Raw genomic sequence first — 63,062 nt, forward strand, 5'->3', positions numbered from 1 at the left:
AAGGACATAGGCAATGGCCAAGCAGTGGTCTCTCTTTTAATCTCCTTTCTTTTCCCAGTAATTCCTAGCATGTGATTCTCTTTCTCCTTTTTTTTTTCTTGATTTTGACAGCCGCTGAGCTCTGACCTTTCCCTGGGGCTGTTTCAGGGCTCTCGGAGCCCGTCGTCTCACCCGTGAAGTCAGGGTTGATCTTCCCCATGCACTTCACTTTCCATCAACCCACCTGCGTTCCGGCGCTTTTTGCTCAGCCCCTGAAGTCCTGCAAGACAGCCCCATCACTGTTACCCAAATAACTTCTTGATACGACTGCAAAGATCTCCCAGAGGTGGGGGAGGCAGGACTCCCTTTTGCAAGAACCATATTTACTCTTCCCATATGTCCACCGCTTTGTTGGCATCAGGGTTGAAGGATGCCCTCACTTGAGACTCCTGTGGCGTAACTGCGGCCGCACCGGTGACGGCGGCAGCTCAGACACAGCAGCTTTAGTAGCTGCTTGAGACAGCACTTCTGAAAGCCCACGCTGGAGCCCCTGGCAGCTCTCTGCTCGGGGCCAGCAGTGCCCGCAGCTGGTGGTGGGCAGCCACCAAGTCCATCCCACTCCCAACACTGGGAGAACCTGGGCTGGTCGCAAAGCTGATCCTTCGGGGTCAGTGGGGGCTGAACATCGCTCCTGGATGCAGCTACCTCCAGAAGAGAGTTTGCCCTCAGCGTGGCAGAGACCTTGCAGAAGCTGGAGGCCCTTTTCCACACCGCTTGGTTTATCTCCAGCATCAGACCATCTGTCCCAAAGCGAACGTCTCACAGACGTCTGTGAGACGTTCACTTTGGTGCGTGTCCCAGTGAAGGGGGCTTTTTAAAAAGCATCCTGCCCTCCAGCAGCCTTCAGGCCTGGGACTTGGCTCTGGAAGTGGGAGAACTGTAGGTTTTTCCCTGGGACAGGAGGGAATTAGGGAAGGAGCTTGGCATCTGCAAGCCTGGAGGTGGGCTGGTTTGGGGCTGTTGCTGCAGAGCACAAGCCATGACCCCGGGGAGCTCCCTGGGAGAGCACGTCTGCAGCCTTTCGCATCTCGGTGTCCCTGATAATTTAGTTCATCTTTCCTTGTGTTGCCGGTGCCTGGGAAATAGAAGCAGCGAGAACCAAGGAGAAGCTTTTCAACCATGGGTCATCTCCCAGGTGAGAGCATCTCCTGGGGCCCAGCAGGTCTCTGAGCGTGGATGGGGCTGCTGACCCCTCTGATCCCAGCAGTATGTGCCCACGGAGCTCCCGCAGACCCCGTCCCAGCTTTCCCAGTGCGCTGGGAGCATCTCCGGCACGCACTGTGCCCTCGCCGGGTTCTGTGGGTTTCTCATCACATTTTCCCCCATTTTAAATAAAGAAATTCAGGAAACTCACCCTTCCAGGGCAGGGAGGTGGGCTGACTTCAAGCAGCACTTTTGAGAGAGCAGCTTTGCAAGGCGGGAGCCCCCCGTGCTCCCACACCTTTGTCAGGGTGGTGTCCCCCCAGGGGGACAAGCTCCCTCCCCATTTCTTACCCTCCCTGTCCCTTACCCCCACCCCTGGCCGCTCAGGGTGACACAAAAGGGTGGCCGAACCCCTGGGACGCCAAACCAGGTGACGGGGGAGTGTGGCCAGCACCTTGCCAAGTGTATCTCAGCCCACCCGTGTGCCCACCCCGACACGGGGGCAGAGCAGAGCAACCCTCATCCCATCAGCAAAGGCAGAAAATGATGCTCAAGCCGATCTCACCCAGATTAGGAGCGATTTGGCGTTGAAAACAGGCTGCCCCAGTGGAAAGGGCCCCAGCTGGCAACAGCAGTGAGATGCAGTGCCCACATCCATCCCCCAAACCCACCAGGCAGATGGGCGGCACGGCACCGGTCCACGAGGGAGCCACACACAGCACGTCTCCGTATCACACCCATCAGGTTTTATACGCCACGTCGGCTTGCCGAATCCCTCGGATCACAGGCTCTAAAGCCATAAAACAGCCAGGGAGGAAGAAACAAAGTGGGTTTTCTTTCATGAAGGAAGGGAGCGTGGGAGGAGAAGGGAGAGGCGCTTTCTCTCTGTGCTACGGCCCCGCCATGCGGATCGCTGGGGCTTGAGCTGGCCAAAATTCCCACAGGCCAGCGTTCACCGGGGATGCTCACCCCGGCCCCAGGGACCAGCGGCATGGTGGCTTCGAGGGGTCAATGGCCGCCTGGGGGGGGGGTGGGGGTGTCACAGCCAGGCTGGGGGTCCCAGCGGAGCGAGCCTGCGGGTGGGAGAGGTGATGGGAGGGGAGGTCTGGGGCTGATGGATGGGCACACGACGGTGTAGTGACGGGAGCGCTTCCCCTCCAAGCGTGACCCGATGCGGGGTGCCGGTCCTGGGAGGTGTTTCCCATGGGGGGAGCCTGCTGTGGGGCAGCAAGGGGAGCCGAGGGGCAGGGGGGGTGCGCAGGAGGAGGCAGAGGGGGTGAATGGCCCCGGGCTCTAATCGTCCTTGTCCTTAGCCCCGTGCTTCAGGATGCGGGTGAACTCCACGTAGTTGAAGTTGCCCTTCTTGTCGATGGGCGCCTCCCGGTACATCTCGTCCACCTCCTCATCGGTGAACCTGTCTCCCATGGTGGTCAGCAGCTCACGCAGATGGTCCTCATGAATGAAGCCTGCAGGGACGGTGGGGGGTGGTGTTAGCGGGGGACACTGTGAGAGGGCTGAGTGGCAGGACCTTCCCCGTCTTTCCAGAAGACACCCCTGCCCAGCTCTCCCACTCTGGAGCTGCTTGGGGACTGTCCTAAAGGATTATGGCCCCAGCCCTCGTGCTGGCTGCATGCCCCAGGGGATGGCACGCAGGGGCTGTGCAGGCGGCGACCGTACCTGACGCCTCCTCGTCGAAGCAGGCGAAGGCGTTGCGGATGACGTCCTCCGGGTCTGTGCCGTTCAGCTTCTCCCCAAACATGGTGAGGAACATGGTGAAGTTGATGGGCCCCGGTGCCTCGCTCATCATACCCTCCAGGTACTCGTCGGTGGGGTTCTTCCCTGCCGGACACAGGCAGGGGTGTGGGTGCAGGGCCCTGTTCTCCCCCTCAGCACCCATCCCCAAGGCCAGCCCATGCTCCCGGATGGATGGGGTTTTATTCATTGCAAATGAATTTGCTGACGCATGTTCACCCACCCCACGAACACGGGAAGGGGACTTCCACAGTGCCCAGTTCTCCCCACTTGGCATCTCTCCCCATGCTTTAATCTGTGCTGGAGGCCACCTGGAACCAAGTTCTGCCAGGCTCAGCCCCGAGGGAGTTGATGGAATTCATATGGGGGTTACCAAGAACTAAACCCACGGCTTTTTCCCGTTTCCGCTGGCCACTGACACCCAGCACCACCCAAAGAGAGGGGCAGCAATGTCCCCACACGAGCCCCGTGCTGCTCATGTCCCTAGCACTGCTCCTACCATGGCTGCAACCAGGGATGGTTTAACCTCCTCTGCTGAGGTCCACGTGTCCCCAACACCCGGCCCCTCACTGCTCCGGAGCTACGGCTCACGGGGAGGAGGGAGGTCCCTCCCATGGCCAAGCAGGACCTCCAGAACAGGTTTGGCTGCCAGGTCAATCATTGACAGACCTCCCAGAGCGCCGTGGAGGTACCGCAGGGAGCAGGAGGTGGGAGCCTGGCCTGCAGCGAAGGAGAATGGGCTCTGGGGAGGGAGCACGGCCAGACCTGCAAGTCTCAACTGGCCAAGGTACATGCCGGCACGGGGACTTCTGTCACCCAGGCTGAGATCAATGGGAGGGCTTTGTCCTGCAGGGGATGAGCCCAGGCGATGTTCTGGGGTGAGACTACTCAAATACTCAATGGCTGCTGCTGGCGGTTGCTCCTAGAGCAGAGCTTCTCCAACCCCAAAGGTCTCTTCCCTTCTAGTCAGCACGGCTAACAGAGCAACGCACCGAGCTGCTGCCCTTGGGTGCCTCCACAAACACACCTTCTACGGTCAACTGGTGCCAGCAGAGAAATCCCCCCCCCCCAAGTTTTGCAGCCAGCATCAGGCTGGCCCAAAGCAGGAGGGCAGTGCCTCAATGACATCCCACCAAAGCTGGGTGTGAGGCACTAGGTCACCCAGCAGCTCTCCCCACTTGCCGAGGCAGCGCTGAGGACAGAGGGGCTAAAGGGACACATGGAGGGACGAGGGAAGGGTCTCCTCACCGAGGGAAGCCAGCATGTCATGAAGATCCTCCTTGTCAATGAAGCCGTCGCGGTTCTGGTCGATCATGTTGAAGGCTTCCTTGAACTCCTGGATCTGCGACTGGTCGAACATGGCGAAGACATTGGAGGTGGCGCGCTGGGGGCGCTTCTTGGTGGTCTTGGCTTTGGCACGTTTGCTGGACATCTTGGCGGCTGGGCTGGTACCTAGGGGCAGGGCAGCGGGCAGGAGCGTCAGGAGGGCTGGGGACAGGCAGAGCCCAGGGAGGGGGGGCGCAGAGCAGAGGTGGGGGGGACACACGACTCTGGGCAGCTCCAGTCCCGTGCCTCAGTTTCCCTGGCTGTCACAGTCTGGCAACAGTGAGATAAGGTGGTCGCAGGGTCGGACGTGGGGACAGGCGGGACCCAGGCTGTAATGAGTCCCCTGGGAAGTCACACGAGCAGGCAGCACCCGCTGGCACCCCTTCCCCAGGGCTGTCCCCACGGGCTGCCGGCAGGGCTGCCTCTCTGCTCCCCACGATACCTGGGAGCTCCCAGGGCTCCCTGCCCGCTCCCTCGGCCCCCAGACCCCCAAACCCGCTTGCCGCCTGTCCCCTTTGCAGCCCAGGCACAGGGAGAGATGCCAAGCCCAGCACCCAGCATCCCCCCACCGCCCTCACTCCGGGGGGACCACAGCTGCCTCGGCATTTTGGGCAGACCTTAGCCGTGCCCCCGGCCCCCGGCCCAGACCTCCCCTCCTCCTCGGGCAGGGCTCCCCATGCCCTCCCCAGCCCAGCTCCCGGGGCGATGGGGCTCCCTGCTCACCCCCAGCCCATCTCCCAAGGCGATGGGGCTCCCCATGCCCTCCCCAGCCCATCTCTCAGGGCAATGGGGCTCCCTGCGCACCCCCAGCCCAGCTCCCGGGGCGATGGGGCTCCCTGCTCACCCCCAGCCCAGCTCCCGGGGCGATGGGGCTCTGCGCACCCTCCATTTGGCTACGCAAGAGCAGCCCCCGGCAACATCCCCGGGAGGTGGGCTCGGCGCAGCACCCAGCACCCAGCGGGAAGGGGTTATCTGCTCCGGGCACATTCCTCACATACCACCGCCTCCCTTCCCCCTCCATCCTGCGCTCCATCCATCCATCCATCCATCCATGCCACCTCCCGCCCCCACCGGCAGGGCCAAAGGGCCACTCACCACCTCCCTCCGCGCCATCGTGCCCGGGGAGCCCACGGGAAGGGCCCCAGAGTGGAGGGGAGAAGGGGCTGGTGGATCTCTGGGGCAGCTGCAGAGCGCCTGCGGGGCAGGGGGAGAGCAGCCGAGCAAACGCCGGGACTGCGGGGGCTGAGGACTGGTGCTGTTGTTACAGGTAATGAATGCCAGGAGAAGGGAAGAGCCCACAGGGGCAAAGAGGGGGGGCAGCAGTGGGATAGACAAACCTCTGGGGACACTACTGGGGCAACGCGTGTCCCATGGGGGCCCCAAACACCACCTGAGGCAAGACTGCGGCAGGAAAACATGGTCTTTCAAAGGGGGGGTTCCTGCCCCCAGCCCGTGCTGGTGAGCACCCAGCAGAGCCGGGCTGGAGCAGAGAGCCCATTCCCACCAGTGAGACGGAACCGAGCACCTTCACCGCCTCCGAGCAGTGCTTTGGTGCCATCCCCCCACGCTGCCAGGCTGAGGGATGCATTCGGTATTTAAGACAGCCTGCACCGTGGGTGCTGGGGTCCCAAACAGGATCCGTATGGGGTGCTCGGCACCCCCGGTGACCACTGGCGTTGCCTGAGAAGGGGATGCCCAGACCTCTCCCAGTCGAATCCTGGCAAGCGTAACTCAGCAAGATGCCAGCAAAGACCAGGCTGGCAGAGGGATGGTGCTCAGCGCGGCCTCGCAAGAAAGTCTGGGGTGAGGTCAGCCCAAGGGAGAGACACTGCTCAGAGCCCTCATGTTTCTACTGCAGCCATTTCTCCCTCAAACGCAGCCCCGTGCCTCAGTTTCCCCACCTGGGTCAGCGTCTGGCGTGGGCAGCAGCTCCAGGGGCAATGTTAAATTAATGGATTCTGAATGAATTCCACGAGGCAATTCCACAGCGGAATTCTGCTGCGTGCCCCTTGCTGTGGTGGGCAGCGGGGCTGCCTGGGTTCCTGCCCTCTGGCAGTTGAGGAGCCGCAGCATCTTGCGTGAAGCAGCACAAAGCAACACCACCCAGCGAGCTGCGGGCCGGAAACCGTGCCCGGCTGCTCCGGCCACCCCGCGTGTGTGCTCCGTGATCCGCTTCCCAGCTGGGTCCTTAATGCTGATGCACCCCGGGGAACCGCAGGGCCTTGGGGAGCATCTCCCCCAGCGGCACCCCAGCGCTGGCACGGACTACAGCCGAGCAAACAGCCTTCTCCTGCACCCGCACAGCTCCTGCCAGCCCTCCCCGGACTGTACCGGCTCTCCGGCTCTTTCCCTCCCCTCCTGCTATCCCTATTTCAAGGGGCTGCAGCAGTGGGGGCTGGAGTGGCCCCCAGCCTGGTCCCCACCCTGCTGCGGTCCCCAGGCTCTCCTCGCTGTGCTGTGCTGTGCTGGAAGGACATCCCAGGGGCTGTGTTAAGTGCCAAATCTCAGCTATGGTGTCAGTTCCTGCCCGGCACCGTGGTGCCCAGCCAAGCTCAGAGGGGGCTGGGGACTGTCCCCCCACCCTCACACCCACTCCCATCCCACTGTGAGAGCAGCACACCACGCCAGAGAGCCCGGCAGCACCTGCCGAGACCGAGCTGGTCCCTTCATCTGCAGGGGATGTGCTCCGTGTCCCCTGGGAGACAGTCCCCTCCTCGTCCCCCTGAGCCACTGGGATGGAAACAGCACTGCCCTCGGCCCCCTCCCTTGCGCTGCCCCGGCTGGCACCCAGTCATCACATCACCCCGCCATCCCCCAAATGCTCCGTCCTTTCCCAGTGCCCACCAGGAAAGAGACGTTTGTCACCAGCCAGCGGAGGAAAGCAGCAGGACTGGAGAACCCCGCCGTGCCCACGGCCGGGCGGGCAGGAGATCTCACCTCCCCGCAGCCCATCTCTTGCCCGCTGCTTCCTCCGGCATCGCCGCACCATAAAGCTCTTTGCAACGGGACTGCCCCTCTCTGCGCGCCCTGCCAGACACCAGCGTGCGCTGCCGGCCCGGAACCGAGCCCCGGGCAGCGGCGTGGGGAAGCTCAGCTGAACGCAATTTCGCCGTGCCGGGTCGGAGTCAACAATAAAAGCTGTGCCGCTGGCCCACGGCACTGGGCTGAGCTTTCAAAACACGCTGAATTATTAGCAGAATTATTAGCAGAAGACTAGAGAAATAAGCAGGAGTTTTGCTCTCACCACAAGAATTAATATTATCCAAATATTTACCCTGCCCCAGCTGTGACCAGCAGCAGAAGCGCGGCTTGGCACCCTCTCCAGAGAGATGGTTCTCGTTAGGGGGATTAAGTGCGATTTTGACAGCACATGGTTTTGCTGTTTGATCCAAAATATGCTCTGGAAAGGTGCTCGGTCCCAAGGTCCAGCTCAGCCTGGTCATCTCCTAATCATTCTGTTTCTGCTGTTAGCAGACCTCCTGGGGCTGGCTGGGACTGGGGACGAGACTTTTTTGGGTGGGTGCAGGGAACGGTGCCTCTTGGTGAGACAGAAGGGATTTGCAGCGAGGCCTCATTCGACAGGGGCGATCCGTGCCCTGTGCGAGGGCTCGACGGCCACGCTCCCCTGGTCTTCCAGCCCATGTTTTCTGGGATTCCCAAAAACCCCATGCCCAGACCGTTTCAGGGAACGCCTGGCCGTGATGCGCTGCACGCTGGGGTGGATTCGGCTGAGCCAACGGAAGCCACCAAACCTCCGGCTTCCTCCTCGGCAAGAAGGAAACCCGGGGAGACTGGTCCTGTTCCTGCCACCCCCCGCTGATAGCCCCATCCCAGTGCTGCTCCAGCCCAGGCGCTGCTGGTGTCAGGCAGCAGAGCCGGGGAGGTTCGCGCTGGGATGCGACCCCAGCCAGCCTGGCACGAAAGCCCTGTGCCGATCCGATCACCACACTCGCCCCATCACCAGCTGCCCTTGTTCCTTCGTCCTTCTGCCACCGCTCCTGCCAAGGCAGTCTCCCTGCGTCCAGGCTAGTGCCTTCCCCCCCATAAGAGTCAGACCCAAAGGGCCACGGCGCTGTTTTAAAAAGTTCGTAAGTTAGTAAAGAAAACAGTTTCATTTTAAAGAGAAAGAGCAAAGACCCACAGTTATCAGAAAAATAAACTGCCATGTGTTTCCTCCTTGGTAAAAAACCAACCGAGCAACTCCATCCTGGTGCCGCTTCCTGACCGTGCCGGGGAGGGTGGGATAAGCCGAAGGGATATGGCAGCGCTGCCAGGGTAGGCGGGCGCCATCCCGACCCCGTCCTCCTCCCTCCTGCCTGCTTCCACCCTGCCCTATTCCGCATCTTCTCCCGTGCTGCCCCAGCTCGCTATCCCAGCCGGAAAACAGAACAGCGGGGAGCGGCTGCTGGGCCAGCGGGCTTGTGGCAGGTCTGGCCGGCACCAAGGAGGGCTGTCCGGGCAGGTAGGGGACGGGGCAGCTCCCCTTGCGGTGGCAGCAGCATGTCCCCAGGCCCTGGAGTCTTCCCGAGTATTCAGAAGCTACGACCACCCGGAATATGCTGCTAAGAGTTTCCCGAGGGTGGCTCCTTCAAAACCCGGCCATGCAGCTGCAGGAGCCGCCTCTAAAAGTGCTGACGAGGCTCCGGCGCCCCGTGGGGCTGCTCTGCAGTCTCCAACACAGCCGGAGAGGGACATCATCTGCTGCTCTCCACCACAAGATCCCGGCAGCGAGGTGCATGACGTGCGTCTGCCGGATGCTTTTGGTCAGGGTAGGGAAAGAGCGATTCCAACAGCCTGGGCTGTGCCAGGGGACAGCCCTGCAGGGTGAACCATGGCCCCTTGGAGGGACTGTGGTTAAATCTGCCCAATGGCTCTTCCCAAAATCAGTTGCTAGTACCAGCGAGCCACAACACAGCTGTATGTACTAACGGGCAAGCACTGGCCCTCCACCACGCACAGCTAGCCACACCTCGATGCGTTACGGCACGGTGTAGCCCAGCACAGGCAGCACTTCCCGTGCCCTCTCCCAGGGTGGCGCGAGGGCCAGCGCGGGTGATGCTTTGCAGCATCCCGCACTGGCACAGGAGGCACAGGGCAGCGCTGCAAACAGAGCATCCTTCCACCCACAAAGCTTTGCCTCCTGCCAGGCACCTCTCCCAGCACCAGAACTGCCCAGGAGGGGACACCCCACCTCCGGAGCCAGCGGGACACACGGACCAGGTTGTCATATGCTGGAGGAGTGAGCAGGGAGCAGCTCATCTTCCCTGCCTGATTTGTTGTTAGACCGTCCCTTCCCTCCAGCACAGCCCTGCTCAGGATGCTCTTGGGATGTGGCATTGCTCAGCTCCGTCCCCGCTGCCGAGGGCTGCCGGTGCCGGGGGAGCCGCGCTGCCGGCCAGAGGCACCGGGAGCAGCAGGAGGAGCCCCCCCATCCCGCTCGGCACTGCAGGAATGGAGGTGGGCTGCCGTTCTGCTCCTTTTTTGGCCTTATTAGAGATGGATGTGGGAAAGGGAGTTTGGAGGCAAGGGGAAAGCAGACCCCGAGCCCCGGGCTGTGTCCCCAGACCAGCCACGGCCACCAGCGCTGAAGCAGGCGAGCAGGTCTCATGTGTGGACGGGAAGGATCAGGGCAGCATCAGGGAGCCAGAGCCGAGTGTGCAGTGACTCCCAGGAGGGAGAGTTCATCCCAGCCCTCCCTCGGAGCTGGCCAGGCCTGTGTGCAGCCGGCGGGCTCGGCTGCAAGCTTTGGCAGACGGTTTCCGGGCTAGATCCTTCCCACCGAGTTTAGGGGACAAGGACCTCCCTCATCATGCCCATGTGGCACACACAAAGCCCTCCAAAGTGCAACTTCTGGGGCCACCATGAGAAGACCACGCACAGACACCATCACCACACAAAACACCCAGCACCCTTCTGATGCCCGAGCAGGCTGGGAAACAGGACCACGGGGCAGAAGGTCTTCATGGCCTCGGGCCACCGGCATAACATGCCCTGGACCGGGTTTGATATTTTACCAGGAGAATTAAGGGGCTCACCTCAGCGGGGGAATCTGGCCGCAGCGCCTCAGAGGGGAGGTGACCACAAACTCCTCCTACAGCCGCACAGAGCCTGCCAGTGACGAGAGGAAAAAAATTCAAGTGACTGAAGAAACCCAACCATCTTTGGTCAGCAGCGGTGGTTGTTGACACTTGGGGATGTTCCGCTCCAAAGAATGCTGCTCTGGCTGCCGCCTTCTCCTACACATCCATGTTTTAGAGCCTCCCTGGCTCTAAAATGTTATCAGTCATAACATTTTGTACTAAAAGGAGATGCAGGGAGGGAAGCCAAGAGGACCTCAAGTTTTCATGGGCAAGGCTAAACAAAACACAAAGTTCCTCTGTGTTCAAGACTGAGGGAAATGAGCTAAATAAAGCTTTTCTGCCTTACAACAGTTTATTGCCTGAAGTTGCTCACAGGACACGGCGGAGGTCTCTGGAGCATGCATCTGGATCTCAGCTCTGGCCATTAGCAAAAAGATTTGGGGGAAAAAGCAGATGTTCCAGACAGGAACAGCTCTGACAAACCAGCAGGCGAGTGAAGCTGCAGGCAGCAGGATCTGCTCTCGCAGCACTGCCGTCCCGGGGGAGCTGGGATGTCCCATCCCTGGGAAGCCGGGATGTCCCATTCCCAGGGCGTTATATAGAGTTACCGAGAGCTTTTCTCGAGACCCATCCTCGCCTCCCCTAGCTGGGACATCCCTGCCGGCCCCCGGAGAGGGGCTCTCCCCGCCTGCCCGGGCTGAGGGGTGCCTGGCAGGACCGCACCGGGGCTTCTCCTGCCGCTGCGTCACCCCATCCCCAGGACTGAGCTCCAGCACCGGTTCCAGCACGGCGGTAGCGGTGGGGCGGCCGGGGGCTGCTCCCTCCCGCTCTCCCTCCCTGGGGCAGCCGCTCTCTCCTCTCCTGCCGCTTCCCCTCCGAGCTGCCCCCGGCTCCATCCCGCCCGGTCCCTCCCGCCCCGCCGGGGCTGCCCCGCTCCTTCCCGTGCCGGCCGCTCCCCGTAGCTGCTCGGCTCCCGTCCCGTCCCGTCCCGTCCCGTCCGGCAGAGCCGCCTCACCTGGACCGGAGCGGGGGAGCTGCGGGGAGACCGGCGCTGCTCTGCCGGGGACGGCCCACGGCGCAGCCCTAGGGGCGGGCGGGCAGTGGGGGCCGGGGCGGTGCCGCCCGCCCCGTCCCGTCCCGTCCCGTCCCGTCCCGTCCCGTCCCGTCCCGTCCCACCCATCCTGTCCCGTCCCGCCCGGCCCGGCTCGGCCCATACAAGGGAGAAGAATGCGGCGGGGCCGGGGGCCGCGGGGCCGGGGCGGCGGGACGGCGCTCCCGGCCTTATATAGACGAAAGGGCGGTGGGGGCGGCCCACGCGTGGCCGTTTTCCCGCGGGGAGATGCGCAGCTCGGGGCGGCGCCTGGGGGGGCTGGGAACCGGCACGTCTGGGGGTCCCCGTGGGTGTCCCCCACGTCTCCCAGTCTGGTGACACAAGGGGATGCCGGGCTCTGCGGAGCTCTGGTCACCCACGGGTGACACCAGCTCACGGGTGGTGGTTCACCCCGGGCTTCCTGGAGCAGCTCTGGGCCTCTGCCAGCGGGCACGGGGCTGCCTGTGGACCAGCGGCCCAGTTGGGTTACAAGGAGAAGCCTTGAGGGCATCTGAAAGCTGCATGGAGGGTGGCTGAAAGTCTCTGTTAATGGTCCAGCGGGACCAGGCTGCAAAGGGAACGGTGGCCAGAAACACCAGCCGGTTAGCCCTGAGCCCTGCCTCTGCCCCAGGCTGCCAGCCCCCGGAAGGACTAAGTCAAACAGCCCCTCAAAGTTCCTCTAAAAAGTTGCCTGGAGTGGAGAACAGCCGGGACCTGCTCCATTCCCAAGCTGGGGTGTGGAGCCCAGAGGTGCAGGGATGGAGAGCTCCCACCCTTCACCTGAGGCAGGACAGGCAACTGTCCTGGGGACACCTCTGCAGGGCAGCAGGTCTTGCTCACATTTCCTCCCCATCAGCAACCCCGCACCACATCCCAATCCAGCAGCCACCAAGAGGAGTGCCTGGTCCTGTGGGCTCCCCCTCGGGGTGGTGATCCCCTCCCCAGACATCATCCCGGGGGGGATTTATCTTTGGTTTGGGCCAGAAGAGGAGCAGGCAAGTGGGAGAGGGAGACACCAGGTGTGTTTCTAAGAGAGATTCACCCAACCCTGCTGGAGCAGGGCTGCTCTGCCTGGGTGCTGCCAGCAGCTCCGTCACTGCCCGTGGAGACAGGTGGGAGCTCGAGGATGAGGACCATACCCTGCCGTCACCCCTGGGCACTTCCCAGCATGGCAGAGCCACGCCAAAGGGACAGCATAGCGCACACGGACTGCACTCACACCAATATAGGTGAAGAGCAGAAATGAGCAGTGGCACAAATTAATCTTCAGCTGCCATTCTCCTGTGGGGCATCACTACAAACAACAGTGAAAAAAAAAAACAAAACCAAAAAACCTGTTTCATCACTGATGTGAAAGCAGTGGCGATGCCCTCCAGCAGCCTGGCCAGACCCTGCCCAGGGCACTGATTTTGTTCCTGCAGGCTCAGAAGACCAGTAACCTGCTCTGCCAACAGCCTGCCAGACTTGGGGACACCCTAACCAACCGTGGCCCCATGCTGCTTGGAAGAAACCTGCCAGGGCATTGCCCCCTCCAGGGAGTGGGGGAGCCACGGAGGTTGTTTGGCCTTCGCTGGAGGCAGGTGTCCTCCTGCTCACGTCCCCTCCAAAGGACAGGCTGTGCTGGGGGAGGAATCAGGAGCCGGCCAAATGCGGAGATGGGGTTGGAAATGCTGCCGAGTGCCGTGCAGGGGCAGAGGCGAGCCAGGGAGAGCACAGAGCCTTTGCCATGTCTGTGATCTGGGCAGGAGGTCCCAGGAAGGTTTGCCTTTTTAATAAAAATATAAGGAAAGAGAAAAAAGGAAGGAAAAAGGAACAAATACCAGGAGTCACTGCCACCCCGTGGCTGGTCGCAGGTTTTTCTGTGCTAGAGCAAAGGCCTGGTCTCAGCCGTGCCCCCGGGAGTCTGGCGGGAGGCAGGACCCCCCCTCCAGCCCCTCTGGGGTGGCCGCTGTCCCCAGCCGAGCCCTGGTTCCTCGCCACTGGGGAGGTGCCAGGCCAGGACCCAGCAGGGGGGAACTGGTGAAGTGGGGCAGTTTGGACGTGGCAGCTCCTCGCAGGCTTTGCAGCCTCTGAGGCTGCATGCAGGTAAGGGACTGCTGCGGGGCCACCTCGCCGGCCCCTCGGGCTCTCCCCTGAGCTCCATCCAGCCCTTCCCACCCTCCCCTGCCTGTGCCCAGGGTTCCCCATGTATCCTTCTCCCCTGCTTCCATGTGCCTGCTACTTACCTGCCTGTTTGCATCCCCGTGACATCCTCCGGCACCCCTCCGGCCTCCTCTTTATTCTTTCAAGCCCCAATTTAATTTGCTTTTCTCTCTGGGCAGTGGATCAGGCAATGGAGATGGAGTAAAACAAGCCAGGGTTTGGTTTTTTTTAGCACTTGAAGTTTAGATTACAGGTGTCTCATCATCATGCAAGTGCTTCCACCCCTGCGAAGTGGCCTGGGGCAGGAGCATGGAGCTGGGGACAGTGAGACTCCTCACATGCCTCCAACACAGCCTGAAGTCCTGGAAGAGCTCAGCCCTGGGGTCCCACGGCGGTCGACTCCCCCTGTGCTTGGTGACTGTGTCCATCACAGAGCAGAGGGTGCGGAGCAGGAGGGGGGCTGCCATGCCCCGAGCACCCGAGGAGCACCCCGGGAGCAAGGCTGGAGCTGGGGCGTGTGAGACCTGATCCCTCAGCAAAGGGCCCTGTCATGGCGGGGGTGTCAGAGGCAAAGGTCCTACCGGAGATACAGCAATGACCCCCCCACTGCTAATGCAACACGGGTCTGTTGGCTTGGACCAGCCTTCAGCTTGTGTCAAATGCTCAAGGGGTTGGATGTGTGCTCAGGGGCCTGAGAGCTGGAGCAGGGCAAGATACTTTTGAAGTCCAAAAGTATCTTGCATAATCTGTATTTAAATTACACGGCCTCAGCTGGAAGTGATTGGAGGTCTGGGACAAAGACCCTGCTTGCCACACATGGCTCAAGTAGGTCCAGTCTACCCCTGACAGTTCCCAGGTCCTGCTGAAATCAATAGCACAGTGGCTGCTACTGAAGTATTTAGCGCTGCAAAGAGAGCAGTCAGGCTCCTAAGATGCTCAGCACATCACATGTTTGCTAGTTTGCGCAACAGAAAGAAATGCAGGACCTTAGGCCTGGGGTTTGTTAATGGGGAAATGAAACAGTGAACCTCCAGCTTCTCTGGGCAACCTGGGCCAGGGGCTCACCACCCTCAGAATGAAAAATTTCTTCCTAATTTCTAATCTAAATCTCCTCTCTTTCAGTTTAAAACCATTTCCCCTCGTCCCATCGCTCCCCTCCCTGATCGAGTCCCTCCCCAGCCCTCCTGGAGCCCCTTTAGGCACTGGAAGGGGCTCTGAGGTCTCCCTGGAGCCTTCTCTTCTCCAGGCTGAACCCCCCAACTCTCCCAGCCTCTCCTCCCAGCAGAGGGGCTCCAGCCCTCGCAGCATCTCCAGGGCCTCCTCTGGACCCGCTCCAACAGGTCCATGTCCTTCTGCTGTTGGGACCCCCGGAGCTGGAGGCAGCACTGCAGGGGGGTCTCCCCAGAGCACAGCAGAGGGGCTGAAGAAGTAATTCCCAACATGTTTTTTCATGAGGAATACATCTGTTTAAAGTTGAATACCATTGCTCTTGTAAGGCAAGAAGATAAAAAAATAGTCAAACCTTTAGGGCCCCACACGTGATTATTTTACTTGCATACACTTCCAAGAGGATGATTTCTGCAGACGGCATATGTTTGCCTGCTGTGATGTCTGCTCGAATAAACACCCATCACAAGCCGTACCGCCCTGCACAGCCGTGTTGTGCTTTGAGGGCTGTCCTGCTGCGAACGCCCCCAGCCCGTCTCCAGGAGGGAACTACGGCGACCCTCAAACAAGCCTGCAGCCCGCCGAGGAGGGGAAGCCGTCCCCGGGGCCCCCCGGAGCTCCGCGGCGGACCGAAGGGCCATCCCCGCTCCCGCCCAACGCGCAGAGACAGCGCCTTCCCGCCGAGGAGCGGCCCTGCCAGGCCTCTCCCTTCCCCCACGGCGACCCCGCCGCCCACACGGGACCGCTTCACCTCACAGCCGCTGCCCCCGGCAGGGCCGCACACCACCTCCGCCCGAGCCCAGCGCTGCCGGCAGCCTGATGAGGGAGCCGGGGGTCCCTCCTTGGCCTCCCGCAGGCAGAGCCGGGCCGGGCCTCCCGGGAGCAGTGGGGCCTCACCTGACCCCTCTCTCCTGCCGTAGGGGGAGCGGCACTCGCCTTTGTCACGTGTGAGGCGAGGCGCCGCCGCGATTGGCGGAGCGGGGGCGCGGGTGGGTGACGGTGCGCAGCGGCCGCTTCCGGGCCGGCGGCGGGGCCGGGACCGGGACCCGTACCGGGGCGGGAAGGAAGGAAGGAGAATGAGCGGCGCGCGGCGTAGGGAGGAGCCGCCGCACGCGCAGCAGCACGCGGTGGCCAACGGCGGGGCGGCCGGTCGCGGCTCCGTGTGGGGCAAGGCGCTGCGCAGCGACTCCGCCTGGCACGACAAGGTGAGGCCGGGGCCGCCCCGCGGGGCTACCGGGAGGTGCGGGGCCGGGGTGGGGGGCGCTGCTCTCGCCTGACGGTACCGGGGCCGGTGGCTGGTGCTGCCGCCGGGGCCGCCCGACCCCGGGCCCTCAGCCGCTCGTCCCTTTGCCCCGTCTGAGGGGAGGCTGAGGCCGCGGCAGGCCCGGCGGTCCCGGCCCGCTCGGGTGCGTGTGGAGCGGCGGCAGCCCTGCAGGCACTGCGGGAAGGTGTCGGAGAAGCCCCCGCCCCCGCGGGTGCCGGGCAAGCGTAGGTTGAGTCGGTGTAAGTAGCTTTTGCAGGAAAGGCGGGGGGAGGGGGGGGCACCAGGCTGCGGCCTGCCTGGGTCTGCCACGGGTCGGGAGCTCTGGTGTCTGCGCCAGCCGGGTGTCACGGAGCTCCGGGCCCGGCAGCGCCCTGTGGGTCGCAGCTCCGTAGGTGAGGGTAGAGTATTGTCTGGCAGATGCCCCAGTAAACACAGCACGCTTGTTTAAATCCAGCTGTGGCACCGGACAACCGGCGCACAATGGTTTCTTGTCCTTTCTTACCCAGAGAACCCGCCTTGCAGGTACTTCCCCGAAGGCAGATGTGGCACTTCTGCTGTGCTGTGGCCTGCAGCAAACCCAGTTCTCCTCTGCTACTTGGGTGTGGAGCCAAAGAAATCACGAGCTGTATTTATATTAAGATATCTGTCCCGGTTTGGGCCGCACTGGCCACTGAAACAAACAACAGATCCTCTCCCCAACCTCTCCCTTCAGAGAAAGAGGCTTTTGAGTTTAAAAGAAACTAAACTATTTGAATGGTAAAATAACAAAAAGAGAAGATAATAATACCAAAAAAAGAAAATAATGAAATATATACAAAAGCAGTATTGAGCTCCTGGGGTGACAATCACATCACCCACAGACACAGGGAAAGTCCCAGACTGAACTCAGTGATGGACAGGAGTTGAACTCAGGAACTGGATTCAGGAACACACAGGATCAAGGTTAAAGGCACATGAACAGACAGAGTCCTCCTCAGATGTCGGCCATTGAAGAAAGAGGGCTGACCCTTTGATCCCTCAGCTTTTACACTGAGCATGAGGCAGATGGGATGGAATACCCTGTTGGTCAGGTTTGGGTCACTTGTCCTGTCTGCTCCTCCCCGCAGGTGGGACCCACCACACTTTTGCGCTTCTGACCCTCCAATAGGGCACATAGCAAATTTAGCTGGCCTTGGCTGTTACAGCAATAAGTATATGTAGGAGCCTCTGCGCTTACTGTTCCTTGGTATTAACTGTAAACATCAGATCTTCTTACTCTGAAAGCGGACACTGAAAAAGACGCTGTTAATTTCTGAGAGTTCAGTTAGTTAGAAGCGGCTTAGCTGAAAAGTAAAATTACCGAACAGAAAACTGGTTCTGTTTTACCCCAAACCAGGGCATTGCCTCAGTTAAATTTGGCTTTTGGATTAAACTCTTCTAGGATCAAGTAAAAATTTCCTTTGTCTAATTAAAAGAAAACTAGAAATATAATCTGTTTTAAGAAGTTGGGGGAAAAATATATTTGCAAATCCAGCTGACCTGGCAGGTCTGAAGGGAAAGAGCAGTGACTACAACAGATTTGTGAGAGTTTCTCGGTCACAGTGTCACGGCGCGGGTATGTTTTCACAGAAGAGTAACGGCATGGTGGTTGTTTAGCTGGCTGTGGTCTGCTTTGCTGTTCCCAGCCTCACCATCGTGTGCAAAAAGAGATTTGGTCTCTACAAAATTTCCTGGGTGTGCTCAACTTGCATGTTTTGGTTGTGTTTGTCAGCAAACCTTCCAAGTGGGAGTGAAAACACGTCAGTCACAGAATTCCCAGTGTTTTTAGCTCTAGTGAAGCCTGTTTTCCTGTGCATATGTCCCGTGTGCTATAACACTCCTGGTCAGTGCCTCTTCCTGCTGCTGCTGCCCAGCAGCACTCCCACAAGGTGCTCTGAGCTCCTGCAGCATCCCAGGTCCTGCTGTGTCCCTAGCATGGCCTGGGCACAGGTGGGTGGAGCGGGACGTCTGCTCCAGCTTTGATGCCTTTACTTTTCAGTGCAGGGAAAGAGTGGACTCTGCCCTGCATTTCCTCTGGGGACAGGCGTGAAACTGTGTCGCTTTTTTTCTTATCAGTTGCTGTTGCTCACAGAACTGGTGGGGCTCTGCTGTATTCGACCTCATGCCCCTCTGACAAATTGGGCAGGAATTGCAGTTAGCGAGGGGAGCAATGATAGGTTGTGCCAATGTTCTGATGCAATAGGGTGCGAACTGAAGGCTAAAATGACTGAGAAACGTGACTGAAACGACCGCATCTGAGGGATTCTAGTCTTCCACTTGGAGCCAAACAACTTTGCACATCCTACATCAAAATCACGAAGGCTGTTGGTGTGCTAGGGCAATCCCATCCTTGGGGAGGCTGTAGCAGAAGTGCTTTTTATTTAAAGCATGAGTCAGCATTGTCCAGCTGAAATACCTACAGTAGTGTCGGCACTATGGGCGAACAGGAATGACCACTTCGGTGCCGCTGTGAAAGAGTGCAGGTGAACCTGTAGTACGTGTGAGATACGGTTTGCGGTTTGGAGTTGGCGTGAGTACTGCCTACCGGCACCATTTGTTTCTGGGTAGGGCCGGGCCTGGGGCACTGAGAGCGGCTATAACAGTCTTAAAGCATAAACAGTTCTTTAAACTTTTATTCCAGTGAATTTTTATAGAATTGAACCTTTAGTAAACAAGGGGACTAGATACTTGTTCGTCTCTGCGGTTAGCCCATCGGAGGACAAAGCCGTGTATTTAATTTGGAAGGAGAAAAGTCCAGGGTGTGTGACACCATAAGCTGCTTTCATCTGCTCCGAGTACAATATCTTATACTTTGAATGGAAAACTAAGTTTTCAGTGTGTTAATTTTTCACTTTTCAATTGTATGATGCTTTAAAAAAAGGAAACATAGTAAATGCCAAAATCTTTCTTGTGCTTTATCTCCTCAGGACGAATTTTTAGATGTGATCTACTGGTTCCGGCAGATCATTGCAGTTATTTTGGGAATCATCTGGGGAGTAGTTCCACTGAAGGGATTCGTGGGAATAGCAGTGTAAGGTTTATTTCCTTTTCTGTCTCATGTACTTTCCCACATTTGGACTTTACTTGGTGTCTGTTTTAAAGTTGTGCTATAAACAACGGGCTGGCCAAACGCGGTCTCTGCCTGCCATACGTCTTAAAGTCAGCACTGCATTCCAGACTGTTATTTGTCATGAAATTCATACCAATCGTATCTTCATCAGCCTCTTTCTCTCTCCTCAGCCTGATTAATGCTGTTTAATTTTTTTTTTTTAATTTAATTTATTATTATTAAAGGGGACAGGGTTAAGAAGGGAATGAGAAGTTCAATTGACATGTGAAGTGGCTTGTTCCTGCGTGTGTGAATAGGGGCTATGAGTCTGGTGCCTAAGGAATAAGACCCATGGGGGGGGAAGGTGTGGTAGTCATTCTCTTTGAGTCAGGAGCCCTCCTCAGAGAGAAGGTTCTGTTAGCAGACAAGAGGGGCAGCTTCTCTTTGAAAAAGAAAAGGTTTCTTCAAAACACCAAGGACCGTGGGTAACAAGCAGGCAAGGTGACACCATCGGTAGTGTTCCTGCAGCGTTCCCAGCTTGCTGAAGTTGTTCTTTCAGCCATGGTGTGCAGGGAAGGCAGTGCCTAGAAGGGTAGGTACACATTGGATCCCCACCGAGACTTGGGATTCTGGTCACCTCCCAGCAGGTGTCCGAAGGCTGCAGTGAGCGCTTTGAGTTATGAAACAGAAATTTGTTTGGCACTGGCACATGACCGAAAGCCTCTGGAGAGACACCAGAGACAGGAAACACAGCCCTGCTCTCTGAACACCAGGTGTGGGAAGATGCGGTGTCTGCTCTGGGGAGTCTCCGTTTGCAAATATCTCTGCCTAGTCGAGGTCTCCTAATCAAGCTCACAGTCTCACAGCTTTTCTTAGGGAAAGTTGGCTCGTCATCTTGTCCCTCCTCCTGAGTGTCCTGGCTGTGGCAAGAAAGTGGAGGGAGTAGCAGCAAGTGTCTCTAAGAAAAAAGAAAAAAGTTTGAAGTTTAGGGAAAAGGGGCTGTAAAGCAATGATGCTCCAACAGGAACTCGATAGCTACATGCAAACAGTTAAATCTAAAGTGCTCCCAGCAACAGATGTGGAGGAGCTGAGAAGCATTGTTCTTACTTAGTCATGCATTAATTCACAAGGCACCGTCAGGTACCTAAGCCAACTCCTGTGCTAAATGTTAATAAGAAATGAAAGTGATTTGGTGTACAGTGGAAAAACTGAAAGCTGCTAGAACTGTGTGCGTGGTTTCTCTGTGGTATGCAGTCACACAGCTGCTCGCAGCTTGCTGCCAGTCACCGAACTTGTGCATATGTCTTCCCGCATTGTCCTTCCTACGCAGCCTTCTTTACCAGAAATGTACCTGTCGCTTCCCAGGTTGTCCCAGCCCTAAGTTGGGGTACTGTATAGCCAAAAGTGTCTAAGGACAATCAGGTGGTCACGTTTTTTTTTCTCTCCGTAGCAACGTTGGCACAGACTAGAGAGCGCTAAGAGTCATCTCAAATTGAACCCCAGTGCTATAGCTCTGAGGGCGCTATCGAGTCTTCTCCGGCTCTTATCTCTAAGTCACTGCATTTGGTCATGGGACGCTAACAGGGATCTAACCCTGAGCATAGAGCTTCCTTCTTAGCAGCCTCAAAATCAAGTAGCGCACACGAGGAGATCGGATTCTGTGCGGGAGCAGGACTGCTGCTGATCTGCAGGATAGGAACGCTTGCAGGGTTTGCAGATGTGCTGATACTTCCAGCTGTTGAGTACTGTCTGTTGAGCCTTACTAGGAGTGGGCTGCGCCTTGTGAGGTGAACTTCATCCAAACCTAGCACTCTATGGCAAGCTGACCTGGAAATGCTCTTTTATGCTGCCTGGGAAGCGTTACAGGAACAGTGTTCTTCTTTGCTTGCTCTCTGCTGCAGATGAAAGATGTTTCACTGCTGCATTGCTGTATGACGTGTTGGATACTTGCACCCTGTATCACCAAGATGACGCTTCCTGATCTCTTTCTTCCAGATTCTGCCTGATCAATGCTGGTGTTCTGTACCTCTACTTCAGTAGCTTCCAGCAGATAGATGAGGAGGAGTACGGCGGGACGTGGGAGCTAACAAAGGAAGGATTCATGACATCTTTTGCACTGTTTCTGGTAACGCCTCTTGCTTTCTTTGCATTAATTAGTGAATTGTGTCAGTGCACTTTCTGAGGGAAAATACCTGGAAGAAAAGCAGGTGAGGTTGTGCGCTGATAGAAGAGGGATGTGGTAACGTCATCTAATAAGTGGAGTTGATTGGGAAAGAAAATTCCCAAATCCAATGGCTACTGGCTATGAAATACAGTATTAATGCCTGGGATTTCTCTGTAGGAAAGGATGTAGGAACAGGCAGCTATACTTCTGCATCTACCACTTAACTTCTATGTCTTCCCGTCCTCTGTCCCAGATGTGCTGGTGGAGTTTCATCTAGAGCAAGTTACACCCAAACTGGTGTTTTGGCTGTCTTTGTTTTTTCCCTTACTCCCCTCCCCCGAGTCTGAATGTGCACAGCACTTGATTTGGTGTTGTTTCTAAATCGCTGGAGGGACAGTGGTGGGATTTTTAATGCAGAGAGGCTAGTCACCTCAGAAGGCAAGCAATTTGAATGCCACCGTTTGTGGTGCATGGTGATCCTAACATCTCTCCGAGACCATCTCAAAGCTGGAATTCAGTCCCCAGTCCTCTATTGAGAGCAAGGCGTCAGGCTTGTTTTCTGTGTCTGAACCCTCTCCAGAGGCATCAAAATAACCTTCACTTCCTTTCCTCTCCGCAGGTTGTCTGGATAATCTTCTATACTGCCATCCACTATGATTGACACAGTATGCAGTTTTTGCCTGTTAAATCAGTCGTCAGAAAATCAAGAAGGTTTTAATAAATCATAGTCTTTAGTGGACTGGTGGGAAGGTGGGGGAAGTCAAGTCAACTGCCTTCTGTACCAGTGGTCTGATTAGCCTGGAAGAGCCCCAACTCTTCTGCTGGAGAAGTCCGTCTCCGTTTTATATATCCGTTAATTGTTGGAACTATTAAAAAGCCATTGGAATTTTTGGAAGTGGTTCAAGACTGTTCAAATTTTGAACTTTCTGTGACTCTAGCCAGTAACTCTATCAAACTCCTGTGTGCTGAAGGTTGAATCTGTTAATTTAATGTATGTATGCCCTTCTGTTTGAAACTGTCATTAAATCCTGACTTGTCTTCCATTGCTGTCCTTTAGACAAACAGTTTTTAAAAAGCAGTTGTAGGCTGCGTGGGAGAAAGGCACTGCAGCATCCAGGATATGAGTTGAGTGGCTGTCCGTAGCATGTTTTTCTAGTAATCAGATTTGATTTAATTAAACAGACTGTGTTGTTACGATTTCTAATATTTTTTGTTTCACTTGCAAATTAGTTGACGACCAGAATTTTTAAATTTTTAAGCAACTTTGCTAGAAAGAATTGTGATTCATTTGGTTAACGAAGGTGTAACTTGAGGTGTGTTCAGGAGGCTTAGAAACTCTGCTGCATTCTGCTAGCCTGACTACTAAGTTGCCAGCGCATACCTCAGAGCTTAGTAGTCTTGAAGGACAGTCATTCCAGAGATACCCTTTTAAATGTTAAGCATTTAAATTCTATTTTTTTTAAGCTCTTGAATTTAGCTGCTCCTTATTAATAAATGCAGGAGACTAAGACACAATTGAGGCAGCTATTATCTTAAATGCAGAATTACTAACTTGCAAATCAAGCAAAGTACATAACCTCTGGTTTGTGAGGTGCTTTTTATGAGTTGATCACTTCATAGCTCAGTTCCTCCCTAGTCATGCCCTTCTTGTGCATCAGTGGGGGACTCTCTGCTTTAAGATATTTTTAAGGACGTATCTTTCAGAAATAGTTCTTGGGAAACACGCACAGTCCTTGTTCTCGTCAGAGGACCTTATAGTCTTGTTGCCATGTGGTCCTTGCTTTTCTAAACAACAGCTCAGGCACCCAAAAAGAGTCCTGACCTAAAGCTGCCTTATAGTGAGGAGCTGATAGTTTTAGCGTGCTCTTGCTGAAAGTCTGCATTGCTTCCTCGCTGATGGAAGTTCAACGGCCTGCTTCTCACATGTGAGTATGCAAAGCCAGGGATCTAAATCTCTTAAGTGCTGAGCTGGGGTTCCACCTCCATTCTTACCAGGGAAAATGCTGTCTGTTCTTGGTGGAAGAAACACACCTGGCTATTTTAGGTCCCTGGGATGCCAAGGGAAGAGTGCAATAGCAGACAGCTTCTGCTACTTGTGAGTTGCCAATTTAAGTGATCTCAAATAAAGACTTCTATATTTGCTCCTCCCCGTCCCCAAACTTGCTCAGTCTTTTAGTCTGACACTTTCTTTTCCTTTCAGCTGAAAGCATTGATTGCATAGCCTGCTAGTTCTAGGTCACCCTTTCCTACTGGCATCTGTTTGCATCTTAGCTGCTCACAGCCATCGGTAAAATCATTGTATACTTGAAATGCTCTAATAAATGTCACCTGGATAATCCACTGTGCAGCTTCTGTATCCTCTGGTCTTTGCAGTTTCGCAAAAGGGTGGGAGCGTGGGATTCTTTTAAGAGTTTGATATTTGGTAAATATCTAAGCCAGCAACTCTTTGTGATTCTCGGGTCTCATGCTGCAGGCTTGAGTCCTCTGCTTTTAGAAGGGGCCAGAAGCATTTGTAGTGGAAGCAGTAGCCGATGCTTAGCTCCATGCTTTAATGGGTGATTAGGCAGGTTAAGCCAAGCGTTGCCTCTGCATAATCTGTTCTGCTCCTTCAGTGGCTGTCCCTGCCCTGTGACACGCAATCGTGGCAGAGCCACTGCTGTGCTGCAGAGTGCCCAAGTCTGGTCCAGAGCAGAGCTTCGAGCAGAGCTTCAAGCAGTGCTGTAAAATGTGCAGAGTGAAAGACTGCAGAGCTGGAGAGTTGCTTACCTGCCCCTTTGCTTTATTCCTTGCTTGCCTGCAGTCCCACCAGCTGAGTTGCTTGGCCTTTGCAGCTCTCTGCAGTTCTAATGGCTGGAAGCTGAGGCAGAATCTGAGTTGAGGAGGATACTCTGTTGAGGAGACTCATGACCGTGCAGAAGAGACGTTGGCCTCCGGATCTTCTCAAGGTTCCTGGCAAGTAAGTTAGTGATTGCAGTTGCTCAGCTGCAAGCTTTTAATCTCTTAAGGTTTCTGTTTTAAGGGGTGCCTCAATGACTAGAAGCAGGTATCCCCAGTGCTGGTCACCAAGAGAACTAAAGCTTGACGTCTACCCGTAAAGAAATGAGATGATTAATTTTAAGAAGCTCAAGGGGATGTGGCAGCCTGTAGAATGGAGCTGAGCATCTTACAATGATAAGCACTGTAAAAACAAGTTGGTTTTTTTCAGAGATGTGGGAGAGTGACACAGGGATGGTCTAGCAAAGAGCATGAAGTTGAGTTCTAGGAGGAGCAGCTGACGGGAGGAGGGACTGCAGCACAGGGAACAGGGGCTCGGGCAGCACTTCTGTCCTCAGCAGTTTTGATATTGGCACAATAAGCATGCTTGCACTGCAGCTCCCCTCTCCTTGAAGGGCAGGTGAATAAACCCATGGCTGGTGGGGGGACTGTGCTACCATGGAGAAACAGCAAGGGAGAAAAAGGTCCTTTCCTGCACTGGAGAGCCGAGCTGTGGGAGCCACAGCCACCAGGAGGCTGCATCCTTATGGGGTCTGTGTGATGGTGCAGAGAAGTTGTACTGCCTGCAGGCTTTGTGAAGCTCACTGCTAGCTGCGGACCTGGAGGAACATCACTTGGGCTTTCAGCAAAAAGAAGCCAGTCTCTGGCAGGAAGGAGAGTGAGATATTCCCTGGCTTCAGCTCATTGTGAGGAGAGGAGCAAGTGTGTTCCGGTGTGGAACTCGCAGAGAAATTTCTTGTGGTCTTTCTTGGGCTTCAAGCATAATATCTGTTAAAAGTTTAAAGGAAGTTATTTTTGGTGTTAAAGGGAAAAATGGCGTGGGCACAAAGATGTGCTAAGAGGTGTTGTGAGGTGGCTGTGCGGCTGGGCATCCCATGTCCTGGCAACATCAGCTGTCAGACCCCAGCTGGAATAGTTGCTGCCCGCCGCAGGGTCGCTCTGCAGCGGTGACAGCTGAGCATGCAGCACGATGTAAATTTGTTACCTGTGGTTTTGATCCAGCAAGGGAATGTTGCTGATGTCTCTTGTCTTTAACAGTGCTTGGGACGTCCTTAAAGCGAGTGGTGCCTGTTGGGGCTGGGAGTGCGCCACTGAGGAGCTTCTGTCACTTCCGTGGGGGTGTTATCAGCTCTGCATTTCCCCAGCTTGATTTCCAAGCTCGGAAGGGCTGTGCTCACAGTTGCTGGGATTCAGCTGCCCGCAGGTGACAGAGCTGGTTGGGTTTCATTTGTCAGAACCACGGGAGCAGTAGAGGCTGGGTTGGTCTGGGACAAGCAGGGTCTTGAAAACCCAAGCAGTGGGACGTAGAGCTTTGTCTTTAAGCACTGTTAAGTCAGGCGTGTATCTGACAACTGTGTTTGCTGAGACCTTCTGGGACAGCAGTGTCTCAGCCCACACTTTCTAGGGTGTTTCTTTTCAAGGATGTCTGTTAATACCCCACCAGACAAACAGGTGGAGGAGGATGCAGTACGCACGAAGCTCCTGGCCTTGGAGGAGCTGCTTTGGTGGGGAAGGGGCCACCTCCAAATGCTGGGGATGGGAAGACTGAAGAGATGTCTGAAAATGGAGCAGGCCGAGACTGGCTTGCAAAAGCCAAACTATCTGAACTAAGATGAGTGTTAACAACTGGCAGTGCCCACTCTGCCCTCAGGCTGCCAGAGAGCACTAGCGAAACCTTCCCACTGCCACGGCAAAGGAGGGTTTACATCTCCCTGCGTTAGGGAGCCACGCAGGGAAGAGCAGGGGACATTAGCTGGTTCCTTGGAAGATGGGAAAGTAGGACATGTACCTCTTAGGTGACTTCCCCAGAGCCAAAGAGCCCAGCACTCAATGCCCTCTGTCTCCTAAAACAACAGATGTTGCAACCTCATCTAGGTGTTCCTGCTCCGACAGGGGGATTGGACTAGATGATCTTTTGAGGTCCCTTCCAATCCCTAGCATACTGTGATACTGTGATGTCCAGGATAGATCAGGGCAGAGGATGGATTTTTCATACCTGGCAGCCAAACAGCCAAGCGCGTGGGCCAAGCTGAGGAGGAGAGGCCAGTGGTGGTGTGGGGAGAAGTAATTTGCACAAACCTGAAGCATTTTTCTCAACCCAGAATGAAACAACTTCTTTCATCTTCCAGTTATTTTACTGGTGCTTTTTAGGTCAACTTCTGAAATAAGTGCAGGGGAAAAAATGAAATGTTTCGGCCGGTTTGATCTCAGAAATGTCCATGCAAACCACGCCTCCCCCGCTGTATTCCAATCAAAATTCTTTGCCAAACGGGAGCTGTTGGTGACCGTAGCTCAGGTTTGCCCCAGGCGCGGCTGGTTCTGTGGCCCCGTTGCTGGCCGTCCGTGCTGCCCGGCAGCCTCAGCCCGCCCCGACACCGGTGCTGGCGCCAGCAGCAGTGAGAGCCACCAGTGTGAGGGCTGAGCCTGGCCAGCTCCATCGGCAAACACCAACCAAAACCATGGGGAGGACCATGGTCTCCAGCTCTCATCTCCAGACGGCCACGCACGAGGTGTTCATGTTGGAAGGCCGAGCTGTCTGCAACAGAGAGCCCACCAGGCTGTGTGGTGGCAGTGTCAGGGTGTCTCTTGCTAATGGTGTCCCCCCCTTTGCCACCGTGGTGATGGGTGAAAGGGCAGCATGTGAGCCCCCCTGCCAGCGGCTGGCTGGAGTAAAGCCATGAGACAAAGCCGGTGCACATCCCTTGGAAAACTCTTCCAGCCTTCTGGAGACAGGATGAGGACATCTCTGCTTCGGCTACCCTGGAGGCTCGGCCTGGGAAGCGGGAAGCTCTGAGGGGGCGCAGGGCTGATCCCCCCCCGCCGGGTCCCCACCACCGGCTCTGAGCCGGGGGCGAGGGGGAGCCCCCCTCCCCCCCCCCCCGCAGAGCTTCACCCGGCTGCAGCCCGGGGCCGCACCGGCCCTTCACCGCCGCCCCCGGAGCACGGCCACCCCCCTCCGGCGCTGAGGCCCGCCACCGGGCCAGGGCCCACGGGGGAGAGCGAACCCGGGGGGTGCCGCCTCAGGGCAGGCCCCGCCGCGGCCTCGGCGTCGCCCCTCAACGGCCCCCCCCGGCCCTGAGCTCCCGCCGCGGGGAGGAGCCGCGGGGCCGCCCCGGTGGGCCCGGCCTCTTCCGGCGGATCGGCGGCGATGGCGGTGCCGGTGCCGGCGGAGGCGGGGGGAGGCCGGCAGCGGGCCCTAGCCGCCGGCTCGCCCGTGGACTACATGAGCATCACCAGCTTCCCCCGGCTGCCCGAGGAGGAGGCGGGCGGCGCGGCCGAGAGCGGCCTCCGCGCCCGGAAGGAGGAGGACGCGTTCCTGGGCGAGCAGGACACGGGTGAGGGGGGGGAGGGCGGCCGAGCCCGCCCGCGGCCCCGCGTGCCCCCGGTCCCCGCCGGCCTCCCCTCGCCCCCTCTCGGCCCCCTGCTCCGCCCGCGGCCTCCAGCAGGCCGGGCCCCGGGTCCCCTCAAACCGCCCTCCCGGCCGGGTCCCGGGGCTCCCCCTCCCCGGCCCCACGCGGGGAACGGGGCTCGCCGGGCCCCCGCCTCCCCCTGTTCCTCGGCCCCTCGTGTACCTCGCGGGGCCGGCAGGTAGCCCGGGCTACCAGGGGTTGGCACGGGGCGAGCGGTCCCTCCCGCCCGGTAATAAAGCCAGGCGGTCCCTCGATCCTCGAGAAAACCCTTTGCCTGTTTTTAACCGATTGCTTCCTTCCCAATAATTCAGAGAAACGTGTTTTTCCTCCCCCACGTCGTGTTTCCACCAAGCAGCGTCGCCCTCCGTCCCCGGGGCTGCTCCACAGCAGGTCTCTGCCCCGTCGGCCCTCAAACCCCGAGGCCCACTTTTGAGCCGGCCCCGCGTGCCCCTTGTCCCCTGCCCCGTCCTGCTGTCACCCCTGGGCGACGTGCCCGCTGCCCGTTCCTGCCCGGTGCCATCCCGCGCTGTCGGGGGGAAGCCCCCGCCTGCAGGTTTGCAGGAACAGCTCTTTGAAAAAGCACGAGGCCTCCCGTCTCGCAGGCAGAGCGCGAGCGGAGCTTGGTGGGATTTTGGCTGCGCTGGGTCTCCCCGGGTGCCCGCACGTGGGGTGGCTGCAGGAGCTGCAGCTCCATGGGGAAACTCGCACTCATCCGACACCGTGTGTGTTGCAAAACTGTGCTTCTCCGTGCCACGCTATCTGCTGGACCGGCAGGGAGGGAACCCAGACCTTTGGTTTCTACCACCCAGAAGATCTCATTAAAATAGAAGCTGAACAGTCCCATGCTGCAGCGCCTGCCAGAGCCCGCGAGTGGCTTCAGTCTCTGCTGTCACCACTGCAGCAGCTCCAGAGCTGAGGTGGCCCTGGTTCCCCAAAGCGAAGTCACATCTTCACAGCCCCCACAGAAGCCAGTAGGGGTTGGTGGCTTCTCTTTCAAGTGTGGATGTTGGTGGTGGGACGGGCACCTGTGTGTTGGCCTCACAGGCTGCTCTTTGCCCTCTGTGCTCCCAACTGAGCCCTTCCAGCTGCTCCCGTCCCCAAACCACAGCCCTGTCCCCATGCAGCACCAGTGGTCGCAGAGACTAAGTGACTTGCCCAAGGCCATAAGGGATGTCTGTGGCAGAAGAAGAGAACAAAGGGACTTCTGCGTGGGTGGGAGAGGCCACCCTTGAGGGCCATGCCCTCTCCTCTCCCGTGGTTGCTCTGTGGATGTTCATGACCCCTCGTGCTGGGCTGGCCTGTCACCAGCGCTACAGGAGCAGAGCAGGGGAATGGCATCCTGGAGGGGTCAGGCAGAGGAGCCCAGCGCGATCCTCACTGTTTGCCCACTGGTGGGGCATGTGCCCCACTTGGGGGGGTGCCAGGGTATGTGACATCCCTCCCCAACGGCGTCCCCTGCCAGGCCAGTCGTGGCTCCCACCGGTGGCACCCCAGCCTGTCGCCCCCCCAGCCAGACCTCCCGCTCTGCCCGCACGCTGCAGGCGCAGTTCACTCGGACCAGACGTGCCCGTGAGGGGCTCCGTGTGTTCTCAGAAGCTCAGGCTGGGAATGCTGACCCTTTCCCAGTCGCCCTCCTAAATCACTGCAGCATGAATGAAGTTAAACTCACCCTAAGGGGATTCTCTGGCTGGGGGGGGGGGGAGGTTACTCCTAGTTGCAGCATCACTGAAGTTAAAACTAACTCCCTGCCTGGCCCCAGGACAGCTGCACCCAGGAGGTTTTTTTAATATCATGGCAAGGACAGGGCTGGCAGTCCCCAGGGAGATGCTGCCTGCCAGAGCAGACGGAGGGGCATGGTGGGGTGATGGGGGAGGGAGGGTTTCCTGCTCGCTCCCTTGTCCCTTACCCCAAACCCAGGAAATGTCCCCTGATCGGAGGGACAAGCTTCTCGTCTTTTCTACTTGGTGCTCCTCTTCCTACCATGGATGTGTGGGGCCCTGCAGCCCCCGCTGGGTCTCAGCAGCCCACCCAAAAATTCATCCAAGAGGCCTGGATGATGCCCTGAGCCTCTTGGTCCCATCTGGTGCCTGGCAGGGACAGGCACGTCCCCATGGCTGCACCAGCAAGCTCCTTGTGCCTGGCAGGGCATACTCAGCCAGCGCCCTCCCCGCTGCAAAGGCAGCAGCTGATGCAAGCAGGGATTCAAGGCGTCTTTGAGAGCAAAAGAGACTTTTTCATCCTGCTGAGCATCGTTTGCCGTCCGGCGGATGCCCAGCAAAACCCTGCCCCGTTCCATTTGCCATCCCAGAGCTGGGTGTTCGGTGAGCGGCTTGATTTCACGGTGAGCCTCGTCAGCCGAAGGAAGTGAGAAATTAAAGCAGAGCCTTTCCTGCCATCAGAGTGGGTGGACGCCCCGAGGCCCTCCGGTTTGCAGGTTTGCTCCTCTCTGACCCCACTTTGCCATGCTTCCGTAGAAATATTTCCTGTGCCCAAGCCACGCGTTTTGCTTCACCTCTGTCTTGCTTAGGTGCTTTTGCTCAAGGATAGCTCCAAATAAGGCTGCTGGGTTTTTTTTTTTTCTTAATTTCCTCTTCTTCAGTCCCGCTGCATTTCAGAGACGTGTTTGCAAGTCAGTGCTGTGTTCAGAACCCATCCAAATGGAGCAGTAACTGTGGGCCCATCACTGACTGATGAATGGACCAAAATGGAACAAAATTCAGGGGGTTTTGCCCCTCTTAATCTCCAGGGAAGTCAGCTTGGAATAACTAGAGCTAAAGGAAGGGATCAGTAAAATGACCCAGAGCAGCAGAAAGTCTCTTGAGGGCTGGAATCAATAGGGAAGGTAATAGCCTTGCTGGAAGGGGCGCAGTGTAATGTTAGCGCTGGGTAAACACTGCAATAAGAGCCCCGTGTTGCTCAATCACTAACACTTGTTTTCTCCCTGCTGCCCACAAAGACCCAGACTCCTTCCTGAAGTCTGCGCGGCTCCAGCGCCTGCCCTCGTCCTCATCGGAGATGGGCAGCCAGGACGTGTCCCCTCTCCAGGAGACCAGCAAGGACCCTTTCTCTGGAGACTGCAGCTGCCGGCAGGATGGGCTGACTGTCATCATCACCGCCTGCCTGACCTTCGCCACGGGGGTCACGGTGGCCCTGATCATGCAGATCTATTTTGGGGACCCTCAGGTAAGACAAAACAGTGGCTTTGCAGTCGGGCTTTGGCTCCGAAAGTAGGAGAAGCTCCCTAAATTTCCTCTTTGCCAGCAGTTTAGCGGAGTAAGTGCTAGTGAGCCCCGGTTGGTGTCAGTGAGACGGTGGGTGCTGAGTCTCTCTCTGCGATTTCACCCCAAATTGTCCTGAAAGCTTTTTCCTGTGTCTGGGAGGTCGTGCTTGGCGAGGCGAGCTGGGCTCTCAGCGCCTGCCCTGCTGTGCCTGGCAGGTTTGGAGGTGCTGCTGGGCAGCCCTGCTGCTGGGTCTCCAGCTGTGGTTTGAGCCAGATGTGAATGCTTTCAGAAAGCAATTCTTAGTTAAGCAGTAGGCATCTCGTATATCTCCACTTAGAGTTTTATGGATCTGTATGCCCAGGCTCAGCTCTGGAAGGATCCATCCAGGACTGAGTAGGGCAATAGCTGAAAACAGAGCTGAACCTCCTGTTAATCTGTTCTACAGACCAGTGCTAAAGAGCAAAGGCAGCATGGCCATGGGGTCATACCTTCTTGCTAAACATCTGCTGAGCAGGGCAGCCTCAGAAGGCCCAAGGGGCAACCAGTAGTCACCATCATCTTCTCCACATGCCGCCCAGGAGGGCAGAGCTGCCTGCAAGCCCACGTAAAGCAGATTTGTGGGTTTTGTTGTTTTTTTTTTTTTTTTTAATTTATTTCTCTCTCAATGGCATGCAAAACGCAGCCGTTGGGAGGGGAGTGGCTTGGCCCCGCGACGGGCTGGGGTGCAGTGCCGGAGGGACGCTGTGCAACGCAGCCCCTTCTGTGGCACCGCTGGGAGGGTCGGTCCTGCCCGCCAGCCTGCTGTGGCCCTGCTGTCATCGTGGTTCCCAGGGCCGCTCCGGCTCATGCTGAGATGCAGCAATTTGTACCGTAGGGTTAAAATGAACCTTTAAAAACTTCCTGTGCCTGTATGAGCCCTGGCGCTGGCGCCAGGGAAGGATGAGAACAAGCTGTGGTACTGGGGGGAATGCTGCGTTCTTTGCAGCTGTATTCCTGTTTCCAGTGACTGCGTTGCTGCAGCGCAGTGACAGCACACCGTCACCCATCGCTCTTGAGGGTTAATCGGACCCTTCTCTGGAGTTGTGGAGGACAGGGTGAGATGTGGCCCACCAGCTTAGCATGTCTGCTGTTGAAAGCTGGCTGAGCTGATGGCCATGGCTACTTGCAGAGCAGCCACAGCTGCCCTGATGCAGGGACGTGCCAAGGGACGTATTACTCCCGCCCGCATTTGGAGGCACCTAAAAATGCAGATCAGCCACAGCGTTGGTGCCCAGGGCCCCAGGTCCCACAGAGCTTGGTGAAGACCTCGGCGGTCGTAGCACCCCTCCCTGGGCACAACCGCTCTCTTCTTCTGGCAGATCTTCCACCGCGGTGCTGTGGTCACGGATGCTGCCCGCTGCACGGCCCTGGGCATAGAGGTGCTCAACAAGCAGGGCTCCTCGGTAGACGCGGCCATCGCCTCAGCCCTCTGCGCAGGAATTGTCAACCCCCACACATCAGGGATCGGCGGGTAAGTGTTGATCGCTCACCCTCGTGCTGTCGTCTGCCCTTGCCCTCAAGCCTTTGTTGTTTCCCAGCCAGCTGAGACGTGCCCTCATGGTAGCCCGAGTCCCAGCACTTGGTACCAGGCAGCGGATGTGTCCGTGTTGGCACAGTGATGGAGACCCTTCCTGTGCACCGAGCCAACAGTGAGGGACAGAGACCCCAGGGAGGGGAAAAAGGCTGTGTCCACCATAGTGGGCCACCAGGAAAGTCCAAGCCTTAGGCTCGAGAAGGTTGAAAAAGCAACCACAGGTTGCCGAGCCCCTCTGCGAGTATGCCAAGAGCTTGCAACACCCTGGGCTCAATCCCAGTGCTTTCAGAGATGGAGGTCCATAAGCTCCGCTCCTGCTGCAATAGGAGGCTGAGGTCCCAGCCCGGCTCCCGGCAGTGGCCAGGGGAGGCACGGCAGTGAGGGGTGGCCTCCCCCCAGTCCCCAGGGTGGCATCCACGTGAGCCTGGTGCCCTCAGCTCTGCAGGAGGTCTCGGGAGCGTTGCATAAAACATTGCCACCTGATAGCTTCTCCAGGCTGCACCGGGGATTGCTGCTGTAAGCAAACCCCCTGTTTTGTTGCAAAACTGCTTGGATTAGAAAGACAATCCCAGATAGTCCCAGCCTGGCAGTGGAACAGAGCCAGTGGCCCTCTGGCCAGGCTGGCAGGGATTGATCCAGCCTCGCTGCAGGCTCAGCACAGGGACTGCCCATGTCCTGTGCTGGCCGGGGCTTGGTCATCCTCATCTGCTCCCTGGGGACGGGCAGTAGCATTCCCCCATGCCGCTGGCCAGCCCTGGATCACTGCTGGGGCTGGTGACCTGCTACGATGGCCTTCTCATGGTGGGGCTGGCCCCGGCCCTAGTGGCACCTGAACTCTTTGTTTTGGCTTTATGGCAGCGGCTGTTGCAGGGACAGCCGGTGCCGCGCCATGACCCGCCGTCTTGCTGCAGGGGTGGGGTGATGCTGGTCCACGACATCCGGAAGAACAGGAGCTGGGTGATCGACTTCCGTGAGGTGGCTCCCCTGGGCATCCCGCTGGAGGGGGACCTGCAGAAGGACACCAAGGTGAGGACCAGAGTCCCACAGTTGACCCCTTCAGGGCTGTGGCTGGCTGATGTCTCCAGCACTCCTCTCCCTGCAACTCTCGGGCGAGGGGCAGATGCTCAGGGACGTGACAGGAGGCCCTTCCCACCATGGGAGATCCTGGGCCCTACAGATATGGGCAGTCTAGGGAAAATACTTCTTTGGCAGCCCCAAAATGGCTGGAGCCTGCAGGGCTTGGGGAGTAAAGAGGCATGTCCCTCAGGCAGTGGGGAGCCGGGAGAACAAGAGTCCCGGAAAGGAGCACAATCCTGTGCCTTTCTGCTGAGTTATTTGTCCTGACCAGACTGGGTTGAGACCAGGATTGAATTTGCCTCTTCCCTTCCAAAAACTTCTATTCCCTAATTTAGTGTGTTGCTACAGACCTCTCCCCCTCTCCTAAAGACCGTGCAGGCACTTGCCATGTGAACATGACTTGCATCTCCTTGACTTGCAGTTGAGGACCGTGTCCCATGTCCGCATGGGAAGGAGACTACTCTTCCTTTTTCTCCTTCCTATTTTACAGCCAGGTCTGCTCGTGGGGGTGCCAGGCATGATAAAAGGAATGCACCAGGCGCACCAGTTACACGGGAGGTAAGGCACAAGGCACATGGGCGGGCTGTTCTCATGCTGCACAGTCTGTGCCCTGGGGTCCCCACAGGGGAGCTGGGAGCTCGTGACCCCTCGCTGTCAGACCGTGCTGTTGGCCACCAGTCAAAACCTTTAGCTAAGGGGTGCTTGGAGGCTTGTGTTGAAAAATACATTAATTTTTCAGTGCTTCATTTAACAAATGAAAGAATTTGGCTTGGTCAGGTTTTCTGGAAAGCGAAATTTTGGCTAACAAGACGGACAGTAAATGTTCTCTTAGAAATAGGCACAGAACATTTTCATGTGTGTCTGTGCATTTCCATCCTCTTTTTAGCTGGACCCTAAGAAGGGTGGCTGTTTTTGATGCCCTGTTGGGACAGCGAAGGAGGGATCTGAATGCCTGGCTTGAGATTGTGCTCCAGAAATGCCTCTTCCCTTGTCCTTGCACTGGTCCTCTCTGGTCCACTGAGATGATCCTGCTAAAAAGAAACAACCCAGGGAAAGCTTAGTGCTCCTTCTGGCCACCACTGGCCCCACAGCTAGCCCACAGAGCCCCCACACCGCAGAGCCAAGCCCTGCGCTTGCTCCTCACCACCCTGCCCTGCTGCACCCCTCCAGGGCACGTTTCTCCTTGTCCTTTCTCCTTTGGCAGACTCCCGTGGTCCGAGCTGCTGGGCCTCGCGGCCGGTGTTGCCCAGGATGGGTTTAATGTCACCCACGATCTGGGTGAGTACCTGATGGGGAGGCAAGAGGGGATGCTCAGCACGGAGGAGCACACTGGCCACTGCGCTCGGGTGCGGGGCAGCCAGGATGTACGTGGTTATTCATGGGAAATTAGGGCTCCTTGGCCCTGGAGATGGATGGTGTTGGGAGCTGAGCGAGATGTGAGCCGCAGTCTGCAAGGGAGAGCGTGGTGGCAGCAACACTGGAGCCCTTTCCCAGGGCTGGTCGGGGACAGGTCAGAGCAGCCCACGCTGGGCAGCCCCCCAGGGCCAGCCAGGGAAGGGCGCTGGGGTTTCTTTGGGTTTCCTTCCCAGCTGTAATGGATGCACACTCCAGCCCCACTCTTTTGGGGGGGGTTCGTTTTGAAATACGGCAAGAGGCAGCAGCAAGTGTCCAGCATGCCCGTCAGGTGCACAGTGACCCCGGGTCCCCCGCGCGTTCCTGCACTCTGGCTTTTCTACAGGTCCTTTCTTTTCTCACCCGCAGCCAAAGCTGTAAGTGAACTGAAGGACCTGAACTACTCTGACAAATTTCGGGAGATCTTCCTGCCGGATGGCCAGCCCTTGCTGCCTGGCATGTTCGTCAGGCGCCTGGACCTCGCAGCCGTCCTGGAGCTGGTGGGTGAAGAAGGGGTGTCAGCTTTCTACAGGGGAAACTTGACCCAGGAGATAATCTCTGAGGTGAGTCATGTCTGTCTCTGTCTCTGTCCCAGACCGCAGGGCACAGCCTGTGCTGGGGGTGCCACCTGTCACCTCCACAACCTGGAGATAAGCCACAGCCAAGTGTCAATGCAATGATAGGGACAAATGCATGGAGCCTCCTTTTTCTTTCCTTACCCTGTCATTGAGGTGGTGTAAGTGACACACAGGTCACTTCCACAGCCTACAGAAGCGAAACCTCTATAACCAGGACCGACTGTTTTTTCAAAGGCAAAAAAATCTCAATTTCAAGACCCCCTCTGGGCTGTGTTAGTATTAGTGACAACCTTTTTTCCCCATAACGAGAGGTTCCCCACTGTTGAGAAGTAAATTTTTGTTGTTAATGGACTGTAAGAGATGGACTCCAGGAATATGGTTTAAAACTAAAACTGTGAGCCTGTGAGACAGGCTTGGTCTCACTTAGGGTTGCCTTAGTTTAACTCCTGTTCTTAGAGGTGCTCTGGAAAAAATAGCAACGACAAACAAAGTAATTATTCTAGTAAAAGACTCCAAAACTTTTATACCTGTGTAGCTGCAGTCAGGGTGGTTGGTGGCACCATTTTCCCCTACTACCGTGGTTCAAGTGATGCACCTTCAGCGTGTCATCATCAGTAGTCTGGAATGGGCTCATTCGGCTCAAGCCTTAGCCATTTGTGAGCTCTGTGTTTGGAAATCTTCTCCTACAGTTCACCTGGACCACAACAGAGGTGGAGAACGAGAAACAGGAAAGGTCCCAAGCTTGTGGTGCATCTCCACAGCCAAACCCTACTTTATCACCCCGTCCCCCTCACCTGCGGGCTGCCGCAGGGAAGCACGAGCTCTCTATGGAGGAGCAAGGCCCGGGGTTGCAACACCAAAGACCCTGGCAAGCTCTGGGATCAGGTGTGCAATTCCGGCTTTGGTTGCAGAGCAGAGCAAAGTGCTGGCTTCCCACAGTCTTTATTGTTCCAGCAAAGGGAGGGCATCAATGTTGTGAAATCAAGTAAAGCTCCAAAACACCCTACCCTTTGTTTCCGTCCCACGGAGGGAAGGCACAGGTGCAAAAAAAAAAAACGCTCTCTGGGGAATTTGAGATGGTGGCAGCAGTGTGTGGTGTGGCTGACCAGAGCTTTTCCCCTTTCTGTGCTGTCAGGCTCCTCCTGCCCTGCTCCCTGCTCCTTCTCCCAGGCTTTCCGCCGGCCGAGCTCCAGGGAGCCAGCTCCTGGCACGGGCAGCTGCCTGCTCATCTCAGCTGTTGGGTTCAACCCGTCCCGTTCTCCGGGACTGCTTTGGGAAGGGGGCAGGGATCCCAAGTAGGGGCTACATCTTCTTTTGCAGCTTTGGGGTGGTTTGACATGCGCAACGTGCCCTGTGTTAGTTTTCCTGCTCCAGTGATTCATCCATTTCTGCCAGAGAAGGAGTTTTCTCGCCAAGTTAGCTGGCTAAGCTTAGAAATAAGAGCACGCACAGGTTATTTGTTCTCACCCATTTTCGGATGGAAATCTGGAGGACTCATAGCAGCACCTCACCCCAGCAGAACCTCTCACCAGATTATGTGGCTTCTCCTGGTTGGAAGAAAAGAGTTGGCTCATGAGCACAGTAGGACCTGTATGCTGACTGAGAGTATTACCTACTTCAGGGGGTTTTAAGGTCAGCAGAGTGGAGTTATGATGGTCCTACCTTGTCTCCATCATGACTCAACCACAGAAGATCTGCAGTGGAGGGAATTACCCATCTTTACTGTGTTCATGAAAATTACCAAGCCCAATAAATTGTACCTCTAGGAGAGTCTTACAGAAAGACCAAGGGTACAGCAAACCCCCTATCGCCTGAAATAATTAAAAACAGGGTGGGAATTGTATGCTGAAGATTTCTAGTGATGGTGACCTGCTCCATCCAGGTTTCTTCTATTCTGGATCCATATGTATCTTTTGTCCTGGCAGCATTCAGATGCTTCATAACCATTAACATACTCCTCCTTACCACCCAGGGGAGAGAAGGCTGCGAGGCAGTGCCAGTCCCCGTCCTCACGGGTAGGCAGAACATCTTCAGAGCACCCATGGGGTGGGTGAGCTTTTGGAGGTGAGCTGCAGAACCTTCCAGTGGTGGTGTATGGTGAGCCAGGCCTCCAAGGCCAGGAAAGCACAGATTTTCAGGGCATCCTGAGGAACCTGACATTTGTCTCGGGAATCTCAATGTTATTTGTTTGACAGTGTGGTGTGTGTTCACCTGGGCCAGCACGAGGAACGCAGAAAGCCTTGACCCGCCTTTCTCAGTGTGCGCTGCTTTGCTCTCCTACGCAGGTCCACAACTACGGAGGAGTCTTGGTGGAGGAAGACTTCAGCAATTACAGTGTCACAGTGGAGAATCCCGTCCACACGGTCTATCGAGGTAAAGACCTGACCCATGCCATGCAACTCCAGTTAAGTTTGCTTCACCTGGCAAGAGGCGGCGACAGTATTTAATGAGAGTTGAAGTCGAAGCTGCACTGAGGTGTCTGCAGAAAAACCCTCCAGGGAGTTTCCTGGTATCGCCTTACCGACACCGATGCGTCGTAGGCAGTTCAGGAGGTTTTCAGCACTTTGAAATGGGCCTGTTTTTTCCTTGATGGTGACTGATGGTGTTTTGGTAGTGTAAAAATGCAACACGATCACATACTGATGCAATGTCTAGATAGGAGTTGGACCATAGGTTAGCACCTTCATCTGAAGACAGTTCCCAAAGTCCACGTACAAGGGATAAAAGCTTACTTTATGCAAAAAGTTTCTAAAATGTCATTCTTTTCTAGAAAACCCTATACTTATTCTCCTTATAGCTGCAATGTCGCAAACCCATTTTTTCCCCATTCTTCCATACTGCAGTCCAGAAACCAACGAGCCAACCAACAAGAACTGAATTTCAGATGTGAAAAAAAATATCTCTATTTGGGCTTCCTTCAACCATCATAAAAACCCAGGAAGATACAACAGAGTGTTTTGGGAAATCTTTTTCAAATCACATTGCTTTCCACTATTTCCCCTCAAATCTGGAAAGGTTTCCCTGTCTTCAAGGACACTAGCTTATGGGAAAGTATTATAACTGGACAGTATCTGACAAAAGCAGCTTCATTTCTCTCTTCTTCCCTTCACAGGTCATCTTGTTTTCAGTCCCCCACCTCCTCATGCAGGTCCAGCACTGATGACAGCACTGAACATCCTTGAGGGCTTTAACATCACAAGTCAAGTATCCCGGGGGAATATCTTGCACTGGATGGCAGAGGTAAGAGGAGGTTCAACGTCTGGCTGAATTTCTTGTGCTGCTAGAGAGTTATTTATTTATTCCTTGGTTGTACAAAAATGTTTGTAGGTAACTCCCAGAGGAGAATGAGCAAATAGACTGCTAAGGTGTAAACCTGAGCTGTGCTGCTGCCTCAGGTAGGTGCAGATGCTGAAGCCTCCTGCTCAGCTGAGCTCTTTCTTGCTTAGGCAGAGCTTTTTCAGAAGAACAAACTGTAGCTTTTGCCCATTTCTTGTGTGCAATCATCTCTTCAAAATGACCTCACAGCAGCTGAAGGTGGTCCCATCTATTTCCTCCACCTTTTATGCTCCGTTGGCCCTGGCTGCACCAGAGCGCTGCTAGGGCACTGCAAGGAGAGTCAGCAATGTGACGCTGCAAACAGAAACCCGTATGTGTCAATGACGAGGAAAACTGACCCAACATTTTATATGTTTTTAAAATCTTTACATTTTAGCCAACTTCATGATCTCAGTGGTCCAGATCATGATTTTTCCAGTATTTAGGGCTGTCAGCCCTACCAAAACTTTGCAGCTTCCCGGGAAGCCAGGCATGTGCTTCATTTCCTGCTCTGTAAGCAGAGTTATGTTCCTAGATGCTTAACAGATCCACGGCTGGGTTTTACGAGTTGGGGAATTTTAAGCAAGGACGTAACCGTATCCTTGTAACAGACAGGACAGTGGGTGCTTGGAAGTCATTGCCTCTCATCAAAAATGCAGCAACTGGAGGTCTTACACACTGCTCGTCCTGTGCAGAGGAAGAGATTGAATCACCTAAGTTATTTCTGAGCTCCCTTCAGGAAGCTTTAGATGAATCTGTTTGCTCTGCATTTGCACCAGGCCAGGAGCTTCACCCATTGGTTATCATGTCTCAGCTGAGGAACAGGAACCTCCAGATAAAGGACAGTCATTTCAGCAGATGTGTAACCCCGATTACTTGGGATCACACAGCTGAACACATGGCTGAGATTCAGTGGTAGGTCCGCACCAGATAGTCCAGCCCTGGGACAGCCATGACCGGGATGTCCTTAACCTGTGCCTGTGGGGTGGACGTGGTCTGCTTGTTTCAGTGGAGCTCTTCCCTGGCCACCAAGTCTCTTGTACATCCTTTGTGTGGTATGGTGGTCAGGAGACTGTTTCATGGAAACTCCAGCTTCTCCAGAAGTTAATTGTGTTCTACACTGTACGGCAGAAGATAAATGGTGACACTTCAGGAGAAGCTGTTGATGCATGGCACATATCAAAACAGAAGTCACATCTAGCTGTCTACCTGCCAGGGTAACGTGCTGTCTTGAATCTTGAATGAAAATGGCATGACCCACAAGCTGAAAGTCTACCGTGTTTCTGCTAGGCACGAGCTGGCTGATTGAAGAGCACATTTCTCCTTGTGGCTGTCCTCTGGCTACGCACTGTAACACCAGGGCTGGATAAACTGTGTCTTTTGAAATTGCATCTTCTTCTCCCATTTTTAACAGACTGGCTTAGGTGGGATTCTGCATGTATGAGAAACCAGATCCCTTCCTCGTTTTAAACCATCATTCCCTTAAGTGTGCTGGGACTAACGCTTTCTGTTCAAACGCTTTGGATGACTTACAACTAGGAACGTGGGTAGCAGCTGGTGAGCAGAATAGCTCATTTCTGCTTGGCAGCGGTACTGTGGCAGTGGAGCTGCCGTCCAGAGGCAACGGCAAGCCCAGGACCCACTGTCCCACTGGGATTTAGTGTGATCTCTGCTGTTGTGGTGACCACTCAGGAATGGAAACAGAAAGTAAGTGGCATCCTGGTGACCCTGTCTGCCAGCTGGCAATGCAGCTGGACCACTGAGCAGGGCTGAGGCAGCCGCTCAGCTCCTGCCAGGCACGTTCCACCTTGTACAAACACTGCTGGATACGCTCAGGTCCTGCAGCACACAGTTTGCCATGCCAAACTGGTGCCCTTTGGTCCCCATACCCAGGTGTGGCAACCCTCGGCACTGAGATATTCCCAGAACCAGACTTTTAGACATTTTTCTTCAAACCCTTTAGCCAACAAGCCAGGAGACCAGATACCTCTTCCTGTTTGGAGTGTCAAAAATAGTATTTCCAGGGCCACCTAAATGTTTTTCTTTCTTTCTCTCTTTGCGTGTTCAATTTAGACTTTAAAAATAGCCCTGAGTCTAGCTAGCAACCTGGGAGACCCATCTGATGATGTGTCCATCACTCATGCTGCAGAAGACATGGTGAGGTAGGTCTGATGCTGACAGGCATGGTGACAGTTGCAAGATGTGTGGTTTGGATATTGTTCCTGGATTTGCTCTTTTTAGAAAAACCTGAAGTTTTTCTACCTCTGTTTTACTGAGGAAAGGTCAGTCCTTGAGTGTCCTCTTAGGGTTCACTCTTCCACAAGGATCACAGCTGATACCGTGGTGCTCTGGGGATGGGTCGTGGGATGTCCTCACACAGAGGTTTCCTGGAGCCAGCTTTATCTTGAGGGTTCCTCCCACTTTCTCACCCCTCTAAATATTCCTTCTCAGCAGGTCGGACAAACGGCCATCCCTGTGGTCATGACCACACATGCAAGTTTCTGGCACTCCCTTCCCCACCGTGGGGCTCGGTGCCTTTGCGGTAGCTGCAGACACACAGGAGAGGACAGGCCTGGGGTTCCAGCCCAGCCTTCCACTTCAGAGCCAGGTTTAGTCACGGTTGGTGGCCAGAGCTGGACCTGACTTGCCCTCTTCCTGGAGGACTGGCATTCAGCCGGGTCGTGCCACCCCTTCTCCATTGGGGCTGAGTTTACTGCTGTAGACAGAGCCTGGGAGGTCCATGGCGTTGCCTCTCTGTGCAGACTGAGCCATCTTGTGCCCTTCCATCACGTGAACCTGAGGAGTTCCGTGTCCTCAGTGCCGGCCCCCTCAGGGAGTCACCGACAGTAGCTGTGTAGATGTACCCCCACCCAGAGGCCAAGCGACATTTGGCTTCCTAGGCTTATGGCTTTCTTTCCTCTTTCCCTCCCTCATCGCTGAAGTAAATCGGAAGCTAATTCCCTGCGCCAGCTGATTAATGACTCCCAGTCCTTCTCGTCTGATCTCCGCATGCCTCACTTCTCCGTGGAGAGCGGACCCGCTGCAAGCCAGGTCCTTGTCATGGGACCCGATGACTTCATTGTTGCGGTTGTAAGGTAAAGGATTTACTTCTTCCCTCCAGAACGTACTCAGAGGGTGAGAGCGGAGACAATAAAGCCGGTTCAAGGGGACAGGATGGGACCAGACCTGAAGCAGCTGGGCTGCTCTGCCCTGGTTAGTCCTACAGCAGGAGGAATGGGGAAGACGGGGTGGAGATGTGGGAGCTGGTGTTGCTCTGCCCTGTGCAATCCTACAGCCCTCTCACAGCAGAACATGTCTGGGTTGGCCTGAATTTGCGCCCTGGAGAAGAGGCGATGGCCAAATTTGAGGACTGATGGCATGGAGGCAGATCCATCACCTAGAGGAGAATCCTTAAACACAGAGAGGGACAGAGCTGCTATGGCCCATATGGTTCCTGCTCCTAAGTACATGGAGACTTTCACTCCTCACATCTAAAAAGCCCTGGAGGACTACCAAAGAGTCTCTTATCAAGTCAACATGGGACAGAAGATAGAAGCCCTGAAAGCTTTGAGGTGTACAAAACTCTCTGGGAGGATTTTTATAAGATTTCTTCTTGTTTCTTTTCAGTTCTTTGAATCGTCCCTTTGGCAGTGGCATAATAACACCCTCTGGAGTCCTCCTGAACAGCCAGATGTTGGACTTCTCCTGGCAAAATAAAACAATGAACCACTCCATTCCCAGGCCGGTAATGAATGACGTGACAAATCCTTTATTTGAGCTGTCTTTACCATTTTTTTTCAATTTTATCCTCATCTCCACAACAGGGAGGCTATTTAATGCCTTATTAATAACTGAGAGACAAAAGCCTGTAGAAAGCTCCTATTTTTCCATTATATGAGTGTCCTGGTTTGAGAGACACAGTACCAATTTCTCTTCTAATACTTGGGAAAACTGCACTTTTAGAAGACTCCAGTGTCTGAATTTGTGAAAATATTTACTTTACAGCCAGCTATGGTGTGTGGGTCTCAAGGTCTTGGTGTTTTCAAGCTCTCCAGGCGCAGGGATGAGGAGGAGTGAGACCCGGGCACTTGACCCAAGCTGCCAACAGGATTATTTCATACCATCAGTGTCACACTCATTATAAATTAGAAAGTTTGCTGCAAAGCACCCTCTCTCCCATGATGGCTGCCATCCTGAGAATTTTGTGCCCCGGTGCCGGAGCCTGGAGCCCTTCCCTTCCTCCCGAAACCGCAGCGCTCGCAGTGTCCCACATTTGCTGTCCACTGCTGGGGTTGCACAGCTTCCTGCGGATAGAACAGGCTGAGGATAATCTTTGCATATTCTGTATTGGTGTCGGGATCAATATCAGTTCTTTAGTGCTGTTAATGTTAATTATCTAATCTTATTCTATTAAATCTGTTTATACTTCAGCTCCCGGGTTTCCTTGTTTGTCCCTATTTCCCTTTCCCGAGTGGGAAGGGGTCATCGAGTGATGGAATGATTGTCTAAATGACAACAAATTGTTATGGGTCTCTCCAACCATAACAATGAGCCACTGAAACAGAGTAAACCGAAGGCTTCATGTGTATCAGTTATCGCTACAATGCAATTCTATCAAACGGCGTTGCACATCCCAGCTACCGATATTCCCTGCAGTCCAGATGGACTTTAAAGCAATTGTCCTTTTCTGTGGACTTGAGTTAAGGACTCTTTTTATGAATTGCTGCTCTGCAGGTTTAAAAGTCACAGACAGCGGAAAAAAAATCTTCAGGTCTTGAAAAGAAACAATTACAGACCAGTACTGGTGGCATCCAGTGCTGCCTTATTGTTTCTTCTTGCCCCGCGTGTAAAACCATCCCACTTGGCGGGGTTGGTACTTTAGAAGCGGGTGAATGGCTCCGTATACCTTCTGTAAAAGAGACCCACAGCGTGAAACAGGACGGATCCTGTTAACCTCAGAGAGCATTGTCATAGCAGCGCGGATGCCAGCCTTGTAAAACAACACAAGTGCAATTGCTGCCTGAAGCACAAAGAGTGAGAAGTTAACCTGCGCAACTTGAGCAGCAGCAAAGCTTTTGTTGAAACTCTTTTCCCTGTCTTTTCTTCAACTGCAGCAAAATCTCGTTCAGCCTCGCAAAAGGCCCCTGTCTTTCCTGTTGCCCACCATCGTGAGACCGTCAGAGGGGATGTGCGGGACGTACCTGTGTCTGGGAGCTAACAACGGCGACAAAGCCTTGAGCAGCATCGTTCAGGTCAGTGCTGTGCCCGGGCACCCGCCCTCGCAGAGCAGCTGGGGAGCTCAGCGCTGAGCAGCGTCCCCTCCTGCCAGGACAGGCTTATCCCTTCCTAGCGTCCCAGGCTGCCTTTGAAACTGGTGGCCACAGGATTCAAATCTCTAAGAGCTACCGGTTTACTTCTCTTGTGCCTTTCCAGGTGGCGCCGCTCATAATTGTAGAGGAAAAGCATCTTGGCAAAATCTGTAATGGCTTTGTGTTGTTCTAATACCTGCTCAAAGTTCGTCTTAACGATCATTAGGGAAAAAAAGGAGCATTTTGTATTCAGAGAATTGCGGGGACTGGCAGCCCTTTAGCCCTTTTCCCTATGAAAAGCTCCTTTTAGTGCATTCCCGACTGAATTCCTCCCTGCTAGCGCTTGCTATAAATTGGGCAGCTCTTCCTAATTTGTGGTCCGTAATGAAGTGAAGTACTTGCGTTTAGCTCGATTGTGTGCACAACAGCAATGGATTGCTAAAAAGACAGGCATGACTGAAGTTGGCTCCCATTTTCCTTACCTTTTGGAAGGCATTATTCAGAGCAAACCTGAAGTCAGCCATTGCTTCCTAATGCTTTGTTTGGAGAAGTCACGTGCTGAGCTTTTGGCTGTAACAAACAGGTATTTAGAGATGACATCACGTTCAAGACACACAACTTTCCTAATTTAGCAGGAACTATGTGACAAAAAGCCCATGAAATCCTGAAAAGGTACCGCTTTTCCACCAACAGTATACAGGCTGTATTTCAAGGGTCCCTTTGTATGTGTGAAACCCTGCGTTAGTTCGTGCAGTTTGGTAAACGGTTCAAAATCTTCTTTGCCTGCTGCATCTGCAGATGTTGGAGCCGCCAATTAGAGGGATGCTTGGGAAGTTGGCTTATCCTATTATCATTACTTTTTTTCTTTTGTATTATTGAGGATTTTTTTATTCTCTTGCAGGTTTTGGTAAATGTTTTAACGTTTAACAAGAATCTGAGCGAAAGTTTGTCACTTGGTCGACTTCACCCGCAGCTCCAGTCCAACACCTTGCAGGTTGACAGTGAGTATGGACGCTGGGTGTGGTGCAGCCCACAAACCTAGCGTGTTTAGAAAAGGAGCGGGATTTTTTTAGCACGCTGCTCTGGAAGTGCGACAGCTCAGCTCACAGCTCACCGTGTTCTAGGGTGACCAGTGGGTGCGGAGGGGTTTGGGGAAGACACAAAGTGGCAGCCTGGCTTCTCCAAAGCTTGGCGCCTTTGCTGAGCCGTGCCCTCTCCCTCTTGTCTTGGGAATGCTCCCTGGCCCCTCCAACACCACCTCTCCAAACTCTCTCAGGTGCTTCTCCCCAACCCTCCCTTTGTCCCAGCTCACCTCCTGGTAGCTGCCTCCTCCTGTCCTTAAAACCTTTTGGCAATCTGATATTATGCCATTGAGGATATCCAGATAAACAGGATTGCAACCACAGCTTCACCCAGACAGGTCCTGAAAGCTGGCAGATCTTCCTACGCTTTATTACCTCTGCCATAAATCATATTCTTTCACTTTCCAGTCCATGTGCCTTAACTCCACCAGCTGGGGAGAAGACAAGGCTTATGGCAAGGCGTGTAGCTTGGCAGTGCTGGAAACGCAAAGTTTGGAGGCCTTCCCGTTTTAGAGGAAAATCTAAAGATGTCTGTCGAGCGTGACCCCCAGGCTTGGAAACTAGAATGTAATTAAAACAAATCCAAAACGTCAAAAGGTCCTAATTTGTGGGTTTGGACATTTGGCATCAACAAGATATATGCAATATATCTGCAATATATCTAGTTTAAATAACCCTGGGGGTTTTTGTGCGCCCGCTCACTTTGTCCAGCTGCATCCCCAGCGTTGTATCCTCAGGCACTTCTGTTCGTACAGAAATGACAAAACACCAAATAAACGAAAAGAAAGCAGAAGAGCAAGTGACCTAAGGTAGATGGCTGGAAGATTAAGAAATGCGTGGAAGGGAAGTTGGAAGGCTTATCACAAAGTTTGTCATTTGGCAACTTGTTTTACTATCATTAGTTTTGAACTGCCTTGCATCTTAGTTTGATGAATAACTCTTACAGAATCCCAGACTGGTCAGGGTTGGAAGGGCCCTCTGGAGCTCCCCCAGTGCCACCCCCCGCCAGAGCAGGGGCACCTCCAGTAGTGGCACAGGACACGTCCAGGCGGGTTTGGAATGGCTCCAGAGTGGGAGACTCCCCCCCTCTCTGGGCAGCCTGTGCCGCCCGCACAGGAAAGAAGTCCCTCCTCATGTTTAGATGGAACTTCCTATGTTCAAATTTGTTAATACTATTCCTATGTTCAAATTTGTTAACACTATTGTTTATAACTAAGCTCTTAGGAGCAGGGACTGCCTGGTGTTCTGTAAGCAGAATAACTACAATAAGTGCCAACAATGTATTTTCCCCTTTTTCCCAAGAGGAGGATCTTCCACATCTTTAGATGGTCATCTGGATCCTCTCGTTTCCCGCCCCGCGCAGAGCACGGCCCAGCTCTGAACAGCCGTTGCTGCTGCCAGACCGCTCCTCGGTGCGATGGGCGCTGGTCCTCCTGGGCCATTGACTCGCCCTACCTGGGACAACTTCGGAAGGGGCTGCAGGCAGTTCCCGTCACACTGGAGATCCCAACAGGGTTAGGACAGAGCTTTGCATCAAAGGTGACAGTGGTTTCAGTTACAAACTCTTCTTTTAAACTCCCTACAGGTGAGTTCCCTGAAGAAGATATTGAATTTCTTGTAGCCAGGGGCCATCAAGTGGATAAAGTCAAAGTGGTCTCCCTGGTTCACGGGGCCAGGAGAACCAACAGTTTCATCATTGGCCTGAAGGACCCCAGGAGTGTGGATGCTGCCGGAGCCACGGTATCGTAGCACCTCCCAGAACGAAGCTTAGACAACTCGACCCAAGTGACGTGCATGTTCGGAAACGGCCCCTTCTCCATCCCCAGGGCGGGATCCCCCCATACACACCGCTGAGTAGACTTTCTGCATTCCCCACCCAGGACGACACCAGAGGGGTTGGCAGCACCAACATACAGCGCTCCGATTTTTTTTTTTTTTTTTGCTTTTATTTTTAAATGATTTGAATTGCAAGCAGCTCAGCCCTTTTTACAAAAATACAGGGAACACACTTTCCTTCTTGGCAGAGTTTTGCTAATAATTTCAGTCTTTTCAAAAGCCCAGTTCCAGCCAGCATCTTAAATTTCGCAAGCAGGAACATTAACAAAGGAAAAAACAGCTGATGATGATACTGTCGTCTTCATCTCCCTGTCTTTCCCAAGTTCATTCTTCACCTCTTGTGTAAACCAATAATTAATGCAGCCTGATATAGTGTTTGTAGGTGCCCGTACCTGGAATATCGGGGAGTCCTTTCGTACTCCATAAGGGCCAGCTGGTTTTTACTGGCGTGCAGCCTGCTGGGTTAGTTCCTTTTCTCACATTGCTACAGACCTCGAATTTCGGGAGAAAATATTTTGAATCAAGTCGCTGCGTGGACTCACTGCCAGTCTGATTTTGTAAGCGGAGCAATGGTTTTCAACTTCTAACAACTTGTGGACTCCCCCAAATAGTTTTCTTACAGAGGTTCAACCTCCTCCATGGTGAATTTGAGCTTAGTGGTAATGGGCTTATTTTTTCTTAGATACTTTTTGGAGATACCTTAGCAGTACTCCACAGACTTATAAAAATCCACAGACTTGTAAAAACTCACAGACCGCAGACTGAAAACCACACAGGGAGCGTTTAGGGAGGTTCAGGGCTTTCCTTACACTGCCTTATCTCGGTCTGCTCTGAAAGCCTGAGTCGGGTAAGCCCTGCAGAGGGGCTTGGAATTTTCTGCTTACTAAATTCACGCCTGCGCTTCAGCTCCGTGTTTTGATACTGGTGGCTCTACTGGGAAAAACAAATAGAGTGAGAGAAAAGGTACAAACCAAACCAAACCCTACTGAGATAATTTTCTGTCCGCACCACGCAGAGCAAAAATATAAGAATACTTCTGCATTTCTTGTCTGAAATAGAGTGAAGAAATAATACCACATCTGCCAGCTGCACTACTTCATTCAAGCCGTATTTGAACATTTCCTTCTCTTTTTACTAGCAAGTTAGAGAGACACCTGCCACTAAAAAATTCTGGAACGTGATCATTTTCTGCGATCTAAAATTTGATGATTTCCTTCATGGTGCAAATGCATCTATGACCACTGTACATATTATATATGTGTGTCTGCTTATGGTTGTCTTGGTCTTTCATTTCATGATGACGCCAGTCACCCCCAACCTTCCTCCTGAGGGTCCCCGTGACACCCAGCTGGCGTCACGCACCTTCTAACACTCGTTGCCATTTGACACGGGGAGCGCGCGGGTCGTTTTGAGGCGGTCGGGGCGCTACGGCAGATTAATGGGACTAATTGTTCCGGCCACCTGCCAGCTGAAGATCTCAAAGCATCTTACGTGAAGCCTTGCGCGTTGTGCCACCTGGACAGAGGTGCTCTGATGTGCCGCTGAAGCACAGCCACCCATGAGAAGAGCACGGCAGCTACCTAGCAGACGGGAACATCCACAGCATTTTCTGTTACAGATACATCAGTGGCCTCAGCTGAGAGATGGGGGAAGTACAACGTTGTCTTTGGGAAGTTGTCTTCTGTGCCACCACGCTGCCCGTAGGGCAAGAAGGGACTTTCTTCACCATAGGGACATCAAATCTTATTTATTTATTTTTCTGTCATCGGCAGTAGAGTTGGTCACTGCCCGAAGTTGGAGCATTCATAAAACTTTATGTGTCTTGGAGCAGAACTCTTCAGGTTTCACAGGACGGGAAGGATGCAGTTTTGTGCGTTGAATCTCACGGGTGGAAATTTGGGGGTTTCTGGTATGGTACATCGGTGATCTGTCCCTCGGGCATGAAGGTTTACTGAGCACAGCTGCAAAATAAGTGGTCACGTCATTGTCGCTTCGGTATTTTGCATGGAATGTCACAAAACACTTTGAAAGATAAAATTCCTCCTTATTAACTGAATTCACCAACTCACTTCTGGTGCTGAAAACTGTGTATCGGTTCGGGAGTTAAAAGACTCTGGTCCTGATTCAAAAGGGCACTAACACGCCCCAACAATTTCACAGCAGTTATTCAGAATCTCAAAATAAAGCATGTTCCCAAGTGCTCTGCTGGATCATGGCCTATGTTGCAAAAAAAGAGAAAATTTAAAATAATTCGAAGATGGGACTTAGGCCCCTAGGTCATGGCTAAGAGAAGGAAAGGTATTTCGAATTATTTCCCATTTTCTCTCTTTAAAAACGGCATCAGTGTAGCACAGTTGTATTCGATACGGAAACCTTTAATCTGCTAATTGGCCCGGTGTCTCTGATACTTTGAGTCCATCTGTTGTGATGAGATCTCATGAATTGAACGTGTGGTACCAAGAAATACCCGCTGTTTCCTTCTGCACAGGTGAGATGGACATTGTGAAATAAAGGGCCGTATTCTGGAGACGTGTGTGCAGAGTAACTGCGGTGATTTCAGCCCGGCCATTGCCCGTATCTAACAGCTCTGAAGCAGTTTGTCCTGAAACTGTTATATGAAAGTGTCAGTGAGGAGCCCAGAATACGAAATATCAAGTGGCCAAGACAAAATAATAAAGAAAATGTTTAAAGGAGTAAAATAAAACCAAACCAAATAAAATAATAAAAAAACACGCCTTTGCCAAATGTGACTATTATGATCTGGAAAGCGATCAGCTTGTCTCTGCCCACGTTGGCATTGCTCCCCATCAACATATACTGGTTTTTACATGGGATAAGCTGGAGACACGCTCAGCAGTTAAGTGTTAGCTCAATTTGTCAGTGTTTCTCACAAAGGCTCGATGCCATTCGTGAGCACAGTTCTTCGCGAGCTTTAGACACCGCTCTTCACCTGTGTGGGTTGAGCACTGACCGCTGCGTATAAAAGCCTAAAGGGGGGACGAGGCAGAAGTCGGCACCGCCGCCCTGCAGGCGGGGGGACAAGGATGCTGCGGCCCCTCGGCTGTGCCATCTTGTCCCCATCACTGTCCCGTTCAGTGCCCTGAGAGGGGCTGGAGCCTGCCGTGCTCGCACCGGGCTGGACGGGGGCCGATGCTGCTGGGGTGCCTGGGGTGGTTAGAGCCACGCTGCCAGCGCGGCGCAGGAAGGGCCGGGGGTCCCCTGCTGCCCCTCAGCACCGCGTGAGACCAGCCCGAGAGCGGCCCTGGGCACCCCGGGAGTTTCTGCGCTCCAGCGAGCAGCTCCAGCACCGTTGCCCTGCTCCATGCCCCAGGGGAGCGGGGGCTGCCGGGGGCGGGTGAGGGCAGAGAGCAGCCACTGCCGCCATGGCCAGGGCGGCAGGCTCGGGTCCCCAGCCTCCGGGGATGATGAGTGGTGTCCTACAGCTCTGCCAGCGTCTCCCTGAGGGGTGCCGCAGCTGGGGCGGCCAGTCCGAAAGTGCCTGTTCAGCGCCAGCTGGTTGGCTGCCTGCGGAGGGGGAGACAGACCCTCCCTGTGACTGCGGGGTCCCTCCCGGTGGGACCACCTCAAAACCTCCTTCCACCCGCTGCACACACTCCATGGGTTTCCCCGGGCCAGTCCCAACACTGACTGGTCGGAGAGAAGGGGGAGTCAGGTCTCCGTACGCACCATGAGTTGGGGTCTGCATCTCTTTAACGAACACGTCCACGACACTGAAGATTTTGTAGGGTTTTGCAAAGAATTAGGCGGAGCAGGAGGAGCTCCTGTAGCACCCAGGTATTTTCATCCCAGTGGTTTTGGAAAGATCTTCAGTACTTCAGTGATGGACATCTGCACGCTGGCCAGGGAAGGGAAGCTCTGGCAGGCAGGGCTGGTTTTCAGAGAGGCAAGGCACTATCTTAGAATCACAGAATGGTTTAGGTTGGAAGGGACCTTAAAAATCATCCAATTCCAACCCCCCTGCCCTGGGCAGGGACACCTCCCCCCAGCCCAGGTTGCTCCAAGCCCCGTCCAACCTGGCCTTGAACACCTCCAGGGATGGGGCAGCCACAGCTTCTCGGGGCACCCTGCGCCAGGGGCTCACCGCCCTCACAGGGAAAAATTTCTTCCTGATATCCAATCTAAATCTCCCCTCTTACAGTTTAAAGCCATTCCCCCTCGTCCTATCACTCCATGTCCTTGTAAAACGTCCCTCCCCAGCTCTCCTGGAGCCCCTTTAGGCACTGGAAGGAGCTCTAAGGTCTCCCTGCAGCCTCCTCTTCTCTAGGCTGAATAGCCCCAACTCTCTCAGCCTGTCCTCCCAGCAGAGGGGCTCCAGCCCTCGCAGCGTCTCCAGGGCCTCCTCTGAACCCGTTCCATCAGGTCCATGTTTTTCCTATGTTGGGGGCTCCAGAGCTGAACGCAGCGCTCCAGGTTGGGTCTCACCAGATGCCTTACCAGAGATGCCTCAGAAGGGTCCTCGGTTGTGTCCTGTCACCCTGGTGTCCCTTCAGCTCTACCTTCCTTACACTTGTGGCAAAGCTATTTGCAGAGGATGGGGATTAATTTTAATCACACGGAGTTTGTGCCGGTTCTGGTCTTTCCCAACCGTGAGCAGCAGCACAAGGAAAAGCCACCAGAAGCAGGGTGCTACCAAGTACTGAGTGGATGTACGAGGCACCGAGCTGCTAACGAAGGAACGGCTTGTTTGCAAACTCCATGTGTGAGTCGGCACAGGAAAGTTATCCCTGCGGCACCTCTCAAGCCCAGATCGGAAAGTCACAGCGGAGCAGAGCTTCAGGAGATACCTCCATACTCTGCGTCCAGAAAAATAGTGTTGTACATGTTCCTGGTTGCTATGGTCCGCGAGATGTGCCCAGTATTAATGGAGGTAATACATACCAACACAAGCAAATAAAAAAACCTGAAGGACAATCTCGCACGATAAACGCAGCAACATCGCCGACAAACGCGGGGAAGTTTTGGGAGCGGCGCTTTGACCTACCTGAGCCCAAGTGGGAAAGGCATGACGGGGATGATCAGGCTGGAAGAAGAAGAAGCTAAACGCCGCTGGGTTAAGAAGCGTCTCCTGAAACAGGGGAAAGCATGAAGACAAGCGGGGAGGAAAGGTAATCTCGGGTAAAGCACGAGCAGAGGAAAAAGCGCGGGAACCTCCCCGCTGACGCAGACAGGACCTGCCCCGTGGACACACACAGGCAGCGAACGCTCTGCCGTGATGCTCCGCTCCTCGTCCCACACCCCTGGGGGGTCCCTCGGGGCTCACGAAGCGCGTGGCACCGGCCATCGCACGGCGGAGCGGGGCTGGAGGTGGGGTCCCCTACGCCCAGGATCGGAGAAGAGAAAAAGGCACGAACAGAACGATCCTTTCGGGAAGAAGGGACGCCCGTCCGCCGGCGGGGAGCGTCGGGGCCGCAAACACGAAGGAAACAACAGGGGTTTGCTCCCCACTTTCCACGCACCATCACCACTTAATTATTAAGATAAGTCACACACTAACTGTGACATTCATTATTTTGTTTTGGGTTTTGTTGTTGTTGGTGGTTTGGTTTCTGTTTTGTTTTGGGGTCTTTTTGCCCCCCAAGGCCCCCTCCCACTCCCCCACACCTCCCAATGCCACTAACATCGATCAGATTTCTTTTGGCAGGAGCAAAGCCTTTATTTTTCCCCACAAAGGACTTCTGATGGTTTGAATGGCCTTAAACAGTAATCGCCACGTGTTTCTTTCCTCTACCACCGCCGGGGAACAGCTTTCTGCTTAAAGCACTGACCGACAGGAGGAAAATCAAACATTTCTGCAGTGCCGCTGCCTTTTTAGATTAATTTGTCATTTCTCCCAAACAAGGTTTGTAGGATATGACTTATTCTCATAGTAAAGGTTTGTGGGAAGAGACAAACGTGTCCGGCGGCTGCTCTGTGGGACCCATCGCCGCTGTAAAGCCCCCAAGGTGCCACGGTGGCTTTTTGGGGAGCATCACCCAACCGGGGTCGGCGGGGCTGCTCGTTAACCAGCTCAACAAGCGTTTTAATTAAACTTCAGCAGGGCTGAAGGCGTATCAGGTCACTCTCCGGCTCCTTCCCCACCTCCCCCGCGGTGAGAGGAAATAAAATTCATTGATAAAGTCCAAAACCTTCAGACGAAAAGTTCCTCTGAATTAAAAACCCTCCGAAGGATCAACCCCCGTTCCTCGTCGTTTTCTAGATAGGCCTTAATTCTTTTTTTTTTTTTTTTTTCTTAAAACTTCCTCTAGGAAATACTTTCTGTCCCGGTGCAGCGGCGGACACCCAACGCCGCCGTCCCCACGGGAGGCGACGTCGCGGCGCCCCCCGCGGCGGGAGGACGGACACCCCACCACCACCCGGGGGGGGGGGAACCCCCCACGCCGCGAGGCCGGAGGCGGCGGGGGACAGCCGGTGCTCCCTCTCCCGGGCCCTTCCCGCAGCCGGGCGGAGCGGAGGAGCCAGGCCGGCCCCGCGGGGGGGGGGGGAACGGGGACGGGACACGGCACTCCTCCGGTAGGGAACGGCCCCTCCCGCGGGGTCCCCGACTACCCCACGGGGGACGGGGACGGGGACGCGGGGGGGGGGGGGGTGTCCCGGCGGTCCGGTGGGGTCCACGCTCCGCTCCGCTCCGCTCCGCCCGCCCACGCACCGGCCCCGCGCGCGGGGGCGCGGCTTCCCCCGCCTCCCGTCGCGGCTCCACGCGCTCGGACGCAGGCGCGCGCGGGGCGGGCCGGGTCACGTGCCGCGGCGGCGGCGGCGGGAGGAGGAGGAGGAGGAGGAGGAGGCGGCGGCGGCGGCGGCGGCGGCGGAGCGGCCCGGCCCGGCCCGGCCTGCGCTGGCTGTCCCGGCCGTCCCCGCGCCGAGCGCGCCCCCGCCGGCCCCGCGCGCGCCCCCGCCCGCGCCCCCGCCCGCCCAGGCGGCCCCCGCCCTCCTGCGCGCGCTCGCGGCGCGGGCGCGGCGGCGGTGGTGGCGGAGGCGGCGGCAGCGGCGGCGGCGGCAGCGCCACCGCGGCCGCCACCAGCGGCGGCAGCGCCAGGTGAGGGCGGGGCGGGCCCTCGGCGGGGCCTCTCCGCCGCCCGCGGGGGCACGGGGGACCCGGCGGCGGGCGTGACAGAGGCGGAAGCGGTGTCAGGGCCGGCGGCGGCCCGGGCTGGGAGCAGGCCGGGCCCGCGGCGCGGCGCGGTGCGGAGCGGCGGGAAGGGGGCGGCGGGGCCTGGCGGGGAGCGGTGCGTGGGCCCGGCCCGCCGGCGGCGGAGCGCCCCGCGGGGCCGGGCCGGGATGCCCAGGCGGCGGGGTGCCGGGGGCCGCCGTGCTCCGCGGGGCTCCTCGGCCTGCTGCGGGGGGCCGCGGCCTGCGCCCCGGCGCCGGCTGAGCCCGCGGCCTGCAGCCTGCCCCGCCGCGCCGGAGCTGCCCGGGGCCGGGGGCGGTGGCTGAACCGGCCTCGTTCCTCTCACCGCTCCGATCTCAACCTTTCCCCGTGACCGGTGAGAGCCTGAGCGCAGCCCGGGGGGGGGGGGGGGCCGAGGCTGAGCTCCCCCCGGGTGGGAGAGGTGGGCGCCGGGCCCTGCCGAGGGCAGCCTGCGGTGCCCGGGGGGGGAGGCGGCTGCGAGCCGGGCGAGGGGAGCGGGCAGGACCCTGTCAGCCGCGGGAGCTGCTGCTCGGCTGAGGCGGCTGTTTCTGATTTTAGTTTCCCAGCCCTGAGCTCCTGCGGGCGTTGACGGCTTTGTGAGATGTCAGCGAGGATGCGTTGACGTTTGGTTGAACCCAAGCTTTTGTTTGAATTCCTCGGTAACTCTTTAAAATAGAGAAAGGCTTCTTAACTTACTCCCTCGGTTTCATTTTCGCATTTCTCTGGGTTCCATCTGCTCTTAGAACATCTCAGAAAACTCGGGGTTGATTCCTTCAGCTTTTTAGGGCACTGGGAAGTAAAGAGCTTTTCTGTCGCTCACCTCGGCGCGGTTCTGAAAGCTGCCGCAAATCGTAGCTTTATGAGCTTTGTCTCTCCACGACCCTTCAGCTTCCAGGCGCGCACATTTGTGCTCATTCCTCTAACTGAAAACTATAATAAAACCTTTCTCACTTGAATTTTCTTAGAAGGAAGACAGTGCCTCTTGTCAGTGTTCATAATTATCGTGCACTGTACTCTTTCTGGCTGCTTCTTTATATAGCTGAAGCATCTTTCAGTATTTCACATAGGAGGAAACAGCCAGAGAGAACAAATTTGGCATTTTCAAAAAAGGTCGCCGTGTGTAATAACCGCAACTCTGGGATTTAGCAGCTCTTTTCCAGTTATAGCAAGAGTTCCCGGCTTCTGTATGCAGGAGAGAGAGAGAGAGAAAAAAATGCAGGTCTCAATGCACGTATCCAAAATGGCCAGGTCTGCGAGCCTCTGGACTAAACACACTGCCTACAGCAAGACATCGAGGGGTTTGCTAGAAATCTATACGCTCTTCAAATACTGACAGAGCTGGGTGGCTGCCTTTGGAAGTTAGGTGGCCACTTTTTACAGGAATGCTGTGTCCCGACTCTCCTGTGAGGAAAGACAAAAAATTAAAACAGGGTGAGGCGGCACACAGACCTGGTCTTCTCTTGAGAAATGGCATTTCTTAATATTTTAATCCTGCAGAAGGGTATTCCGTTAAGCTTCGGATTTTGGCCGGAAAAACTCTCTGCAACACTCTCCAGCCCTTCTCTCCGGGAAGCCTCTTCTTCTATAGGGCTCTCAGGGAGGAGTTGTTTACAACAGGCTTCCAACTGATGCAGTGATTTTACACTATTTTAGTGAAATAATAGCTGCTTCCTTAAAATAAAAAACAACTGTGTGTGGGGAACCTGAGAAATCCAGTCCGTTGTCGTCCCCCCCTCCCCCCCCCCATGCATCTCTAAACTAAGTGTTAGTGCTTTCTTTTTTTAGTGGCTTAAATACTTGAAAGTACAGGGATGTAGAGGTAAATTCTGATGAACAGTTGTGATGCCACTCTTTGTTCTTTTTGATACTGTCAAAGATTGCGTGCCTTCATAGTGGATGTTTAATATTTCAAACTGATAACTAAACTGTTAAAAAGATTTACAGTATATTTTTATTTTCTAATGCCATATTGATTGCTTTTGGATGGAAGCTGGCGTTACAACTGAGGTACACAGATGTAGTAAATTTAATAGCTTTGCAGTGGCAGAGAGTTTGCTATGGAAGACCTGCAAGAGTTAACGTGGCTGTAACAGTTTGATTGCATTGGGAATATTGAAATTTTTTAGGTCACTAGTGTACCTCTGAAGGGCAGAAGGCGTGATGGTGGTGTCCATTTCAAAACCCGGTGGTCGCTATTGAGAAACACCGACGCTGTGGCATGGAGAGAATATAGTGAGCAGAACGCCCGTGAGCGGTGGAGACCACCGAACAGCAAGACTTAACCTGGTGTATTGCAAAAATTGGGTCCAAGCATAAACTTGTTCCTTAATGCTGAGCTAGAACAGAAGCAATGGGAGAGAACGCATAGGGTTGGGAAAAGTTAAGGGGCAGAAGCGGAAGGAGAAATCATCCTAGATGACACAGACCTGAGGCAGGGAAGTTGCATTGTCAAACTCCGGGTGAGATGTTTTTCGACAGCCAGATGACCAACTTTGCTTCACTGAAGCTGTGGATATTTCGTGTTTCGTCTTGACGCTGTTATGTACTCCGCTGTGCCCTGGCAGAGCGGATCAGTGATGTTCTGCAGCAGGAACTGCCCGTTGAAGGTAACTGAGCATTTCAGCCATGTAGTCGGTGCGTTCCTTAGTTTGGACGCATCGATAGCTGAAGGTTTGGCTCGAGATGGATATATGAAACTCAGATTGTTTAGTGTCCCGACTAGTTAGAAGGAAGGAAAAAAAGTCTCTTCAGTGATGCTGCTGGAAGTTGAAAATTCATCTAAGCTTTGGATTGCATGGAGGGATAGTAGTGGATGTTTTCACAAGGTCCAGGAGCCTGGGATTTTTCTCAGTCTGTTTGGGGTCATTTTCCATCCAGTGTAGCCTCTGTCATTAACAGCATCCCACCTGCGCTCCGAATAGCACATCAAAAACTGCTATTGTCGTTAGAAATAGAAACAAGAAGCGAATTCTGTCATATAAATATTGCAGCCTTGAGGTTGTGTCACAGCAAATAGCCCATCTTTATGGATTTCGGAAAAAAGAAAGGTGACCAGTGCATGTGGCCGTGTAGCTGGTGTGGGAGCCGGGGTGAAGGAGGGGGGTGCGCAGGGGACTCCGCAGCTCGTGAGAGCTGTTGTCTTTTTGGAACTGAGAGGACTGTTGCCCGCTCCTCTGACTTGAATGAGTAGTCTTGAAGCATAGCACTGCGCAGGGCTTTGAATCGGATGTGTATGAAAAGTTGAAAAGTACTGGAGGTGAACGATGCCTTGTCTAAATTCATTTGTCTCCGTGTAAACCAATAATTTGGGACTGGAAGTTGCTTATACTGAGTTGCGTGTGTGGGAGCCTGATTAGATTTGATGTATGAAAGGGAATGATCTCGGTATTCCCACCAACAGACGCGTGCTGTTAAATTCTCCGTGTCCTATGCATTCAGTTTAATTTGTACTCTTTAAAAAAATCAAATGGCCTACCAAGACTGTGCAGCTGGTACGAGATTGTGTTTCTCGTCGTGGTTTCTGGGTAGTACTTACGGAGACTGAATTAGATGTAAGACTCTGTGTCTGCGTACACATGCGCAGGCGCGCTCTCACCGGCCTCCCTCTTCCCTGGATGATCCGAGGAAAATGTGAAGAGTTATTTTGGCCTTGCTTCCTGATGAATTGGAACTTTAGGCATCTCTTAATACCATGGTTTTTCCCGGCAGTGAGTGGGAGCACATGAGAGATGAGATCCGAGGCTCACGTTGGCAGTTCTGATGGGTCTCGTTCCCAGTGAAGTCGAGGAGTTGGCAGTGGCCGTCCTGGAACTACGGCCGGAGGAGCTGAACCTCCCAAGGCAAAAACATTACCATTTTTTTTTAGTGAGGTTCAGTTAAGAATAATGCTGGTCAAGAAATAGTGTCTCATCTTTCGGTTGCAGCAGGGGAAGGTGTTCCTTCTAAGGGTTTTTTTTGGGTGCTCTTCCCATCCCTCCAAGAATGTGTTGCTGCCCAGTTCTGCTGCACCCACTGGTTTTACCAGCGATTCTGTGGTTCTTAATAGCAGTAGTGACAATAAATAACACTTTTGAAATTTGATTCTTCCAAAAGCCCAAAGCAGCACAAAATACGCTGCGAGCTTTTACACAAACAGCAAACTCTCAGAACGGTCCTGATTTTTAACAAAAGCTATACCTACTTGTGTTATATGAAGGTACTTTTTTGGTCAGGTAAAACAGTGCCCTTATTACTGTTTCAGCTTAAATCTTTTCTTCATACTTTATAATATTTCAGAATTTTAAAGACATCAGTGGAATTTCCGAGACTTTTATTAAATGTAAGAAAGAAGAATATTGCAATAAACAAGTTTTCAGTCAAACCTGAGTTCAGAACTGGTAATCACAGGAACACCTGGACTGGTTATATCGGCATTTATGAAGCTGCGTGAGAATTTGGTGATAAGGGAGTACCCATGGGGCATGGCAGCCCAGAAAGCTTTGGTAGCGGTTAAATTGAACTTTAAATAAAAAGCTTGTTGCAACACAAACAATAAATAGATTGCTACTCGAAAAGGAGTTTTCTCGTAGCCTTTGGAAAACAGATAAAATGTAGTTTCTTGTCAAGATGCGTCTGATTTTCAATAGCGTCTCATTTTACTTGTTTGCTGATTGCATTGATGGATCTTTGTGAAAAGTTTCATACTGCAAAGCTCTGTCACCGCGTTCATCTGTTACGAGCTACGGTGTATTTCTTCCAAATGGAAATATCCTTAACATGTGCAATTAATAATTCGGCTAATGGGAATTGATTGATCAAATATTACACTGTGTAGACTACAGCTTCCAAGAAAATTCCTGATTCCGAGATAACTTGTGACTTAGGGAGAAGACTGGCAGCTGCCTTGTGTTGATATCTCAGCTACCGCAAGTGGGAATTTCTACGTGACTGCCTTAGCTGCAGTTAAAATTCATTCTGGAGTTATCATCTTGCTTTTTAAAGCAACCCTGATGATCTCATCAGTCAAATTCTGTTGAAATAAAAATTAATGGCTCAGTTGAGATGTGTCCGTTGCGGCTTGGTGTGAGTTGTGGGGTTTCCACAAACTGTATGAAACTTTAACACACCAATGTTCCACTAAACCTGCTATCAAAAGACGTGAAGATATCACTGCAAAAGGTCATGTGCTTTATAACTAGCTGTGATTTTCTCCTTGTCGGAAACATTTGGGTTTGGGTGTTTCGTGCTTGAGGGCTATGGGAGTGCAGCGGAACAGCCTGGACAGGGGTGAGAGGTTCTGTGTCGGGATGAGTGACCGAAGCCTGCTTTCCTGTACACTTAGTTGTTTTGTTTTCTTGACATTTGGGAAAGCATAAGCTCTAAACAAAACTCTTTCTCTAGATGGAACGCTTCCCAGGGCTGTTTTTATGGATTCCTTAGTGTCTGCTAAGGTACCCGTTCAGTCTCTTGGCGTTTCCACACTCTCTATCACGTTACTTATTGTAATGAGTAATGAAATTGATGAAGTTCAACAAGGGCAAGTGTAGGGTACTGCATCTGGGGAGGAATAACCCCACGCACCAGTACAGGTTGGGGGCTGACCTCCTGGAGAGCAGCTCTGTGGAAAGGGACCTGGGAGTCCTGGTGGACAACAGGATGACCATGAGCCAGCAACGTGCCCTGGTGGCCAAGAAGGCCAACGGCATCCTGGGGTGCATCAAGAAGAGTGTGGCCAGCAGGTGGAGGGAGGTCATCCTCCCCCTCTACGCTGTCCTGGTGAGGCCGCATCTGGAGTACTGTGTCCAGTTCTGGGTCCCCAGTTCAAGAAAGACAGGGATCTGCTGGAGAGGGTCCAGCAAAGGGCTACGAAGATGATGAGGGGATTAGAACATCTTTCATATGAGGAAAGGCTGAGGAACTTGGGTCTCTTTAGTCTAGGGAAAAGAAGAATGAGGGGGGATCTTATTAATACTTTCAAATCCTTCAAGGGAGGATGCCAGGAGGATGGGAGGAGTCTTTTTTCAGTGGTGCCCATTGATAGGACGAAGGGTAATGGGCACAAGCTTGAACATAGGAAGTTCCATCTTAACATGAGGAGGAACTTCTTCACTTTGAGGGTAGTGGAGCACTGGCACAGGCTGCCCAGAGAGGTTGGGGAGTCTCCCACTCTGGAGACATTCAAAACCCGCCTGGACGCTGTCCTGTGCAACCTGTCGTAGGTGACCCTGCTCTGGCAGGGGGGTTGGACTAGATGATCTCCAGAGGTCCCTTCCAACCCTGACTATTCTGTGATTCTGTAATGAAAGTTGGAGTTAATAAACCAATGTTGATAAGTTATTTTCCTTAACCAAATTTGGTATCATCTCATGTGTACAAGGGGAATGGAGGCAGCAGTAATTAATTGCTCCTCTTCCCATAGCCCGGGCTGACCATCCTCGGTTTCTTACTGGAGCTTGCTGGGGCAGCCCATCTTTCCCAGTCCTCTCTTCTCTGGAGCAGCTGGGTGTCCGCAGACCATCTCGTACCCTCCACCTGTGGTGAGGGAGGGTCGCCCTTCCCCTCAGAAGGCAGAATTGGAGGAACAAAAAGCCTCTCGGTTCCGTGCACCAAGGAGTTCAGCTGGTTTTCCCCCCCAGTTCAGCAGCCGTTAGCCGAGACGAGGCCCCTGCCGTGCCAGGATGGATGGGGGCTGACGTCTGTCGGTTTTGAGGCCTTCTTAAAACCAGCTTTTACTGGGCAAGTAAGGCCCGTCCTTTCGCGTGAACTCTTAGCACGGCTAAGACAACCAGCCGCTTTGTTACGTGGCTCAATTTTAGGCTGTCTAAAATAGTCAGTGGAACGTCCTTTTATAAAAAGGGTGAAAAAAATAGGACTGATGCAGTATCTGCTACAGAATGTGGAAAGGTTTGTTTTGTTGGTTTTTTTTGGTGTTTTTTTTTTTTTTTTTAGTTTTGGCTTACACTTAATAAACGATATTAAAACTTCTTACTTCAGATTTTGGGTTTGCTTGTCACCTTGGTGTCTGTTCATGGGATTGAGGCGGGTTTGCGTATAGCTGGAAACAGCAAAGTTACTGCTTATGTTTTAGCCACTCAGGTCTTCTACTTGGCACCGTGCCGCTGCTTGAATTACAACGCTTATTTAGAAATACAAGAAGATACCAGAGGTTGAAAAGTCTTAGATGACTGTTAAAAGTGCTACGAAGCATATAGGACGCGATTTAATGTGAATACTCTTTCCTTCCCTTCGAGTTGCCGGGCTGGCAGGAGTGCAGCGGCTGTGGCACAGCGCGAAGGCTTTTAAAGCGATTTTACTTTGTCGTCTAGATAGAAGACGGCAAATTTCTGCTTTGTCTTTCTGAGCCTTCTTCCCCGGTTTGGTTCTGGGTGGTCCCCTTCCCCGCTGAAGCGCAGGCTGGCATGCGAGCAGAAAATTTGCTTGAAAACCAGCACCGGGATGTTAATAGAAATCCTCTTGATTTGAGGGGAGGTGTTTTGTTTTCGCTGAAACCATTAGCTTTACTGCTGCGTTTTCATTACCCTGAGAGGTCTGAGTGCAACTTGAGGAGACCGTGAACAGGAGCAGGTTCTGGGGATGGATTCACCACGCTTTGTTGGCCACCTGCAATAAAACGTCCATCTGAGGTGGTCCTGTGGGTTTGTAATGTATTTCTGGAACGAGCTTGACCTGAGCCGCTTTAGGTGCCTGCTTAGGGTGAGCTGAATCCACCTGAGCAGCATCCACCTTCTGCCAGCTTCTCTTGTCTGAAGATGAATTTAATCTAGGAGAGTTTATCTTAAGGCTTAAATAAATACATTATTCTAGATGAATTTCGCCCTGTTTAGAAGGATGTAACGTTATTTCCGACCGAAGAGAGCATTCAGTTTTTTGCCTGTAATGAGAGGTTGATTTTTCTAGATCCTCAGTTTTTGCTGTTAATATTTGAATATATTTACATTACTAAGGAGAGACTTGGATTTGGTGCAAAACGGCGTCTTAAAAATCAAGGTATTCACTGTGTTATATTCAGTATTTTTGTTATTTTGCATCACTGTCTGATGAAACGTGATGGTTTTCTTTCAGGATTACATTTTTGGGAGTTGCTGTTTAACCATGTTTGCCAGTCTGGAATTACCTGAAGACCTGTTGCGTGCCACAAAGTACTGAAGTTGTGGAATTTGTTTTGGTAGGTAAAATAAGCTTGGCATGCGTTTGAATATCTCTTGTTCTTCTACATTCTCCTCCTGACTGTCCAGCTAATAGGTCCTCGCCTCTAACGTTTGTGTGTTTGAAGGGCCGGGCTGTCTCCAGAGCTGATTTTTCAGTCTGCCATAGAGGGTTATGGGCATCTGCCATCAGGTTTGTAGCTGTTCTCAGACTTTCCTCCCAAAGAGGACAGTTGGCACACTTTCATGGTGTTATCCCTCTTTAACACCAAAGTTTGAAGTTCACAATTACTGAAAGTAGCCTGAGCTAAGTTGTTTCAGAGGAAATTTTACTGCATGTTCAAGTTTATTTTTAGGTATTCTTTTATATTATAACAGTGGTTCTACGCCTTATTTAATCTCCTTGCGTAACAATATGACACTTGTCTAGAATTTGTTTAAAAGTCTTTTTTGTGTATTTTTGCCAAAACCAATTACATCATTTTAATCTTTGTATCGTAGACTAGTTGTGTGTATGTAGGTTTATTTATCGGTCAGATTTAACAAGCTTCAAGATCGCTGTGCTGGACAACAAAACGGTTGAAACGGTTGTAGGAGGATAATACACTGTTAACAAATCTGCAATAAAAACAGTGTTATGATGAGAGTGTTTCTGGGTTTTATAGGTGGTACACTTTAAAAGTACGCCTATGAGGGTGTATGTGTTATGTATTAATAGAAAGCCATCTTCTCAACAGTATTCTGACAACG

At 54.1% G+C, this 63,062-nt stretch overlaps 3 protein-coding genes across 3 annotated transcripts; 2 read left to right on the forward strand and 1 right to left on the reverse strand.

Annotated features, from left to right (window-relative positions):
* Nucleotides 1-1,907: 1,907 nt before the first annotated feature.
* Nucleotides 1,908-11,463, reverse strand: MYL9 (myosin light chain 9). Its single transcript, XM_082491213.1, has 5 exons — nucleotides 11,356-11,463; nucleotides 10,296-10,368; nucleotides 4,183-4,386; nucleotides 2,860-3,021; nucleotides 1,908-2,648 (listed from the first exon to the last, which is right to left on the reverse strand). Exons 3-5 carry the CDS (start codon nucleotides 4,364-4,366, stop codon nucleotides 2,476-2,478), a joined length of 519 nt encoding a protein of 172 aa, XP_082347339.1. The 5' UTR covers nucleotides 4,367-4,386; nucleotides 10,296-10,368; nucleotides 11,356-11,463; the 3' UTR covers nucleotides 1,908-2,475.
* Nucleotides 11,464-15,746: 4,283 nt separating this feature from the next.
* On the forward strand, nucleotides 15,747-22,428 carry RAB5IF (RAB5 interacting factor). The gene is made up of 4 exons (XM_082490945.1): nucleotides 15,747-15,944; nucleotides 18,949-19,052; nucleotides 21,066-21,195; nucleotides 21,854-22,428. Exons 1-4 carry the CDS (start codon nucleotides 15,816-15,818, stop codon nucleotides 21,893-21,895), a joined length of 405 nt encoding a protein of 134 aa, XP_082347071.1. The 5' UTR covers nucleotides 15,747-15,815; the 3' UTR covers nucleotides 21,896-22,428.
* A 4,948-nt stretch (nucleotides 22,429-27,376) lies between these two features.
* On the forward strand, nucleotides 27,377-49,723 carry GGT7 (gamma-glutamyltransferase 7; the record flags this gene model as incomplete). The annotated part of the gene is made up of 15 exons (XM_082491072.1): nucleotides 27,377-27,563; nucleotides 30,595-30,821; nucleotides 32,218-32,369; nucleotides 33,344-33,458; nucleotides 34,000-34,067; nucleotides 34,714-34,787; nucleotides 35,271-35,464; nucleotides 37,765-37,852; nucleotides 38,592-38,719; nucleotides 40,868-40,956; nucleotides 41,737-41,889; nucleotides 42,422-42,539; nucleotides 43,909-44,046; nucleotides 45,005-45,104; nucleotides 46,771-49,723. 15 exons carry the CDS (start codon nucleotides 27,377-27,379, stop codon nucleotides 46,932-46,934), a joined length of 1,995 nt encoding a protein of 664 aa, XP_082347198.1. The 3' UTR covers nucleotides 46,935-49,723.
* Between the last annotated feature and the right edge of the window lie 13,339 nt (nucleotides 49,724-63,062).

This window comes from Vanellus vanellus (genome assembly GCF_965231255.1).
Source record: "Vanellus vanellus genome assembly, chromosome: 15".
NCBI classification, from domain to species: domain Eukaryota; kingdom Metazoa; phylum Chordata; class Aves; order Charadriiformes; family Charadriidae; genus Vanellus; species Vanellus vanellus.

Coding starts and splice junctions, on each gene's coding strand:
- MYL9 (XM_082491213.1), bottom strand. CDS start 4,366: ATGTCCAGCAAACGTGCCAAAGCCAAGACCACCAAGAAGCGCCCCCAG. Junction 3,022..4,182: donor TGACATGCTGGCTTCCCTCG/GTGAGGAGACCC, acceptor TGTGTCCGGCAG/GGAAGAACCCCACCGACGAG. Junction 2,649..2,859: donor CTTCGACGAGGAGGCGTCAG/GTACGGTCGCCG, acceptor CCGTCCCTGCAG/GCTTCATTCATGAGGACCAT.
- RAB5IF (XM_082490945.1), top strand. CDS start 15,816: ATGAGCGGCGCGCGGCGTAGGGAGGAGCCGCCGCACGCGCAGCAGCAC. Junction 19,053..21,065: donor GGATTCGTGGGAATAGCAGT/GTAAGGTTTATT, acceptor TCTTTCTTCCAG/ATTCTGCCTGATCAATGCTG. Junction 21,196..21,853: donor CATCTTTTGCACTGTTTCTG/GTAACGCCTCTT, acceptor TCCTCTCCGCAG/GTTGTCTGGATAATCTTCTA.